Source organism: Neoarius graeffei, chromosome 5, assembly GCF_027579695.1.
Source record: "Neoarius graeffei isolate fNeoGra1 chromosome 5, fNeoGra1.pri, whole genome shotgun sequence".
In the NCBI taxonomy this organism is placed as follows: domain Eukaryota; kingdom Metazoa; phylum Chordata; class Actinopteri; order Siluriformes; family Ariidae; genus Neoarius; species Neoarius graeffei.
Window position 1 is genome coordinate 11827080 of NC_083573.1, and position 72089 is coordinate 11899168.

The 72089-nt window shown below is 41.1% G+C and overlaps 1 protein-coding gene and 1 pseudogene across 1 annotated transcript; both read left to right on the plus strand.

The window, feature by feature from the left end:
• The first annotated feature begins 2616 nt into the window (after nucleotides 1-2616).
• On the plus strand, nucleotides 2617-41905 carry LOC132886335 (C-C chemokine receptor type 5-like; annotated as a pseudogene).
• Nucleotides 41906-43622: 1717 nt separating this feature from the next.
• On the plus strand, nucleotides 43623-45545 carry LOC132885799 (C-C chemokine receptor type 5-like). The gene is made up of 2 exons (XM_060920321.1): nucleotides 43623-43629; nucleotides 44524-45545. The coding sequence occupies exons 1-2, from the start codon at nucleotides 43623-43625 to the stop codon at nucleotides 45543-45545; spliced, it is 1029 nt and encodes a 342-aa protein (XP_060776304.1).
• Nucleotides 45546-72089: the final 26544 nt, after the last annotated feature.

The following is a 72089-nucleotide window of genomic DNA, read 5'->3' on the forward strand; positions in this document are numbered from 1 at the left end:
CCTCAGCGGTAGCTTTGGCTCTACGCTTATGCCGCCGAGCCGTCACCCATTCGCCCCGCTGTAAGGGCTCTAATGCCGGAGTTGGGGGATTGCTAACTCCACCTAGGGCGTCCAGACTTTCCCTAACAGAAACTACACTGTTCTCACGCTCACTAACCTGCTCTAAAGCCTGGACATGCGCTTCTAGCACTGTAATCTTCTCCGTCAGAGAGCTAACTAATCTGCACTTATCACAAGTAAAGCTAATAGAGCTATCGCTAGTGACGGAGGAAGAATGACTAAACATCCTGCACTCAGCACACTGAACAGGCTGAAGGTGTGCCATGATGAAAAGATTCACGTACCTTAAATGAAGATCTGTTGATATTAAAACCCTTTGGTGACTGACCCCTTGAAAATGGTTCCTCCAGGAACGATGACGTTTCAGTTGTCAAGACAACGGAAAAACTAAAATACAAAAACAGAAAGATATGTCACAATGCTCTTGTGCACAAAACAAAATGCTCTTGTATTTGTATTTGTATTTTAGTTTTTCCGTTGTCTTGACAACTGAAACGTCATGGTTCCTGGAGGAACCATTTTCAAGGGGTCAGTCACCAAAGGGTTAAAGCAGATCAGATGGCCTCTGCTTGTGGACTTTACACAGGAGGAGAGAAAAAGAAAGCTTCCGGTCTCGGCGTTCTTCCGAAAAAAGAGAGAAAAAAACGGGAAAAAAAAATGGAAAAAGGAAAGCGAAAGTGAAAAGTACAAAAATGAAAGCGACAGTATAATAAAAATGAAGAGGATACTGGAAATTTATTTATCCCTCGTCTTGTGTTCGTTTTCTATCACCATGCCCAGTGTTCATGGGTCGGTTTCGACCCGTCTTTTAAATCAGCTAAAAAAGTCACAAGTAACAATGATTTGTCACCATTTTTTTTCCTGATGTCTTGACTACTCTTTTAGGCTTCCATTTAGATGGAAATATTAGTTTTATTATTTTTTTGTCAAGGGTTTAAGGTTATTGTTTTCTGTGTACACCCCTTTATTTCAGTAGGAAAAAATTAAAAAGTAACCTCTTAAGTGTAATACAAATAATTAAAAAGATTTATTGTTACCTGGCTGTTACTGTGGGGTATTAGAACATATCTTGAAAAACAATTTTTTTTCATGTGTTTTTATTTTTGATTTTATTTACAATAGTTACATCTATGGTGTTCGCGTCATTTTCGACCCATATATAATTACCACTGAGAAACAGGAACAACAGAATCTTTTTCAGTGAATGAACTTTAATGTGACCATAACATGAAACAAAGAACAATGAAAATGAACAAGTCATGGCACAACATATAGATTTGTAAGGTCAAACAAACCCCTAATAATCCACCAAATCAAACCGATAAGGCCTACACTCATTTGTGTGCCTAAAAATCTCTCTCTCTCTCTCTCTCTGTGTGTGTGTGTGTGTGTGTTGTGTGTGTGTGTCTAGCACTAGAAGTCCCAGAGAGGGGCCATTTGGCCTTTTTACCTAGAAAACCCACAAGAGGGCCAATTGGCCCCAAGTCCTCCCTGTAGACACTCATTTTGTTATGGAAATGTGGCTGTTAGTTACCTTACAGCTTAGAAATGAAATCTTACAATGCCTGTTGAATGTTGAATCTCTGCATCTTCGTTCCTTGGAGAGGAGCTTCTTTCACCACAAAATTCTTGAGGGAACTGAAGCGATAGTCCATGTGCACTGAGGTATTTATCCATCAAACAATTGTCTGGTTGCAGTCACATGAGTCGTTATGGTCACATGGGAATAGAATAGAATAGAATAGAATAGAATAGAATAGAATAGAATAGAATAGAGAATGTGAGAATAGAATGTTTTTATTCCTCATTCTCACATTCACACAGAAGTAGCCAACATGACTTCACCACTGAAGTGTGAAGTGTGTGAAGTGTGACCCCCTCACCCCACACACTGCCACTAACAGCCTCATTACCATAACAAAATGAGTGATTAGTGTATTGGGGAAAAGCGGTCGGGCCAAATGGACCCCTAAGCTGAACTAATGGCACAAAACATATGTCAACATAACCCAAAAACTTCAAACTAGTGAGCTATTTATATACACAATATCATGATGTCATGCTAGTTCATAAGCTTGAATGGTTGGCAGAGGAGCTAGCTATATCAATTTTAGCTAGCAGTTCATTTATTTGTTCAGTTTTGGTTGTAATAATTGCTCCATAAACTACTTATTAAGAACCAGGTCGAAAACGACCCGAACACCACAAGTGCTATATTTTTAATTAGAGCATAACAGAATTTTGGAAAAAAAAAATTTTGTTTTATTTTGTAAAAATACAGGTGGCTGACAAAGTCAGAAAGCCTTGAGGCAAGAATCTAAACCCAAGGGCTTCGTTTACAAAGTCAAAGTTGAAAACGGGTCGGTGACGACCCGAACACAAGAGGAGGGTTAAAGAAAAAAAGTTAAAAAAGGATTAGTAATTAACGCCGGCACTCGCGGGAAAAAGGACTCGGCGCGAACAACTCAGGAAACAGGAAGTTTCCCACGGACTCCCAGCCTCAGTGGACTTCAATGGCATTTGGGAGCTATGCACTTTTCAATCTCAAAATGCAAGATGGTTATTGGACAGATACTGCGAAAACGCACGCTCACAGACTCCCAGTCTCACAGTGGGAGGGACATGGCAAAGCTTTCTGCGAGGAGACTGGTGATTGGTGAAAGCGGCCGGATATTTTCTTTGATTGACAGCTCGTTTCAAAAATAGACAGGCAGCGGTGAATTTCAGTTCAGTCCCATGCGGATTCGCAAGTGCTGTGGTGTATTGTAAGAGATCAGCTTACATTTTGATTTCATTCATTACATACGGTTTCTACCAGCTTTTTTAGTTTGTATGTATTTTCATTGGGCGGCACGGTGGTGTAGTGGTTAGCGCTGTCACCTCACAGCAAGAAGGTCCGGGTTCGAGCCCCGTGGCCGGCGAGGGCCTTTCTGTGCGGAGTTTGCATGTTCTCCCCGTGTCCATGTGGGTTTCCTCCGGGTGCTCCGGTCTCCCCCACAGTCCAAAGACATGCAGGTTAGGTTAACTGGTGACTCTAAATTGACCGTAGGTGTGAATGTGAGTGTGAATGGTTGTCTATGTGTCAGCCCTGTGATGACCTGGTGACTTGTCCAGGGTGTACCCCGCCTTTTGCCCGTAGTCAGCTGGGATAGGCTCCAGCTTGCCTGCGACCTTGTAGGACAGGATAAAGCGGCTAGAGAGAATGAGATGAGATGAGATATTTTCATTGTAAATAAAGTGTAAATATAGTGTTGTCAAGTTTGCTATCTTAGTTCCAGAAATTTCGTTTATTTGAGTGACTGAACTTGAACTTGAGGGGGCTAGTCAGCTAGCAAGAAAGCTGCACACGGATGCCAAGCATTGCTGATTTAATTTTGGCAAAGCCATTTGCCAGTCTTCCTTTCGAGGAAAAAATTAAAATTAAAGAGCAGGGTAGACCAACGCCTCAAATTGACTTGGTGAAAAAGGTAGGGAATAATACTCGTTCCTTTCAGCTCTCCTGGTACGAGAAAGTGAATTGGCTAACAGCAAGTGACCCACATCAACAACAGTAAATAGGCTACTTTAGTAATATGTCATGGTTGGACCAAAAATATAGAATCTATTTAAAATGTTTATGCTGAGTATATTATATTGGAATATATATTTCTCTGGATATGAATTAAACACAGCTACAATTTGGAAAACATTTTTAAACAAAAACACAGCCGAGAACATTTCATACTACAGACCTGGATTAAAAGTGAAGGGTTATCAAAATTGTCAATAAAACATTTCTCAGTCAAAATAAGTAAAATATCGGGAAAGTGTCATTGAATGAAATGTGTGGCACCCAGCTCTATATTTGGCTCCCCAAGGTCAGTGCTTGTGCCTATTGCAGAACACTCTGCTGTTACTGCTGAGGTTCCTGACAAAGAGCTGCTTTCAATAATGATCAATTTTTAAACAACATGCCACAATTTTAAAATATAAAATGTTAAAATATCCCCCCCCCCCAAACACCACCATCATGTATATTGGACAGTAGGCTAATGGGCCAAAAGAACCTGTTATTTCACAGTTTGTGACCCTGCCAACAATCAGCCAGATCAGAGGCAAGAGTATGGGCAAAATTGATGTGTTTTTTCTTTTTTCTTTTAAAATCTGGAAATATCATAACCGACCAGCCTCCCCTGTTTGAAAGACTACCAGCCGCCACTGGTGCTTACATCAGTGATGCCTGGTGCCGTGATGCTGTTGTGGTCTGCAAACACTGCTCACCACTGGTGGAGTTTATAATTATTAAGTGCCGGCCATTCTACCTGCCAAGGGAATTTACAGCCATATTGCTGGTAGCATTATACATCCCTCCCGGCTCCAATAACAACAGGAGTGAAGCACTGAATGAACTCTATCAGCACATCAGTGAGCAGCAGACAGCCCACCCAGATGCTTTTCTCATCCTGGCTGGGGATTTCAATCATGCAAACCCCAAGAGCTTGTTTCCAAAACTCTATGGACATATCAACTTTCCCACACGTGGAAACAATACTCTGGACAATGTTTACACCATGCATAAAGACACCTACAAAGCCCTACTCCTCCCCCACCTTGGGGCCTCAGATCACTCCACTGTTATGCTAATGCCAGTATACAGGCCGCTGGTTAAAGTCACCAAACCAGCTACAAAGCAGATACGTGTGTGGCCAGAGGGGTCCTCAGAGGCACTCCAGGACTGTTTTTCCACCACTGACTGGAGCATGCTCAGACAGGCAGCCACCAACAACAACATCACAGATCTACAGGAGTACACGGAGACCGTCACTGCCTACATGAGGAAATGTATGGACGATGTTATGGTCACCAGAACCATCTCCATTCGGGCCAATCAGAAGCCATGGTTGACAGGGGAAGTCCACAGGCTCCTGTGGGCTCGGAACGCCGCCTTCAGAGCTGGGGATGAGGTGGGCCTGAGGACAGCTAGGGCCAACCTGTCATGAGGCATCAGGGTGCCCAAGAGTCAGAATCATTGGTGTCTCTCTCCCTTCTCTAATGGATATTTATAACTCCCGCCTCACCCGCAAAGCCATCAGGATTGCAGGTGACCCCACCCACCCATCTCACAGCCTCTTCAGTCTGCTGCCATCGGGGAGGAGACTGCGGAGTCTCCGGGCCAAAACCAGCAGGCTCAAGAACAATTTCTTTCACCAGTTGGTCAGGAGGCTCAACTCCCTTCCTGTTCTGCCACTCCTCCCCCCTCTGCCCCTGCCACAGATTCTGCTCGCACCCCCCCGCCCCCCCTTCAGCAACTGACATGTCACCCTCACAGTTCCCCCCCAACACACACACACACACACACACACACACCGTACATACATACTCTCAACGTTCATTAACACTCTGAACTCAGGGACTGCATATTTCACTTTACCTCGCTCATTTGCACTATTCCACACTACCTCACCTTAACAGCCATTAGTTTTATTGTTTATACTGCTTATTTCATGTTTACCTGCTATACCTCAAGTGCCCTTGACTGTTTATTTGCACCAATTTACGTGTGTGTGTGTGAGTTTTTAGTCTATGTCTAGTTCTTATCTAGTGTTTATACTGTTTATACTGTTTGAGTGTTTAGTCTGTCTAGTTCTTATCTAGTGGTTATACTGTTTATATTGTCTGTTTGAGTGTTTAGTCTATGTCTAGTTCTTATCTAGAGTGTTTATACTGTTTATATTGTCTGTTTGAGTGTTTAGTCTATGTCTAGTTCTTATCTAGAGTGTTTATACTGTTTATATTGTTTGGTTTTTTTTCAATTATTCTATTTTTATTTATTGCATTGCCTGTTTGCACCGTGGGTCAGAGAGGACTGAAATTTCATCTGTGCTGTATGTCGAGCATGTATAGCATATTTGACAATAAAGTTGACTTGACTTGACTGTTTCTGATTTCTGACACAGATGGAGAATAACTTCTCTAGCAACAAGACAAAGCCCCACCTTATGAAATCATAGCGCAGCCTATTGTTATATAACAGCCTACACAGCTGTTTTCACAATCATTCATGAAATGCTGAGACATGGCTGTCGTGTACTGCAACATGACAATTAATTGAAACTTTTTAATTTTTCAATTGCTTAGTTGCCATTCATTATTGTTAGTAAACTGCCTCTAAAATCTCTTGCACCTGTTCAAATTAGTAAAAAATGAAGTATTTGACTAAATCTGACACTGGGTTCTTTGTCTCTTCTTATTCTTTAATCTGAATTTAATGAATCTTTAAAAACTTGTTGACATTGACATTTGTGCTTTTATGGTGTTTAAAATAGTTTACAGACAATGAAAAAATACCTAGGGTGGCATAGTAGTGTAGTGGTTTGCACTGTCACCTCACAGCACGAAGGTTCTAGGCTGACGGGGGACTTTCTGTGTGGAGTTTGCATGCTCTCCCGTGTCTGTGTGGGTTTCCTCTGGGTACTCTGGTTTCCCCCACAGTCCAAAGACATGCAGTTTAGGTTAATTGGTGGCTCTAAATTGACCATGAGTGTGAATTGTTGTTTGTCCCTATGTGTCATCCCTGTGATGATCTGGCAACTTGTCCTCGGTGTACCCTGCCTCTCACCTATAGTCAGCTGGGATAGGCTCCAGCTTGCCTGTGACTCTGCACAGGATAAGCTGCTATGGATAATGGATGGACAATACCTATGCCTCACAATCATGGGCATCGCCACCATTGAATGTGAAGGGGACATGTCCCCTTCACATTTCATAATTCTTCGTCTGGACCCCCCCCCCCCCCCCCCACACACACACACACACATTTAACATAAAATATTAGTTCACCCAGTGCTGTTTCTATTGCTTTGTGAAAGAATCCATTCCACTTGATCGATAAGAGAATACACATACCACTGAAAATCCACTCTGGGTTTTCCGGGCGTTACCTACAACAACTCACCACATGCAGTTTTCTGGAAAGTAACATGGGAAATCAGTGTATGGGGAAGGAATAGTAGAAAGGAAAGCAATGGAGAGAGATGGATGTTATTCCAGGTGGATTGTGAAGGAAAGGGGGATAAAAGTTATGAAGTGGTAGAAATTGTGGTGGCACCAAAGTAAGAAGGAGTTATATCTATAAATCTATTTGTTATACTAATCTGTAAATGTTACTGTAGTACCACCATTGCATCTAAGTTGACAAAACTGCACTTGTTCATTGTGTTAAGTTATCTTTTATGTGTCATTGCTTGACACAGTGTAATTTTGTGTTATGAAGACTGCATGATGCCATGTCATTTTTGTTATGAGTTTCACTAAATCGGACAAAAGTAAAATGCATCCACTAAAGTCACTGTTGGTGGTTAACAAAATTGCACCCGTTCATTGTGTGAAGTTGTTTTTTATGTGTCACCATTGCTTGACACAGTGTGATTTTGTGTTATGAAGTTTGCATGATGCCATGTCATGCCTGTTCATTGTGTGAAATTATGAATATTCTTAATTTTAAACATACAGTTGAGTGTCACTACTGCTTGGCACAGTGGCATGTTGCGTTACATCTAAAACTAAATAAAAAAGGAAACACAAAATAAAAAGTAAAATGCACCCATAAAGTCATTGTTGGTGATAAATTGTGTCACATTCATTTCATTATCTTAGGCAGAGCAGTGGGTTTAAAAACAGGCTGATGAATATATGGACTAGTTGAATGAGGACTTATTGTTGAGTCTCTAAAACAGTCATTGAATTAAGTGACTTTTGTAGGTAAAATTAGGTGTTTAACAACCTGTTAAAAATACACCAGAATGCAGGAAATGGCATCGAATTAATTCAAAATTTTCTGGGGGAGGACCCCCAGACCCCCCACTTGTGTCCCCCCCACATTAAAAATGCTCTGACACCCCTGCTCACAATAAATGGTGCTCCAGCACAATAATAAAATTCTTAACCTTCACCAGTGTGTTCATCAGCTGAGTAATACAGCACACTACTAACAGAGCAGCCACACAAGCAGGGAAAAAAAAAAAATCATTTGCTGCTTTTTTTTTCATCTGACATTTTTTCACTATTTTTCATGCAATTGATCTTAGGGTGTTTTCACACCTGGTCCCCTTTAAAGGAACCAGACTCAGTCCTCTTTAAGTGGACCAAAAAGTGGACCAACAGAAAAATAACTCAGTTCTTTTTGTGTTCAGACTGTGAATTTATTACAAAGAGGACTGGGTTCTCTTTCTGGTCCAGTTAAGCTTTGATGGGGCCTCAGTCCTCTTTCTGTTCACACCAGGTCCTCTAGAGCCCTCAGACCCCCAGTGCACGGAATTCTGGGTAATTTTCTCTTGAATAAAAATGTCTGCTGCCATGCTTGCCCTGCTGTATTCTTTGATCAAAATAGTGCGGATTAAGGAAAATAAATGTATTTTATATATATATATATATATATATATATATATATATATATATATATATATATATATATACACAAATATATATACAAATATAAACACACATATATATATGTTTATATTTATATAAATAAATAATATAGTTATATTATTGTGGCCCACTCATCAGTCAGTAAGTTCAGAGAACTGTAAAGCGGCTGTGGTAAGTTGCAAAAGGAAGTTGAGTTTCCCTGCTACAGTCACATGACCAACTACGGCAAACGAAGAAGGTTAAACTACAGTGAAAAAGGCGAAGTGAACCCGGTGCGCTTTTTGTTCACAATGCGCAGATTAGGCGAACTGTACTGAGACCACCTCCTGAGGTGGCCTCAGTTCGGTTTGCTTTAAAGGGGTCTGGGTACGGTTGGAGTGTTCACGTATGTGCAAAAAATGCTGAGTCATCAATCTGAGTTCGGTTAGATGGCTGAAAGGGACCAAGTGTGAAAACACCCTTAGTGAGACCATGTTTTTATGTTTTTTTTTCATTAACAACAGAGAAATACTAGGACAACTGCAATCTAATTTAGGAATGCCAGTTTTCAACCTGCAACATCACCAATGTAAAGGCCTTCAGTCGAGTATTTCTCCCCTCCCTTTACAGTATAATCATCATGGGATTTATTGTCCTGGTCAAGTATCACAAAAGTACCAACATGTCAGATCTGTGCCTGTGGCTATTTCAGACCTCTTCTTCCTTATCTCACTGACTTTCTGGGCCCACTACGCAACCATCACTGATTGGACTTTCAGGAACTTCATGTGACATGCTGTGATGGTGTTCTACATACTGGGCTTCCATGGAAGTGTCTTCATGGTCCTGATGACAGTTGACTGCTATGCTGTCACCTTACACACCTCTACCTCCCACTTCTACAAGCACCGGTCTATCAGAGCTAGTATAGTTTTGGCTTTCTTTATATTGGCACATTGTTAAAACTCTTACTTAAACTTAGATCAAACTAAAATAATAATAATAATAATAATAATAATATTGCAACATTTTCCAAGAAATTTTTTTGTCAGTTTAGTGAACTAATTGGTATTTTGAGTTAGGAAAACTTAATAATATGTATTTCACTGTATGCTAAAATATTAAGTCTATGAGAAACAGCCAAGAAATTGAGTCAAACCAATGTGAAAAAATATCAGCATATTAAACACGAGACTTAATTTTCTTTTAAATTTTACTTATTTTAACTAAGAATTTGAGTTGAATGAATTCATGTACTCAGTTTTATTAATTTTGTCCAATTCTTCTTTTCTATCTTTTAAAAGTGTAAACTTCATCAAATAATTAATTAGCATGACTATAAATTTAACAAATAAAGGGGAGAGGTACCCATTTCCAGCATTTATTCAATCGTTACCATATAAAAACACTGGCAATGAGCTGAACACTGATGACCAGAAAACAGACGTGCCCCAGACACAGAGGATCAGCAACAACTGCAGGCATTTTTACACTGTATCTCTATCTCTGAGGCCAAGTTTACATTAGACCGTATCTGTCTCGTTTTCTTCTCGGATGCACTATCCGTTTACATTAAAATGCCTGGAAACGCCGGGAAACGGGAATCCGCCAGGGTCCACGTATTCAACCCAGATCGTGTCTGGTCCGGTGCTGTGTAAACATTGAGAATACGCGGATACGCTGTGCTGAGCTCTAGCTGGCGTCGTCATTGGACAACGTCACTGTGACATCCACCTTCCTGATTCACTGGCGTTGGTCATGTGACGCGACTGCTGAAAAACGGCGCGGACTTCCGCCTTGTATCACCTTTCATTAAAGAGTATAAAAGTATGAAAATACTGCAAATACTGATGCAAATACTGCCCATTGTGTAGTTATGATTGTCTTTAGGCTTGCCATCCTTCCACTTGCAAGTGGTAAGTGACGCGCATACCCGATATGCACTGAGATCACACACACAGCGGCTCAGTCCCGAATCACTGCTCGTGTGCTTCACTCGCGCGCTCTGTGAGCTGCGCAGGGCCGGAGTGCGCACCCTCCAGAGGGCACTCGCTGTTCAGGGCGGAGTGATTTGGAGCGCAGGATGCCTGCGGAGCTGAGCGTATCCGTGTATTGGCGTTGCTGTGTGCACACGAATCGTGTATTGGCGTTGCTGTGTGTACACTAATTGTTTTAAAAACGTTAATCTGATGATCCGCTGATACGGTCTAATGTAAACCCCACCTGAGAGAGGTAAGGCTGGAAACTGTCAAATTTTTCCCTTGAAAACATTTTAACATTGTAAAAAAATCACAGACAGAACATTTGAACTCAGCTTATGAAGTGCAGCTCAGCAGAACACCTTCACAGTGTGTACATGGGCAGCATGGTGGTGTAGTGGTTAGCATGGTCACCTCAGTACAAGAAGGATCTGGGTTTGAGCCCAGCGGCCAACAGGGGCCTTTCTGTGTGGAGTTTGCATGTTCCCCCCGTGTCTGTGTGGGTTTCTTCTGGGTGCTCTGGTTTCCCCCACAGTTCAAAGACATGCAGTTAAGTTAACATGGGGCAGCCTTGGGCTGAAGTACCCTTGAGCAAGGCACCTAACCCCCAACTGCTCCTCGGGTGTTGTAGCATAGCTGCCCACTGCTCTGGGTATGTGTGTGTATTCATTGCTCACTTGTGTGTGCGCATGTCAGACATCCCAAGTCTCCCGGAAGTTCCGGGAGTCTCCCGCATATTGATAGTGGCTCCCTGATGCCTGCAAATTGGATAATATCTCCCGGAATCTAGAGCAAGAGCGTGCACGCAAAACATTAATGTCTGTATCGCGCATATGACGGAGTGCACGAAAGAGACTGCATGTGTGCCTGTTCATGTAGCGCATGCTAGACAAAGAGCATCCTGATTGGCTTATTTTGCTGAGTAAACCAATCAGCTTTCAGTGTGGGCAGGCTTTTCTCTCTTTTCTCAAGGACCGAAGTTTTCAGTTCAGTCAGTGCAGCCTACAGCATCGTCATGCCAGAGAGAGAGCGCGCACCCCAAAAAACAAAAGTACAAAACCCACTTCACCTCAGATTACACAAAAGAATATCCCTGTCTAATAAGGGTCAAAAATAATGACAGTTTCGCGTGATGTACTGTTTGCAACAGTGATTTCAGCATTGCCCGTGGTGGCTTAAATGATTGTAAAAGACATGTTGAGGTGAGTAGTGTCATTTCATGTGCATTATATTTAGGTCTACAACAGGGCCGTCATGAAAAGACCAAACTTATTGAAGATTTCCGTAAAGTAACAATGTATGAATAAGCAGTTTACATTAATATAATATAATATAATATAATATAATATAATATAATATAATATAATATAATATAATATAATATAATATAGTATAATATAATATAATATAATATAATATGCTTTCATATCTTTTAGGAAGCACAACATATTAGGGAGGCTAAGCGCAGGGAAGGCTGCTCCAATATATCTCAGTTCTTTTCATCAGAAAAGCAGAGTCTCATTGAGAAGGTTACTACAGCTGAGGTGTATTTCACATCAAAATAATTAGTTTTCTTTTGTTTCAGACATGTAAAAGCTTTTTACCTTTACCTGACATGTTTCGACGGTGTAACTTCCGTCTTCATCAGAGGGTCACCCGGATGTTGGTGTGTGACGTGCCTTTATAATCAGCTGATGTTATAAAGGCACGTCACACACCAACATCCGGGCGACCCTCTGATGAAGACGGAAGTTACACCGTCGAAACATGTCAGGTAAAGGTAAAAAGCTTTTACATGTCTGAAACAAAAGAAAACTAATTACTTTGATTTAAAGAAGAAGACATAATGAATGTAATATATTTATGTATTTCACATCTTTTGTTGTTGAACATAATGTGCCATTCCATGTGTGTAGGCACACTGGCAAGTTATTTAGGAAAATGTTTCCAGACTCAGAAATAGAAAGAAATTATGCCTGCTCCTCCACTAAGACAGCAGCTATGATGAACCTGGCACTGGAACCTGAATGTTCAGAGGATGTGTACAAATTAATCCGGACAGAAAAAAGGCCATACAGTACTTTGGTTGATGAAAGCAATGACATCATGTGTGAGAAAGAATGTGGTAATTTAGTCAGGTACTACAGTGAAGCACAGGATAAGGTGACAGTTGGATTTGTGGATATGCCAGTGTGCAATGATGCCAAAGCTGAAAATATATTCAACTGCATTACATCATCCATGCATGAAAAAGGCCTTGAATGGTCTAATTGCATAGGATTCAGCAGTGACAACTGCAATGTTATGATTGGCAAAAACAACTCTGTCTTATCAAGAGTGAAAGCACAGGCCCCACATATATATAGTGTTGGCTGTCCTAGTCACTTGGTTAACATATGTGCCAAAACTGCTGCTAAAGAGCTCTCAATGTCGCCTGAAGAATTGCTAATTGACATCTACTACTACTTTGAGAACAGTTCAAAAAGAAGAGAGGAACTTAGACAGTTTTAGGGCTTCTATAATGTAGCCCAGCAGAGAGTACAAAAGCGCTGCCCTACACAATGTCTTTCTTTGGGAAAATGTTTGGCCCATCTACTTAACCAATGGCCTGCCTTTACTTCTTATTTGGAATCACATAGTGAGAATCAGAAGTCCTGTGATATTCAGAAGAGGCTGACAGACCCAATTATGAAAATTTACACTTGCTTTCTCCACAATGTCACACAGTGTTTTGACACATTTAATTAGATTTTTCAAAACAAGGCACCCATTCTTTTCAAATTAAACGACAGTGTTGAAGAGCTCCTGCATGACATAGCAAGCAGATTTATTGTGCCAAAGATGTTGAGAGAACAGAAAGTGCAGGAGATAGATGTGAGTAACCCTGAAATCCACTGTGAAGATGAAGAGCTTTTTGTTGGGTTCTTGACAAGGAGGCACTTGCCAAGTGAGGAAGCCCTCCCCCCTTACAAGACAAAGCAATTCTTCAAAGATGCCAGAGGATTCTATGTCAGGAGCTTCCAAAAAGTAAAGGAAAAGTTCCCAATGAGAGACCAAATCTTGACAAATCTGTCAGTGGTTAATCCAGAGAGCCAAGATGATATGAAACCAGAGCAGATTTTGACTTTGGCTGAGAGATTCCCTAATGTGATGAAGGCAGATGCCAGAGAACAACTCCACTCGGAAGTCCTGGATTATACCTTTACCAGTTTGGAAGCACTGGTCCCAAATTACAAGAATTTGTCAATTGATGAGTTCTGGGGGAAGCTGTCCAAGGTAAAATCAGTAAGCTCAGGGCAGGTCAGATTCATAATATGGTGGCACATGATGAGGATGCTGCGGCTACAAGCTCTCCCTACCTGTGCATGTTTTTTGTGTGTATTTTTGCGTGTTGTTCATCTGTACCGGACTTCAATATCCACTACAACCATATGGACTTGCTGGACATTGGTTTCCAGCAGAAAATGACAGTTTGTAGCGACTTCCATCGCATGCACAACATTCCGGACGAGATAGCGAGACCAGCGGGGTCTCCGTGGATTGTTATCGGATCTGGCAGGCGAAGGAGGCGGCGTCGGGAGAGGAAGCAAAAGCGAGGCTGCAGAGCCGGCCTGTTGACTAAGCTCAGAAAACAGCCACTCAAACCTCCACTGCCAAGCCTCTACCTCTCCAACGCCAGATCCATGGTAAACAAGATGGACGATTTGGAATTACAGCTGGCTGGAAATTGTTGCATTAGAGAATGCTGCAGGTTAATCATCACAGAGACGTGGCTACATCCACAAATACCCGATGCTTAGGTGCAACTAGCAGGCCGCACGCTACACAGATCGGACAGGACCAGCGACTCTGGGAAAAAAAAGAGGTGGTGGGCTTTGCATCTACGTGAATGAAGGTTGGTGTAAGTCTAGCACTGTACTGGACAGACATTGTTCCCCGGACTTAGAATTCATGTCGGTGAGATCAGGGCCGTCGACAGGGGGGGACAACCGGGTATTTTGTCCCGGGCCCAGGCATGAGGGGGGGCCCAGAACTGGTTCCTCATGAAGATGCCATTAATCATTCTGTTTCATTTCAAAATGTGTTGATTTGGGGGAGAAAAATGTGCTATATTTGCATTCAATTAATGATTTCTGGTTCTTTTGCCTTTATTGTCTTCGAAAATAGATTCAAGAACCCACCTACCACCCCTAATGCAGAAATGGTTTGGTCTTTGATTAAGGCGCCAAATAACACGGCACTATTCCATCATAACGCTTCGACAATAAGCGTGCGCGAGCCCGTTTGCCAACATGCACAAGTCAGGAGCAAAGAAAAGAGAAAAAGAGATGAAGAAGCCAAGAGCCTCAGGGGCTCACTGCATAGATATTTTAGAAAAGATTCAGATGATGGGGATAGATTAGGGATAAAATTAGCTCATGTTTTAAGTCGTTCAAATTCTGTAAAGTTGCTTTGCTACAATGTTTATTGTTAAAAGCTCTATACAAATAAACTTGATTTGATTTGATTTGATGATGCAGCAGGTGGTGAAGGCAGTGGGGCAGCTGAGCCAGGTAAGACACAGATAACTTTTTCCAGCCCCGTAATGTAACCCCAGCACGCGCAACGCGCCATTCATAATTATAAAGTAGGGGATAGCAGGGTACACTGAGTGAACACTGAAATGCACAGGGCATTGAATTATTTCATAAACATATCGGTTTAATAACACTGTGTTGCATATATCTCAATGAAGCAAAGAATAGCACATTGGCCCGCAATCATATCCAAATGTTTTAGGCACGCTTGCTGAGCTGGACTCCGGTTAGCTGAAAGCCCGTGGAACGCTGCCTCTTGTTAATTAAACCTTATTTTGTTGGAAATCATCCCGTGTAGATACGACGGCATGTGAAATTGCCAGCTAGATAGAGTTTAATGTAACGAATGGGCTATAAATGGGGTGTTTTGAGGTTAGTCTGTTGCAAAACATTAAACTTTCGCTTAGACTGGATACTCTTCAAACAATTCCCTTGCTCAAGTGAAAAATGATAGGCCTGTATGAAAAGCGCAATTAATGAAAGTAGCCTAATAAGCCCTAAATGAATAAAACAACCTCTGTTTTATTGTTGTTGCTTACACGTTAAGATTTTGAAATCTTCTCGGTCCAGTTCTATATCCAGGGAACGTTGTAATCCTTTTGGTTTATCCGTAATAAACGTGTCAGCCCCCAGGTCAGATAGGCTAATGTTACGTGGTTGGGAGGGTGTCAATTTTTTTTGTAACATTCTAAATCGAGTACGGAAAGGACGTTTATGAAAAACAAGACAAAAAAAATACACTGAAAAACTCACTGTACACATCACTAGTGGCACAAACGGACTGGCCATCAGGAGTAGCGGGAGTTTTCCCGGTGGGCCGGCGGAGAAAAAAAAAACAAAAAAAAACAGTTGCGCGCTGGCCTTTAATATGATAAGCAATGTTAACAGTTTCTTTAAGAAACTGTTAACATTGCTTATTACAGTTGTGCGCTGGCCTTTAATATGATAAGCAATGTTAACAGTTTCTTAAAGAAACTGTTAACATTGCTTATCATATTAAAGGCCAGCGCGCAACTGTTTTTTTTTTTTTTCTCCGCCCGCCCACGCTGAACCACCGGCCCACCACTCCCGCTACTCCCAATGGCCAGTCCGTGTGTGACTAGTGGTGATGCTTCTATGTTCAGATTTTGGGAAAGCCATAACTCCGTTCTCATTGAGGCCCAGTTCCATCCCGTAAACAATCATTTTGGTTTATCAACTACCTGCGCTCAAACATGTCACAGGAGAGGCTCAATGGGCTGGCTATGCTCTCTATAGAGCGCAAACTTGCAAAGAAGCTGGACTTCAATGACCTTATTGATGACTTTGCCACAGCAAAAGTCCGGCGCATTGCATTTCGCACCTGAATAGTTGCAGACTAAGGAAATGTTCAAACTGTAAATATGTTGAAATGTTGAAATAAAATGGTTGACTGTTTTAATGGGCTTGGAATACCTGTTATTTAAGGGTTGGAGTGAATGGAGACTGTGAAAAGAGGGGTTGGGTGTGGGTGGTTGCTGTGTGGCAATGTGCGTGCACGCGTATGTGTGTGTGTGTGTGTGTGGGGGGGGCCCACTCAGATTATTTTGTCCCGGGCCCAGCCAAAGCTGTCAACGGCCCTGGGTGAGATGCAGACCCTTCTTTCTGCCCAGAGAGCTAGCCGCCGTTATCATCACTGCCGTCTACATACCACCGGATGCTAATGTAAGAACCACTCTCTCTTTACTGCTTGACGCCATAAACAATCACCAGCATGCCTACCCAAACAGTGTGCACATCATCGCAGGAGATTTTAATCAGGCAAATCTCAAAACTATTTTACCAAAATTTCACCAGCACGTGAAATGTTCAACAAGGGAGGATAAAACTTTAGGTCATGTGTACTCTAACCTCAAGAGTGCATATAGAGCCATACCCCTCCCTCACCTGGGTCAGTCAGATCACCTCTCACTGTTCCTGGCTCCAGCATACACCCCCTCAGTCGACAAACAAAGCCCAAAAGACAGACCATTATCACCTGGCCTGACAACGCCCTCCCCCGACTCCAGGACTGCTTTGAACAAACACAATGGGAGACTTTCCACCATGAGGACCTGGCCACATTCACAGACACAGTACTGTCTTACATCAAGTACTGCATGGGTATGGTCACTGTGGAAAAGACCATCCAGGTGTACCCAAACCAGAAACCGTGTATGACCAGCCAGGTCCACTCACTTCTCTGGGCCCGCGATGCAGCCTTCAGATCTGGTGACAGAGCACTCTACAGCACAGCTCGCGCCAACCTGAGGAGAGGCATCAAGGCCGCCAAAGCAGACTACAAGGGGAAGATAGAAGGGCAACTCAACAACCCCCGACAGGTGTGGCAGAGCATACAGTCCCTCACAAACTACAAGGGCTGTGCTGTGACACCTGGGGACTCAGACGCGGCACTGGCAGAGGAGCTAAACAGCTTTTTTGCCCGCTTTGAGTCCCAAGCTCAGAACTCAGTCACACCACCCCAACCCCCACTACAACCCACACCAACCTCTGACACCACCCCACTCACCGTGGAGGTGGAGGACATGAGACGTGTGCTCTGTGCTGTCAACCCCAAAAAGGCCACAGGACCGGATGGAGTACCAGGGAAAGTACTCAAGGCATGTGCTGACCAGCTAGCACCAGTCTTCACTGACATTTTCAATCTGTCACTGGAACAAGCCAACATCCCAGCCTGCTTAAAATCGGCCACCATCATCCCAGTCCCCAAAAAGTCACCCACAACCAACCTCAACGACTTCCGCCCAGTAGCACTCACTCCAGTCATCACAAAGTGCTTTGAAAAACTGGTGATGAGACACATCAAAGCCTGTCTCCCCCCCACCCTCGACCCACAACAGTTTGCATACTGGCCAAACAGATCCACTGAAGATGCAATAACCACCGCCCTCCACACTGCACTGAGCCACTTCGAGAAAAGGGGGAGCTATGTCAGGATGCTCTTCATTGACTACAGCTCAGCCTTTAACACAATAATACCAGACATTCTTATCCCCAAGTTGGCCAACCTGGGGCTCCCACCCTCCACCTGCTCCTGGATTAAGGACTTTCTGGTCAACCGACCCCAGCACGTGAAGCTGGGTCCCCACCTCTCATCCGCCTGCACGCTCAGCACCGGCTCACCCCAAGGCTGTGTGCTGAGTCCACTACTCTACTCACTCTACACGCATGACTGCAGACCCACCCACCCTGAGAACATCATTGTGAAATTCGCAGATGACACAACAGTGGTGGGGATGATCACAGAGGGGAACGAGGCGGCCTACAGAGATGAGGTCCTTAGACTCAGCGCGTGGTGTGCCTTCAACAACCTGGCGCTGAATATCTCCAAAACTAAGGAGCTCATCCTGGACTTCCGACGGAACAAAGCCGCCCCTGCCCCCCTGTACATTAATGGCGAAAGCGTGGAGCGAGTGGAGTCCTTCAAATTCCTTGGGGTCCACATTTCTGCTGACCTCTCCTGGGCAGCCAACACCACCGCACTGGTTAAAAAGGCGCAGCAGAGACTACACTTCCTGAGAGTGCTCAGGAAGGAGCAACTTGACACGAACCTGCTGGTGACCTTCTACCGGTCAGCCATTGAGAGCCTGCTGACCTATGCTGTGTCAGTGTGGCACTCAAGCTGCACAGAAGCGGACAGAAAAAGACTGCAGAGGGTGACTAACACAGCACAAAAGATCATCGGCTGCCCTCTACCTCCCTCATCCACCATCTACAACTCCCGGTGCCTAGGCAGGGCAAAGAGCATCATAAAAGACTATACACACCCTGGCTTCCACCTCTTCGACCTGTTGCCCTCTGGCAGGCGCTACAGGACCATACCAGCCAAAACAAACAGACTCAGGGACAGTTTCTTTCCAAGAGCTGTCACAATACTCAACTCAAGTTTGCACTGAGGAACTGTCATGCTGGAACACCACTGACAAGGTCACCATCACCACAATGCTGTTAACCACTTGATCTCAAACCTAATCTCTCCTTGTCAGACTGTAAACTGTCATATTTGCACTGTAAATGTCACAAGACTGGTCATATTGCACTATCATATCAAGTCAGTTCATCTGTTCTTAGACATCCTCTTCCTTTGTCATTTTAAGTACTGTAAACTGTCATATTTGCACTGTTAATATCATAGCTATCTGTAAACTGTCTTATTGCACTATCATCCTGTAACGATTCTGTGTTGGTGGGTGGAGCACAGAGGACGTCAGGACAGAGATAAGGTTTGACAGACTGTTTTATTTTTACACTTTTCAGCATTAAACATGCACTCTCCCAGTCTAACACACACATACCAGTCTTCTGGTTGGGGGAGCTCCTTCCGCTCTCGCTCTCCCTCCTGATATAGGGCGTGGTCACTGGGAAGACACACAAACACAGGTTAATTGCTCTCAGGTGTAGTGATTCTGCCACTTACCTTCCCTGACTCCGCCCTCCTGTCACAGACCGGCGCTTGACCACACCCCCGCTGCCACATACCCCCACTGCCCAACTCAGGCCGGGCGGCCGTCTGGCCTGCAGCCGACTCCCCCCCCTTGACGGGAGAGGAAGTCCGCCACGACCATCTGCGCCCCCGGCCTGTGGACCACCTTGAAATTAAAGGGTTGGAGCACCAGATACCAACGGGTGATCCGCGCGTTGGCATCTTTCATGCAGTGGAGCCACTGGAGGGGCACGTGGTCCGAACAGAGGGTGAAAAGGTGCCCCAGCAGGTAGTACCGGAGGGCGAGAACCGCCCACTAGATGGCCAAACACTCTTTCTCTATGGTGCTGTAGTGCCCCTCACGCACCGACAGCTTCCTGCTGATATACAGGACCGGGCGGTCCTCCCCCTCCACCTCCTGGGACAAAACCGCCCCCAGCCCTCTGTCCGACGCATTGGTCTGCAACATAAAGGGGAGAGAAAAGTCAGGGGAGTGTAGAAGTGGACCCCCACACAGTGCAGCCTTTACCCCAGAAAAAGCCTGCTGGCATTGCTCCATCCACTGGACCGGATCTGGTGCCCCCTTTTTAGTGAGATCAGTCAGCGGGCTGGTGACGTCCGAATAATTAGGAATAAACCTACGATAATAGCCAGCCAGCCCCAGGAACTGTCTCACCCCCTTTTTGGTCTTGGGCCTTGGGCAGGCCGCAATTGCTGCCGTCTTATTAATTTGGGGACGCACCTGCCCGTTGCTCAAGTGGAAGCCCAGATACCGTACCCGCCCAATCGCACACTTCTTTGGGTTGGCTGTGAGCCCCGCTCGCCTCAGCGACCAAAGGACGGCCCTCAGATGTTCGAGGTGCCGCTGCCAGTCATTACTATAGATGATGATGTCATCTAAATATGCGGCCGCATAAGTGGCGTGAGGGCGGAGGACTCTGTCCATCAGCTGCTGAAACGTAGCGGGCGCCCCAAACAGCCCAAACGGAAGGGTGATGAATTGGGGTAAACCAAACGGTGTGGAAAAGGCCATTTTTTCTCGGGATAGTGGAGTCAAGGGGATCTGCCAATATCCCTTCATCAAATCCAGCGTCGAATAAAAGCGAGTAGTGCTGAGTCGATCGAGCAACTCATCAATACAAGGCATTGGGTACACGTCGAATTTAGACACCGCGTTGACTTTTCTATAGTCCACACAGAACTGGACCGACCCGTCTGCCTTGGGTACCAAGACCACCGGGCTGCTCCAGTCACTGTGGGACTCCTCGACGATGCCCATTTCGAGCATGGTCTGAAGTTCTTCCCGAACCACCTTTTTTTTGTGTTCGGGTAGCCTGTAAGGGCGGCTACGCACTACCACCCCCGGGGGCGTCTCTATGTGGTGCTCTATGAGGTTAGTGCGACCGGGCAGGGGAGAGAACACATCCGAACACTCGGTCTGCAACTGGGCAACCTCCGTGAGTTGGGTCAGGGAGAGGTGGTCTCCACAGGGGACCGGAGAGGTACGTGATGCCAATGTCCCTTTTTGAACCTCCGGCCCCAGCTCCGCCTTCTCCGGAACCACCGACACCAACGCCACAGGGACCTCCTCATTCCAGAGTTTAAGCAGATTGAGGTGCTAAATCTGTAGCGCCCCACCCATGTCCGTTCGCCTCACCTCATAGTCGATGTCCCCGACTCGCCGTGTGACCTCAAAGGGTCCTTGCCACTTGGCGATCAATTTGGAGCTCGACATGGGCAACAATACGAGTACCTTATCCCCCGGTGTGAACTCTCTAAGGCGCATACCCTTGTTGTACAGGTGGGCTTGCCGTTCCTGGGCCTGCCGCAAACTCTCCTGAGTTAGGTGGGTGAGTGTGTGGAGTTTTGCGCGCAGGTCCATAACGTACTGAATTTCGTTCTTGCTTTGTGAAGGTCCCTCCTCCCAATTTTCCCGCAGCACGTCCAGGATGCCGCGCGGCTTACGCCCATATAATAATTAGAATGGGGAGAACCCCGTGGAGGCTTGGGGGACCTCTCGCACTGAGAACAACAAGGGTTCAAGCCACTTATCCCAATTACGTGCGTCCTCACTTACGAATTTTTTGATAATATTTTTGAGGGTGCGGTTGAACCGTTCCACTAAACCGTCCGTTTGTGGGTGATACACGCTGGTGCGGATCGGCTTAATCCCCAATAACCCATACAGTTCGCGCAGTGTTCGTGACAAACGTATTGCCTTGATCAGTCAGAATCTCTTTCAGGATTCCAACTCGGGAGATGACGCGGAAGAGCGCCTCTGCAATACTGCGTGCTGAGATATTGCGCAGAGGCACTGCTTCCGGGTATCGCGTTGCATAGTCCACCAGAACTAATATAAAGCGGTACCCTCGTGCTGACCAATCTAATGGCCCGACGAGATCCATCCCAATTCTCTCAAATGGGGTCTCAATTAATGGAAGAGGGCGCAAAGGTGCTTTTGGAATGGCCGCTGGATTTACTAACTGGCATTCGCGGCATGCCGTACACCACCTATGGACATCGCCGCGAATCCCCGGCCAATAGAATCGGGCCATTATTCGGGCTAGTGTCTTATCCTGCCCCAAGTGTCCAGCCATGGGATTAAAGTGAGCCACCTGGAATACCAATTCCCGGCGGCTCTTCGGAATTAAAAGCTGTGTGACTCACTCTTTAGTTTGAGTGTCCTGCGTCACTCGGTATAATCTATCCTTCATAATCGCGAAGTAGGTGAAGGATGGGGTGGCGTACGGCTGGAGCATTTGACCATCGATTACTCTCACTTGGTCAAACACATGCCTCAGAGTCTCGTCTCGTGACTGCTCTAATGGGAAATCCGCGAGGGATTCCCCAATAGAGAGAGGAGGAGCCGGCGGCTCCTCACTCTGACGCGGAGATGACGTAGACGGCTCTGTGACAGCTGCTCCCACCAAAGCGACACCGGGACCTCCTCCGTCAAATGGCAGGACCCACTCTTTACTAGGCGTGTCATTAAACCCTGAAATCCCGGTCAATCAGTCCCCAAAATTAAAGAGTGGGTAAGGTGAGAACTAACTGCCGCCTTCACTATAAATTTTTCCCCTCTGAAAATAATGTGGACCGACACCAAAGGGTAGCTGTGAACATCCCCGTGCACACACAACACCTTCACCCCTTGTGCTCCCTCCAATGCCTCGTTTTGAACCAGGCTTTGGCGAATTGAGCTCTGATTACAACCAGAATCCACCAACGCCTGATATGTAGCCCCTTGGATACTCACTGGTATGCGATACGCTCCGGCCCGATTGAGGGCGGCCTCTGGCACGTCAGGGATCCGAACCACCGCACCCACTTCCATTGCCGTGCACTGCTGTTGAAGGTGGCCCGGCTCCCCGCAGCGCCAGCAAACCGGCCCGGGCTTTCCCTCTGCACCGGTGATCTGGGGCTCACTCACCTGAGGTGGGGGAGAGACAGACACAGAAGGGAGAAACGGGAGGGCACCGTGGGTGCGGCGGGCAGGCTGGGGTGGTGCTGGCCCCCGCCTCCACGGTGGGGGAATGGGGCGAGGACGGGACACAGGAGGAGGGGGAGAGAGAGAGAGAGAGAGAGAGAGAAGAGGAGAGAAGATGCCATCTGCTGTCCTGCCGCTGGGACAGCCGCCAAATGGTCCTCCGCCAGCTCGACTGCCTGATCCAGCGATGCCGGGCGGTGGCACTGGACCCACTCCGAGGTTCCGGCTGGCAAGCGCGCGACGAACTGCTCCAGCACCACCTGATCGACGATCTCCTCGGCGTCGCGGTTGTCGGCCCTCAACCACCGCCAGCAGGTGTCCCGGAGTTGCTGGCCAAACGCGAAAGGCTGGCCGACTTCCTCCAAGCGCAACGCGCGGAAGCGCTGGTGCTGCTGTTCTGGTGTGCGCCCCACGTGCTGGAGGACAGCCCGGTGGAGGTCCGCGTAGGCTCGCCGGCGGTCGGCGGGGAGCTGTAGCGCAGCCAGCTGTGCCTCTCCCATTATCAGGGGGAGGAGGTGCACCGTGCGCTGCTCCATCGGCCACCCCGAGGCTTCGGCGACTTGCTCGAAGAGCGTGATGAACGCCTCGGGGTCGTCCTGCGGGCCCATCTTGGTGACGGTGAGGGGAGACGGGCCCGCGGTAGGAGCGCTGGTGGACCCCGCCGACGCGAGGAGGTGCCGGAACGCCTCTCGATCTTCTTGTTGAGCCAGCACCATGGCCTTGAACCGCTGTTCTTGCTCCTTTCAGAGGGTGAGTAGCGCCTGGTGCTCGCTTTGCTGGGCCGTGGCAAGGGCGTGGACCAGTTCAGCGAACGGGGAGGACTCCATGGGGCTGTTCGGCTGCTGTGCTCCAGATTCCAGGTTTCAGCACCACTGTAACGATTCTGTGTTGGTGGGTGGAGCACAGAGGATGGCAGGACAGAGATAAGGTTTGACAGACTGTTTTATTTTTACACTTTTCAGCGTTAAACATGCACTCTCCCAGTCTAACACACACACACCAGTCTTCTGGTTGGGGGAGCTCCCTCCGCTCTCGCTCTCCCTCTCCCTCCTATTATAGGGCACGGTCACTGGGAAGACACAAAAACACAGGTTAATTGCTCTCAGGTGTAGTGATCCTGCCACTTACCTTCCCTGACTCCGCCCTCCTGTCACAGACCGGCGCTTGACCACGCCCCTGCTGCCACACATACCAAGTCAGATCATCTGTTTTTTAGTTGCCTATATACTGAAAATAGGCGTCTGTACATGCCAATGCTACCTCTATCACTTGATGCAGCTAGTCACTTTATTCTCAACCGTTACTGCTATGCACCTGTGTTCCTTCAGGGACTTGCACAAGTTTATGTATAGTTTATGTATAGCTGTCAGTAGGTTTTTTTTAGTAGTAGTTTTATATTAGTTTTATTGTACATATTTTCCTATGTTTATTTTAGTATTTATGTGTGCACTTTATGGTGAAGCTTTAAATCTCATTGTACTTGTATAATGACAAAGGCTTTCTATTCTATTCTATTCAAGGAGCTCTGCCAGTTAATGAAGATGTTGTTGGTTCTGCCTAATTCCAATTGTGATGTGGAGAGAGCATTCAGTTTGGTGTGTCACATCAAAACTGAATTCAGGTGTCAGATGTCTCACCAAACTCTTGTGAACCTGATGTCCTGTAAAATCAACAAATTCATTAACACAGAGTACTATGAGCTTGAAGTTTCAGGGAAATTGTTCAAGTCTGCAAAGCAAGCAGCATCAAAATACAATGAAACCCTGCAAAAGTCACATGAAAAGGAATAGGCCTACATTTAGGCTAAAAAACAATGTTCTATTCATGTGAAGATATGAGAGGAAATTGGATCCTAACATGGAAAAGACATGGAAGTAGGCCTACGTTCCAGCTATGTCCAACCTATGTAAATAGTTACTGAAAAAGTTGTGTTCTATTCATGTAAAATCAAAAATGAAAGGAAATATCATGTGTTGTTTTATATGGCTTGCTCTGTAACATGCTAGCAGTTAATTAAAATTTGTTGAAGTTACATCACCCCCCTGTTATGTGCATATTTATTTATTTATTTTAATTTTTTTTTGGGGGGGATGACTTTTTTTTTCCATCAGCCGGGGGTGGGGGGGGGTTGCAGGTTGGGATGTCTGGCATGTGTGTGTGAGTTAAATGCAGAGGAGAAATTTCACTGTGCTTGAGTATACGTGTGACAAGTAAAGGCTTCTTCTTCTTCTTCTTCTTCATACAAAGAAACATCTTGACTTTTACAATTCACAGATCATAACTTCTGGCCTTAGCTTTTAAAGTGCAACTTTACAGTAGTGCATTTTATTGTGCATCAAACATACAACCCCGATTCCAAAAAAGTTGGGACAAAGTACAAATTGTAAATAAAAACTGAATGCAATAATTTACAAATCTCAAAAACTGATATTGTATTCATAATAGAACATAGACAACATATCAAATGTCGAAAGTGAGACATTTTGAAATTTCATGCCAAATATTGGCTCATTTGAAATTTCATGACAGCAACACATCTCAAAAAAGTTGGGATAGGGGCAATAAGAGGCTGGAAAAGTTAAAGGTACAAAAAAGGAACAGCTGGGGGACCAAATTGCAACTCATTAGGTCAATTGACAATAGGTCATTAACATGACTGGGTATAAAATGAGCATCTTGGAGTGGCAGCGGCTCTCAGAAGTAAAGATGGGAAGAGGATCACCAATCCCCCTAATTCTGCACCGACAAATAGTGGAGCAATATCAGAAAGGAGTTTGACAGTGTAAAATTGCAAAGAGTTTGAACATATCATCATCATCTACAGTGCATAATATCATCAAAAGATTCAGAGAATCTGGAAGAATCTCTGTGCGTAAGGGTCAAGGCCGGAAAACCATACTGGGTGGCCGTGATCTTCGGGCCCTTAGACGGCACTGCATCACATACAGGCATGCTTCTGTATTGGAAATCACAAAATGGATTCAGGAATATTTCCAGAGAACATTATCCGTGAACACAATTCACCGTGCCATCCGCCGTTGCCAGCTAAAACTCTATAGTTCAAAGAAGAAGCCTTATCTAAACATGATCCAGAAGCGCAGACGTCTTCTCTGGGCCAAGGCTCATTTAAAATGGACTGTGGAAAAGTGGAAAACTGTTCTGTTGTCAGACGAATCAAAATTTGAAGTTCTTTATGGAAATCAGGGACGCCGTGTCATTCGGACTAAAGAGGAGAAGGACAACCCAAGTTTTTATCATTGCTCAGTTCAGAAGCCTGCATCTCTGATGGTATGGGGTTGCATTAGTGCGTGTGGCATGGCCAGCTTACACATCTGGAAAGACACCATCAATGCTGAAAGGTATATCCAGGTTCTAGAGCAACATATGCTCCCATCCAGACGGCGTCTCTTTCAGGGAAGACCTTGCATTTTCCAACATGACAATGCCAAACCACATACTGCATCAATTACAGCATCATAGCTGCATAGAAGAAGGGTCCGGGTACTGAACTGGCCAGCCTGCAGTCCAGATCTTTCACCCGTAGAAAATATTTGGCGCATCATAAAATGGAAGATACGACAAAAAAGACCTAAGACAGTTGAGCAACTAGAATCCTAAATTAGACAAGGATGGGTTAACATTCCTATCCCTAAACTTGAGCAACTTGTCTCCTCAGTCCCCAGACGCTTACAGACTGTTGTAAAGAGAAAAGGGGATGTCTCACAGTGGTAAACATGGCCTTGTCCCAACTTTTTTGAGATGTGTTGTTGTCATGAAATTTAAAATCACCTAATTTTTCTCTTTAAATGATACATTTTCTCAGTTTAAAGATTTGATATGTATCTATGTTCTATTCTGAATAAAATATGGAATTTTGAAACTTCCACATCATTACATTCCGTTTTTATTTACAATTTGTACTTTGTCCCAACTTTTTTGGAATCGGGGTTGTAAAATAACTTTAAAATTTACACACCATTGTGATCATTATCCCCTTCAGAGGCTTCAAAATCAAGTGTTTCCTCTGGTTCTGTAAATGATCTTTGAGAGATGATGCCTGGTTTGAAATCCTGTAATGTATGTGGAGTATGTTTCCTGTGTTTGTGTTGCAAAAGTCCATAAGTTCAAAGTTCAAGTTCAAAGTGTTTATTGTCATATGCACAGTAAGGACATGTCCACTTGCACAATGAAATTCATAGTTTGCTGTCCACCATGAATGCCAATTACAAAGAAATAAATAGGCAGAAGAAGTAATACAAAGTAAAGGCAATATAGTGCAAAAATAAAAGCAAAGGCAACAAAAACACCCAGTATAGTACGAAATAAAGGTAAATGTAGTGCAAAATAGGTAATGTAATACAAAAATAAGGCAATGATCAGATGTAGCAGCAGAAGGGCAATAATGTGTGAATGTACAAACAATGTAACCAGTCAAGGAAACTGCAGCAAAATGGCAGTAATGTACAAATATGTACAAACAATATAACCAGATGTAAACAATCAAGGAACAGCAGCAAAAAGGGCAGTAAAGGCCCAGTCCCACTGGCCGATGGACACAAAACGTATGCAAAAAGGACACAGCGGACGAGCAAAATTTCCGGGGTGGCTCTATCCGTTTTCATCCGCTCCAGAAATGGACAAAATTGGCGAAAACAGAACGGAAAAGAACGGACGTGGGTAGTATATAGCGGGGATGTTAAACGCATGTTCATAGGAAGCCTAGCGGATGGAAGTGGATGACAGCTCCGAAGGGGTTACTGGTGATAACTGAGAAGTGGACGCATAGCAGAAAGAGCGGCTGCATAGCGGGTGAAGGGGATGCATCACGTACGCCTAACGGAAACAAAGGGGATGTTGCGCGGATGTATATCGGATGCAGACCGTTCACTGCACTAGGTGTCCTTCTACATACTCTAGACATACTCCAGACATCCTAAATATACGAGATGCATCCCAGATATAAACGCTTTGTCCGTTTTGAATACTTTATATACGAGATGCATACGCTTACATCCTTTCTATTTCTGTGCTACTAACGATGAATAGACGTTTCATGTACCTTATCTTTCCTCCCTCTTTCCGTTTTCAGCTGCAGCGGATGTGAGTTGCGAGGATGCCCAGAGGATGCAGAGAGGATACAGCAGACGTTTAATGGATGATAACGGACATAGAACGTTTGTTGCTCGTATATGTCGCGGATTTACATCGTACACGGCGGAAAGTTCATCCGTTCTAAAAGTTTTGTGCAGCTCAAAACTTTTTGCGCGGATGAAATCACAGTGGACGGATGCTCGATGGATAGAGCGTATGAAGCACGTATGCAATGAGTACACAATGGATGCATAGCGTTTTCCAACGGATGGCAAAGATTTTTTTACGTTTTACATCCTCTTTGCATCCATAAGTGCAGTGGGACCGGGCCTTAATGTTCAAACAAATGTAAACAGATGTAAACAGTCAAGGACAGTTTACAGGGAGGTGTTATAGACTCCTGTCAGCTGTTCAGGAGTCTGATGGCGGTGAGAAAAAAAAAAAAAAAAAAAGAGTTCTTTAGTCTGACAGTCTTACATTTCAGACTTCTGTACCTCCGGCCTGTACCTTTGTTTGGTGATCGCACCCTGCAAAGACACACTTTACGGTCTCATTATTCTTCAGATGGTGACCTAGATGTTCAAAAAAATCTTTCTCATAAGGAAATCCAGGTTTTTGACATAATAGGCAGGTGAATGAAAGAGTTGCTTGTGATGAATTAAGGGAGTTAACTTCTGGATGGTATCTTGACAAGTGAAAGCAGAGGGAACTCCAGTTTTTAAAAGAGCATGGGCAGTGCTATGGTTTATCTCTAGCTTCTTGAATACAAACCTAATGAAAGCCTTTAAGATTAGTTGTTTACCCCTAAATCCTATTTTGGATACCTTAAAAGGACTTCTTTGAAGTGGGGTTGGATAAAATACTTGTCCATTGTCAGTTACCTACATGACAGTGGTGCTTGAAAGTTTGTGAACCCTTTAGAATTTTCTATATTTCTGCATAAATATGACCTAAAACATTATCAGATTTTCACACAAGTCCTAAAAGTAGATCAAGAGAACCCAGTTAAACAAATGAGACAAAAATATTAGACTTGGTCATTTATTTATTGAGGAAAATGATCCAATATTACATATCTGTGAGTGGCAAAAGTATATGAACCTTTGCTTTCAGTATCTGATGTGACCCCCTTGTGCAGCAATAACTGCAACTAAATGTTTCCAGTAACTGTTGATCAGTCCTGCACACTGGCTTGGAGGAATTTTAGCCCATTCCTCTGTACAGAACAGCTTCAACTCTGGGATGTTTTTTTTTTCCAAATTATTTTTTATTGGTTTTCTTTTCAAGTCAAAATTATACAATGATGATATCAATGAATAGAATGTTTTACAAATGACAGCATGAAATCAGAATTAAAATTATAAGAACCAAAAATAATAACCCATTAAGACTCAGTATTTAGATTCTGGATTCTGAACATAAATACACTTACACACACAAACACACTTACAGATGCAGTACAGATTACAAGACTCACAAATGAAGAGAAAAAAAGGGGGGAGAGGAAAAAGAAATTAAGAGAAAAGAAAAAAATGGGGATCTTTCTGAATGACACGATCCAGCAGAAGGTATATATTAAATGTTATTCCCACTTACTTATAGCACAAAGACTACATACATCTAAAAGAGTACAATACAGATTACAGATTGGCAGAGGGGAACTGAATTGATTTCAAATGTTCAAGAAAAGGATTCCATATTTTGTAGAATTTAGTGGTGGAGCCATGCAATGTAGCCCTCATCTTCTCTAGCTTAGAGTAGGACAAAAGGTCCCTCGGCCAGTGATAAACTGTGGGAGGGGTGGAGGATTTCCATCTGAGTAGGATCAATCTCCTAGCCAGTAGAGTGGCAAATGCTATAAAGTCAGCCTTAAATTTAGGCACCGCTAGGGTAGAAGGTAACACCCCAAACAGGATAGTGACTGGGATAGGGTCAGAGGGCACATTCAATATAGTAGATAGGGTATTGAAAATTTCAGTCCAAAAGTTATGGAGGGTTGGACAAGTTAAAAACATATGAATTAAGGAGGCTGGAGCCTGCTGGCATCGATCACAGAGGGGGTTTATGTGAGGGTAAATCCTAGAGATCCTCTCCTTACTCCAGTGAGTGCAATGGAGAATTTTAAATTGTATTTGTGGCCGCGGGGGCGTGGTCAAGCATTGGTCTGTGACCGAAGGGCAGAGTCAGGGAAGGTAAGTGTCAGAATCACTGCACCTGATGTTGGTTAATCTGTGTTTGTGTGTGTCTTCCCCAGTGACCATGCCCTATATAAGGAGAGAGAGAGAGCAGAGGAAGGGGTCTCTCTCCAGCCAGGAGGCTTGTGTGTGTGTGTGTGTGTGTGTGTGTGTGTGTGTGTGTGTGTGTGTGTGTGTGTGTGTGTATATAGTTTAAGCTGAAAAGCTATAATAAAAAGAGTTTTCTTGGGGAACTTAGTTCTGGCCTGCTGTCTTTTCTGTGCTCCACCCCTACGAACTGCTACAGTATTCGTCCATGTCTGGCACAAAAAGAGGAGGAATGGACATGATACAAGATTCTTTCCCAAACATCCTCATCAAACACCTCCCCAAGATCCTGTTCCCAGAGTGTCTTAATGGAAGACAAGGAATGATTGTATTCAGAAATGATTCTACCATACATATACGAAATGAAACCCTTCTCCCTAAAAACTGGTTCTAAAAATATGTCTTATTGTGTATTTTGTGGTTTTAAGGGGAAATTAGGCATTTCAGCTTGAACAAAGCTACGGATCTGTAAATATTGGAAAAAAATTACTTTTTTTCAAGGAAAATTTTTCAGTCAGCTGCTGAAATGAGGCAAAGGTTCCTTCTATGTACAAATCACTGAAAGAAGTGATACCTGCTTGCACCCATGTAGAGAAAGCCTTGCCCATCAATGATGGGGGAAATAAATGGTTTTGTTCTATAGGGGCATGAAGCAAGGAAGGAAGAATGCCAAAATTAAGTTTAACTTGCCTCCAAATTTTGAGAGTAGTCCTAACCACTATGTTCTTTATGTATCGCATAATAGGAGAGTTTCCTGGAGAATACAAGAGTGCTGGAAGAGAGGATGATTTACAGGAGGCAGCTTCAATACTAAGCCAGGCAGCAGTGTATACTGGATTGGTGGTTTGCAGCCAGTAGCGCATCACATGTAGATTAGTAGCCCAGTAATAGTATTGGAAGTTGGGTGGAGCCAGACCACCAAGACACTTTGGCCTTTCTAAGTAAGCTTTGCAAAGTCTTGGAGGCCGTCCCTGCCATAGGAACTCTGATATCAAACTATCTAGTTTACAAAAGAAAGCTTTTGTTAAGTAAACTGGTAGACATTGAAAGAGGTAAGAGAATTTTGGTAAAATATTCATTTTAATAGAGTTAACACGTCCAGCTACAGATGGGGGAAGTAGGGACCAGTGCTTTAGATCTTGTTTAGTTCTAATAAGCAAAGGTTCAAAGTTTGCTCTAAAGAGGTTTTCAAAGGTATCTGTAATTTGAATACCTAGGTATGTGAATTTATTAGCAACAACTTTAAATGGCACTTGTTGTGATGAAAAGTTGTGCCCAGCAGCATTCAAAGGAAATAGCTCACTTTTGTCATAGTTGACCTTGTAACCTGAAATTACCCCAAAGGCCTTCAGTGTGGAAAGTACATGTGGCAGTGATAGACTGAGATTGGAGAGAAAAAGGAGCCGATCATCTGCGTACAGTGCTACCTTTTGTTCAGCCTCACCCCTGAAGATTCCAGAGATTTGCGGATGGGAACGTAAAGCTATAGCAAGAGGCTCAATGGTGATTGCAAAAAGTAAAGGAGATAGGGGGCAGCCCTGTCTGGCACCATGCCAAAGACTAAAGTATTCTGAATTTATATTATTAGTCCTGATGGAGGCAGAAGGAAGGGAGTATAGAAGCCTCACCCAGGAAGTGAATTTTTTACAGAACCCAAACTTTCTTAGAGTATAGAAAAGGTACTCCCACTCCACTTGGTTGAAGGCCTTCTCTGCATCCAGGGAGACAACAGCCTCCGAACAAGCAGGTGAAGGGGGCACATATATAATATTAAATAAACGTCTAACATTGAAAAAGGAGTATCTATTTCTGATAAATCCAGTTTGGTCATTAGATATTAATGATGGTAGGACTGAGGCCCTGTCCACATGGCAACGGATTCAGGTGACTCCGATACAATTGCTTATCGTTTAGGCCTGGCGTCCACACAGCACCGGCATTTTGGGTGCCCAAAACGCAATCTTTTTGAGAACGGGTTCCAGAGTGGAAAGATCTGGCAACGTTGCAGTTGTGAAGTCGTCTGGATGAGTAGAAAGGATTTGTTTACGATGATGTCACAACCACATGACTGTGAGTGCTTCACGCCAGGTAGAAGTGTAACGAACTCGATGCGAGTTGTCAACAAATCCTATAACTTGGTTCATGAAATGCGCTTACAAAATATTTTCACTGTGAATATTTATTGTGTAATGGTGTAAAGTGAGAGAGAGAGAGAGAGAGAGAGAGAGAGAGAGAGAGAGAGAGACTCTGCCCTTAGGGCAGAGTCAATCCCACCAGCAAAAATAGGGAAAAAAAGGAGCAATCTCACCTCTTCAGATGTTGGTTTTAGTCCTACAATACATTCCTCAAAAAGGGTGTAGAAGAGCAAATTAATCCATCAACGTGTAGCATTCAATTTATTCCGGACCATTAAAGATGCCGCCTTCCGCGTAGAATCATACGTCATCCTCGCCGCCATATTGGATAGGTCAAAGCGGAGAATAAAAGATTCATGTGCTGCGTTTAACTGTATCAACAGGTTTACCATCCAAACGAGATCACATGGGATTACCTTTCACAGGTGAGAAACAACAAATTAATCCATCAACGTGTAGCATTCAAATTATTCCAGACCATTAAAGACGCCGCCTTCCGCGTAGAATCATACGTCATCCTCGCCGTCATATTGGATAGGTCAAAGCGGAGAATAAAGATTAGCTGCGTTTAACTGTACCAACAGGTTTGCCGTCCAAACGAGATCACATGGGATTACCTTTCACAGGTGAGACTGGAAAAATACTTTTCATTGTATTTGGTCATTATAATGTAATTTTACGAACAGATTTTCCTGACTTTGTGGCTAATATGAAGTCTCGCGCATAATAGTTTATGCGCATGCGTCCTTACTTCTTCTATTGTTCTGGTGTCTCCGAAGGGACCGTCTTACAGCGCCCCTAGAGGTGTGGCATGTGTATTGCATCATTTTCAGCAAGCGTTGCGTTGCCATATGGACCTGATATTTTACTGATCGTTGCCCATTTGGACGCGATATATTTTTAAATAACATCTCGTTGCTGTTGTCGTGTGGATGTAGCCTGAGTCTAAATGCATAGCCAACACCTTAGTTAATAGTTTAGCATCCACACTGATCAATGAGATGGGCCTATATGAGCTGCAAGGAAGTGGGACATTGTTCTTTTTTAATATTAAGGAGATAGACACTTGCCAAAGGCTACGTTTACATTAGACTGTATCTGTCTCGTTTTCTTCGCGGATGCACTGTCCGTTTACATTAAACCGCCTGGAAACGCCGGGAAACGGGAATCCGCCAGCGTCCACGTATTCAATCCAGATCGTGTCAGCTCCGGTGCTGTGTAAACATTCAGAATACGCGGATATGCTGTGCTGAGCTCTAGCTGGCATCTCATTGGACAACGTCACTGTGACATCCACCTTCCTGATTCGCTGGTGTTGGTCATGTGACGCGACTGCTGAAAAACGGCACAGGCTTCCGCCTTGTATCACCTTTCATTAAAGAGTATAAAAGTATAAAAATACTGCAAATACTGATGCAAATACTGCCCATTGTGTAGTTATGATTGTCTTTAGGCTTGCCATCCTTCCACTTGCAAGTAGTAAGTGATATGTGCTGGGATCACACACACAGCGGCTCAGTCCCGAATCGTGGCTTGTGCACTTCACTCACGCGCTGTGTGAGCTGCGCAGGGCCGGAGTGCACACCCTCCAGAGGGCACTCGCTGTTCAGGGCGGAGTGATTTGGAGCGCAGGATGCCTGCGGAGCCGAGCGTATCCGTGTATTGGCGTTGCTGTGTGCACGCAAATCGTGTATTGGTGTTGCTGTGTGCACACTAATCGTTTTAAAAACGTTAATCTGATGATCCACTGATACGGTCTAATGTAAACATGGGTATAGAGTAGGGTGTAAGCAATTGGAAGTAAAAGACTCATTAAGCATTTCAAGTAAGAGAGGGGTCAACTGATCTGAAAACTTCTTATAAAATTCTATGGGATAGCCATCTGGGCCAGGACATTTACCACTTTGCATAGCACAGATTGCTCTACGAATCTCCTCTAATGTGATTGGTTGCTCCAAGCCTGATGCTGAGGCTGCATCTAAGCTTGGTATGGAAAGGTTCCTGAAGAAAGAGTCAAACTCTGACAGCCCACTTTGATTCTCGGAGGTGTACAAGTGACTGTAGAAGTTTTTGAATTGATCATTTTTAATTGTGGATCCGTTGTAATGCCTGTGTGTGTGTTTATTTTTAGAATTTGGTGAGCTGAGGATTTTTGGCGCAGTTGATGAGCTAGCAGCTTGCTGGACTTATCACCTTGCTCGTACTGAGCATATCTACATTTAAAAAGCAGATCTTCAGCAAGGGTGCTTGACAAGTTATTAAATTCAGCTTGTAATACAAGTCTCTGTTTATATGCATCTGGGGTAGGAGAAGAGGCGTAATTTTGGTCAAGTTGTGAGATCTGAGACATTAGATCTGTCATTCTTTTTTCTCTCATTCTTTTCTCATGGCTTGCATATGAGATCGTAAGACCTCTGGTGTACACTTTAAATGTTTCCCATAGAGTAGAGGGAGAGGTGTCCTCATTTTTATTTATCTTAATAAAACACATCAATTTGAGTGGACATGAATTTTATAAAGTCATCATCTGACAATAGCCGAATATTAAAACACCATGGTGAACGTGGCTTTATATGACCTTTCCAGTTAAGTTCTAATGTCACAGGGCCATGATCAGAAATAACTATGGGATTATAGGTGCAGGAGTGCACGGCGGGGAGGAGTTGATTATCTAATAAAAAATAATCTGTATGTGTGAAAGTGTGGTGCATATTCGAGAAGAAAGCATAAGCTCTACTAGTTGGCTTCAGAAAACGCCAGACATCAGATATAGCAAATTCTTTGAGAAAGGACTTAATTAGTTTAGCTGATTTCGTTTGAGGCTTCATATTCATAGAGGAGCGGTCTAAAGAAGGATTTAGCCAGCAGTTAAAGTCACCTTCCAAAATGAGGTACTGAGACTGCATATCTTGGAAAGAAGAAAAAAAGGACTTGAAAAAATGTTCATCGTCCCAATTGGGGGCATAGACATTGGCTAATATCACTGGGGTATTATATCACTGGGGTATTATAGAGTTTACCTGTTAGTATGACATATCTTCCATTTTTATCTAGTTTAGTGTGTAATAAAGTAAATGGCACAGATTTGTGTATGAGAATAGCAGTTCCCCTTGCTTTGCAGCTATAGTGTGAGTGATGCACCTGACCAACCCACCGTTTATGCAACAAAGAGTGATTGTCTGTTTTCAGGTGCGTTTCTTGTAAGAAAGCAATACGAGTCCCTATACTTTGAAGGTAGTGAAGAACTTTGCTTCTCTTGACAGGTTGGTTCAGTCCCTTTACGTTCCAGCTAGTAAATTTGAGTGTGTCCACTAAATTGGGGAGTGGGGTTAGGACTGCTTTGTGAGATCATATTATATCAAGATAAAGCAGCAAATGTATGATACAGTAGACTAACAAATGAACCCTCACAGGACTATCAGAAGCTACCTTTGTATACGGTATATCAGAAGGCCCCTACACAAACAAAAAAAAACTAAAAAACAAAACGACAGATAAAACATGTAGACAAAGAGACAAACCACAAACAGCTGAAGCCTCAGCTGCTCATCAGAGAATCTGGTTACAGACATGGTAGTAATGGACTCTGATGACAAATGCTCGCGGTGGCTTCCCCCTCTTCGGCTTTGGACGGAGAGAACGATGCGCCCCATCCAGCAAGGGATTCTCCTCCAACATATCCTGAAATAGTTGAGCAATGAATTCAGTAGGACGGGACCCTTCATCTCCCTCAGGTATGCCTAGTATGCAAAGATTGTGTCTTCTCTGCCTGCCCTCCAGATCATTGCATTTTGTTTTTAGTGCACATACTTCTGCGGATAACTTGCTAAGTTTGGACTCCATGATAGCGACAGTGTCGCTATGTGTTGTGGCAAAGCACTTCAGATCGTGAATAGTGACGCTATGCTTATCCACTGTAGCCTGCAAGCCCAACAAGGAGTTTTTACGCTCCTCTTTAACAGCTGTGATTTCGGTACAGAGATTGCTAGATAGCAAGTCCAATTTAGAATCAATTTTGCCACATATATCTGCTTTTAAAGCTTGTAGGGCATCCGTGAATTTAGTGGCACTCAGTGTGTCTGCCACGATGCTAGTCACTTCAGTGTTACATTCAGCCATGCTTTTTGGAGAGTCTGGCTTTGAGCGGGTAGTGCTAGTAGTCTTCAAAGCCTCACGTCTTGTTCGAGCATCAGTCATTTTCAGGCAGGATACGATGCAAAGGTCAGCTTAAACTTTTAAAAGTGTGGTATGAATGGTATTTAGCAAAATATTCGTCACACTGTGCTTTATATAAAAATAAACGTTGCACTTGGCAGGAGCACACGAAAAACACGTCTACTCCATGCATGCGCACTAGCGCCCCCCCAACTCTGGGATGTTGGTGGGTTTCCTCACATGAACTACTTGCTTCAGGTCCTTCCACAACATTTTGATTGAATTAAGGTCAGGACTTTGACTTGGCCATTCCAAAACATTAACTTTATTCTTCTTTAACCATTTTTGATAGAACGACTTGTGTGCTTAGGGTCGTTGTCTTGCTGCATGACCCACCTTCTCTTGAGATTCAGTTCATGGACAAATTTCCTGACATTTTCCTTTAGAATTCGCTGATATAATTCAGAATTCATTGTTCCATCAACAATGGCAAGCCGTCCTGGCCCAGATGCAGCAAAACAGGCCCAAACCATGAGACTAGCACCACCATGTTTCACAAATGGGATAAGGTTCTTATGCTGGAATGCAGTGTTTTCCTTTCTCCAAACATACAGTAAAGCTTCTCATTTAAACCAAAAAGTTTTATTTTGGTCTCATCCAGCCACAAAACATTTTTCCAATAGCCTTCTGGCTCGTTCACGTGATCTTTAGCAAACTGCAGATGAGCAGCAATGTTCTTTTTGGAGATCATTGGCTTTCTCCTTGCAATCTTGCTATGCACACCATTGTTGTTCAGTGTTCTCCTGATGGTGGACTCATGAACATTAACATTAGCCAATGTGAGAGAGGCCTTCAGTTGCTTAGAAGTTACCCTGAGGTCCTTTGTGACCTCACTGACTATTACATGCCTTGCTCTTGGAGTGATCTTTGTTGGTCAACCACTCCTGGGGAGGGTAACAATGGTCTTGAATTTGTACACAACCTGTCTGACTGTGGATTGGTGGAGTTCAAACTCTTTAGAGATGGTTTTGTAACCTTTTCCAGCCTGATGAGCATCAACAATGCGTTTTCTGAGGTCCTCAGAAATCTCCTTTGTTTGTGCCATGATACACTTCCACAAACATGTGTTATGAAGATAAGACTTTGAAAATCTGATGTTTTAGGTCATATTTATGCAGAAATATAGAAAATTTTAAAAGGTTCACAAACTTTCAAGCACCACTGTAAATGACAGTCTGCACTCTCCCAGTTTGGAGAAGCACAGGTGGACCCAGTACAGTTAAGGAATGTATTGCAGATGGGAACATGAGAAAAACATTTGAGCCACTTAATAAAAGCTCACCTGAAAAAAAAAAAAAAAGACTTACATGCATGCTATATTTAAACTATTTGTACCACTTTATCTTGCCATCAGACACCCTTTTCATTTGGAACTATATTTTCTCAACCACGTATGCATAGGAATATGGGTGTACTACAGTTGAGAACATAGTTTAAAATGAAAAGGCATACTGATGACAAGATGAAGCAATGAAAATATTCTAAATGTAGTGGAAACAGGTATTGATTTTTCAGGTGAGCCTTTTTTTAAGTGGCTAAAATGTGTCCCCACCAGAGGCATGCCACCCCTTATCTACTGTAGGCCATACACTGACAGTGGACAAGCAACTCATCCATCCCCACTTCAAATAAACCAAACTATCACTTTCATTATTCAAGAAAATGACACAATAGTTTAATAAAACATGTTCTGCAAAAACCTAAGACATTTATAATATAGTCTACCCACTTGGGAACTTGCCTAATGTGTACACAAAGCTTCATAGGGTTAGTCAAACTGCTGCTTTGAGTAGGGTAGATCTGATGGTCTTCTTAAGAAGAAATATAAATGAAAAAAAATAGAGGTAGTTGATTTATAATAATATCAGGAGGAAGGATGTTAATGCAAATAAGTTCGTCAAGATAATCCTTAATTTCTTCTCACCAGGACAAACAGTTTTAAAATGTATCAACAAAGTTCAGTCAAATATATCAACAGATTAAGGTTAGACATTTGCAACCAACAAATACCCATAACAATTTAATTATGAAATTGGATGATGCATTATGCATATAGTACATTCATGGTCCACAGTATATTCAAATCTGTAATCCCTGAAAAATATTTAATTAGCCAATGTGCTTTGTTGACACTGAATGCAATTGGTCATTGTTTGGACTGTAACAGACCTCACTGCTGTATTTTTTTTTTAATTAATAATTTAATCCTTCAAATATCTTATGACCTTTTTAATGCCAATATTTGTTTGAAATTTGGAAAAGTTGTGAAATGTCAAGCTGATAAAACCCATGTTATGATTTTCTCTAAACCATTTGACAGACAGCTGAATGTCTATTTGGAAGCAAAAAGGGAGGGGGTCAGATCACCAATTATCCCACAGAAAGTCATAATACCACAGACAGAGGAACCAATCAAGGCAGTGGCACACCAGCAACTCCCTTGTTCTGCGAGGTAAAATAATTGGTGGAAAGAGAGCCATGCTTTTGTAAAAATGCACAACAAAATCATAATTCAGGTAAAATCTAACTTTAAGCAATAAAAATATTGACTTACATGCATTGTGCAAAGTAATATCTAACCCTCCTAGACAGACTCCGCAATCAAATGCGTTGCTCCTTCATGCTGCTGTAACAGACGAGACAGAAACTTGTCCGTGCTTGTTCTTCTGTCACTGCAAGTGAGGGTGTCCTGGCATTTTACTTCTGATATAAACCATTATAAATTGATTTTACAAAACTCAGTTTAACAGTCAAATAAAATTAATTGTATTGTCAAAAATAGTAAATTACTGAAATAATATTCACACTTGTTACGTACTTATGGGTAACTTAAACCAAAAAAAGAAAAATAAATCTATTTATTTCTTGGAATAAATATACTTGAAATGTGAGTGTGAATGGTTGTCTGTGTCTATGTGTCAGCCCTGTGATGACCTGGCGACTTGTCCAGGGTGTACCCCGCCTTTCGCCCGTAGTCAGCTGGGATAGGCTCCAGCTTGCCTGCGACCCTGTAGAAGGATAAAGCGGCTAGAGATAATGAGAGAGAGAATGAGAGAGAAATATACTTGAAAAAATAAAGTCATATTGACAAGACCACTGAAGGACTTTTTACAGTGCACTTAGATTGAGCTTCCCTGCCAACCATCATTTTCTCCCAGGTAAAGAATGAATCAGATGTATGGAAATACAAAGTGGAATATCCACAATGGTCAGTGTGGAAACTAGTCCCTTACATTGAGCTGAACATCCTCGGCTTGATTATTCCTTTCTCAGTAATGGTTTTCTGCTTCTCGCATATCATCCACAGCTTAATGACCATAAAGTCTCAGATGAAATGCAAAGCTGTCAAGCTCATACTGGTCTTGGCCACTTTTTTCTTCCTCTTCTGGATGCCCGACAACATCATCTTCCTTACATTTCTGTATTAACTGGGTTACATGAACACCTTTCAGTGCCAACAGGACCCCCACATGGCTATGCAGTGGGTGGAAACCATAGCACTCAGTCTCTGCTGCCTCAACCTCATAATCTCTGCCTTTGTGGAGTAGAAGTTTAGGAATTTACAACCCCAATTCCAAAAAAGTTGGGGCACTGTGTAAAACATCAATAAAAAGAGAATGTGAAGATTTGCAAATCATGGAAACCCTATATTTCATTGAAAATAGTACAAAGACAGCATATCAAATGTTGAAACTGAGAAATTTCATTGTTTTTTGAAAAAAAAAAAAAAAGCTCATTTTGAGTTTGTGAGCAACACATATCAGAAAAGTTGGGACAGGGGCAACAAAAGACTAAAAAGGTTGTGTAATGCTAAAAAAAAAAAAAATTACTTTGGTTAATTGGTAACAGGCCAATAGCATGATTGGGTATAAAAAGAGCATCCCAGAGAGGCAGTCTCTCAGAAGTAAAGATGGGGAGGGGTCCACCGCTCTGTGAAAGACTGCATGGGCAACCAGTGCAACAATTTAAGAATAAAGTTCCTCACTGTAAAATTGCAAAGAATTTGGAGAGCACATCATCTGTAGTAAATATCATTAAAAGATTCAGAGAATCTGGATAAATCTCTGCATGCAAAAGAAGGCTGAAAACTGACATTGAATGCCTGTGATCTTCAGGCTCTCAGGTGACACTGCATTAAAATCAGACACGCGTCTGTAGTGGAAATCATTGTATGGGCTCAGCAAAACTTCAGAAAACCATCATCTGAAAACAGTTAATTACTGCATCCACAAATGCAAATTAAAGCCTGATAAACAATATCCAGAAATACCGGCCCCTTCTCTGGGCCCGAGCTCTTTTACGATGGACTGAGGCAAAGTGGAAAATTGTCCTGAGGTCTGATGAATCAAAAGTAGAAATTCTTATTAGAAATCTTGGACACCACGTCCTCCAGGCTAAAGAGGAGAGGGACCATCCGGCTTGTTATCAGTGCACAGTTCAACAGCCAGCATCTGTAAAGGTATGAGGGTGCATTAGTCCGCATGACATGGGTAGCTTGTACATCCAGGAAGACATTATTAATGCTGAATGATATATACATGTTTCAGAGCAATATGCTGCCATCCAGACAAACTCTTTTTCAGGGAAGGCCTTCCTTCTTTCAGCAAGACAATGCCAAACTGCTTTTTGCACATATTAAAACGACATGACTCCATCGTAAATGAGTCCAGGTGCTAAACTTTCCTGCCTGCAGTCCAGACCCGTCTCCCATTTTAGACATTTGGTGCATTATGAAGCGCAAAATATGACAAAGGAGACCCTGAACGTTTGAGCAACTGAAATTGTATATCGGGCAAGAATGGGACAACATTTTTCTTTCAAAACTACAACAACTGGTCTCCTCAGTTCCTAAACGTTTACAGAGTGTTAAAAGTAGAGGTGATGCAACACAGTAGTAAATGCGCCCCGTCCCAATTATTTTGAAACATGTTGCTGACATCAAATTCAAAATGAGCATATATTTTTCAAAAAACAACATTTGAGTTTCAACATTTTATATGTTGTCTTTGTACTATTTTCAATCAGATATAGAATTTTCATAATTTGTAAATTATCGCATTCTGTTTTTATTTACAGTTTATACAGTGTCCCAACCTTTTTGGAACTGGGGTTATATTTCTAAAGCTGCAGAAACAGTGGTTTCATCGTTGCTTTGGTCACTGCACAACTAAAAGCAAGTTCTCAGAGAAAAGGCCCATTAGGTCTTCACACTTCTCAGTGACTTCCAGCACAAAGATAAAATCAAAATGATAACTGTTATCACATGCTATTACCAAAACCTATTTCAATTTGCAAAGTGCCATTTGTATAGTTATGCATATTTTAAATGCTTTGTTCTACATTTTCAAAAAGCAATAAGTCCATTTTAAAATATAATCTATGGAGAATATTTACTCACGTTATATTAACTACTAATAAATCTAACTGTGGCTCTTTTGTGGTTGATTTGCATTAGTATTGGCACAGTGTAAATCATGCGTAGTGTCATTACTGTTCCTACTCCAAGTTGATGATATACTGTTGTTACTGGACTACATTTTTTTTTGTCACTTCTTAAGAGAAAACAACTCTGAACACTGCATTACATAATGAATAAAATACTTGCTAGACATAAGCCTGTGGATCCACTGTGACCTTGGCCATGATAAAGCATTTATTAAAATTTAATAAATGAATCCTCCATATATTCTTCCAGAAAATCAGCCTATACATATATTTAGGTGTTGTCAAGTTTTTACGTGTACACGTTTTTACATGCAAGTTTTGACAGGCTGTTATTCAGCAAGCAAAGTTAAATATTTTACCTGATGTCAGAGAGAGAAATCATTCTTTGTATGATATTTAATTATTTGAGGGTTTGACAGGTCAGGACAAGAAGATTAGGTCTTGTATTTATAAAAATTTATGACAGATAGCAATTGTGCGTCTTTTGTGTTAAAATTTTTCCTTAGATGGGCATCTATTAACAAATAAGTTTCTTGGTTGCTTTTCTTTCGAACCCAGAAATGTATGCCACACATGTTGTTATCACATTACTGCTTCACAAAGTTATGTAATGCTATTATTATATTGCAGCATATGCACAGTGAAGCTTTCACAATAACAGCCTATGAAATCAACCTGCACATTTACACTTGTGGATTTATTTTCTTTTCACTCTTGTAAAGCATGAACCTTTAAGTAACTAAAAGTGGTTACAGATATCTGTAACTGAAATATTGGTTTAAAAAAAAAGTAGTGTCGAGCTGTTTCCTACAGTATGTATATCTATTAATAACAAGTTTATTTTGTTCACTGGGTTGTAAAATATTGTTTTCTACTAAAAAAAAAAAAGTCTGCCACTAAACCCAAGCACCTTCTAATGTTCTTGAATCATGAATATTTTGGGAATATTTATCTAGTCTGTAGTGAACTGTTTTCTTCCAATATCCCATTAAGAGTCAGTCATTCTGAAAGTTAATTTTAATTTCAGGAACAGTGAGAGAGGTGGAAAACTATTTTTCTTCACTGAAATTAAACATGAATATATTTTTTTCATAAATGTCTGACTGCTACTGCTGGTATGTCAACCTTGCAAAGGTGGACATCAACCCATATCTGGCTTTAAACAAGATGAACATTAAATCTTTGTCATGTGTTTTCTTTTCATAATGCATTCACCTTCCAAACAAGTTTTGATGGCCACACCTTATAAAAAAAAAAAAAATCACCACCATTTCATGAATTTGTATTACTATGGTGAAACATTACCAAAAATTAAATTGAAAACACTGGCCTGAAACATGCCAAGCTAAGAATACTTTTATTTCGCTGTGCACCTGTGTATCTATGAAAAGTGATTCTTATTAAGTGAATTGCATGACTGTACTGTCAGCAGGGTAACTCCCCACGTCACAGCTTAGCCTTGTCATATTGCAGCTTCCACAGACTGCTTTCACATTCACTGTTGAGCTCCACAGTCATGGACATGACCAGTAAGTGGCATTTTTCCATTTTGCATCTAGGAATTGTTTGTTGGCTAGTCATTACTCCAATAAGTAAAATGCATCTAAAATTTATTATGTATGTACAAGCTGCTTTACATTGTTTATAGTAGATTGTTGAAAATAGATAGTACCAGTCAAAAGATTAGACACCAGTACTCATTCATAGATTTTTCTGTATTTTGAGTATTTTCTACATTATAGAACAATACTGAAGACATCAAAACTATGAAATAACATGTGGAACATATATGGAATTATGTGGTAAAAAAAAAGTGTTAAATATGTTTCATATTTTAGATTCATCAAGGTAGCCACCATTTATTCTGATGACACCTTTGCACACTACTGGTTTTATCTTAACCAGCTTCATGAAGAAGACAACTGGAATGCTTTTAAATTAACAGGAGTGCCTTGTCAAAAGTTAATTAGTGGAATTTCTTGCCATCTTCATGCATTTGCAACCATCAAACAGTAAATGGTAAATAATAAAATTACGTTAAATAGCCCTATTGACAACTTTAGTAATCCAGATTATGTCAGGAACCGCTCAGTGAAGTAAAGAGAAATAACATCCATCATTACTTTAAGACATGAAGTGTCTTAATAAATAAAAAATGAAGAAAAACCTTTGAATTAGATGGTATGTCCAAACTTTTGACTGGTACTGAAGCTGGCTATAGCTGCCAAGACATGGTGATCAGTGCTTCAGCAAATAAAATATCAAACTAGCAATAGGTTTCATTGTATTTTTTTTTTTTTAGTGCAGCCACAGAAAAACCTGCATTAGTGTTTCTGATAATATACTATTATTGAATTGTATTTTTTAAAAAAGTGATGTGCTAATGAGGCCATTGTTTATTTGTTTGTTTTTTTCATAAACAGCCAAAAACAATTCTGGTGACAACCCATACTTAGCCTGCAGCAGTCCCAAAGAAAAGGCCTTCAGCCAAGTCTTCCTCCCTACCCTCTATAGCATTGTCTTCATTGTGGGGTTCATTGGCAATGGCCTGGTGGTGTGTGGTCTGGTCAAGTATCACAAAAGGTTAAATATGACAGATCTGTGCCTCTTCAATCTGGCACTTTCTGACATTCTGTTCCTGATTTCATTGCCTTTCTGGGCTCACTATGCTGCAATCGCTAGTTGGACCTTCAGGGGCTTCATGTGCCATGTAGTGACAGCACTCTACATGCTGGGATTTAATGGAAGTATCTTCTTCATGATCCTCATGACTGTACACCGCTACGCCATTACTGTCCATGTCCATAATTCCCACTTCTTCAAGCCCCAATCTGTGAAAGCAAGTATAGTGCTGGTTATGTTTATGTGGGCACTTAGCATAGGAGCCTCTCTGCCAACCATCATTTTCTCCCAAGCAAAGAATGAATCAGGGAGATGGACATGCAGGGTGGAATATCCACAAGGGACAGCATGGACATCATTCTCTTACATTGAGCTGAACATCCTTGGCTTTATTATTCCACTCTCAGTGATGGTGTTCTGCTACTCACGTATCATCCCTGTCTTGATGGCCATGAAGTCTCAGAAGAAACACAAAGCTGTCAAGCTCATCTTTGTCTTATTCACTGTTTTTTTCCTCTTCTGGACGCCCTACAACATTGTGATCTTCCTGAATTTCCTGCATCATTTGGGTTATATGCACAGCTGTGAGTGGCATCAGGACCTGTATATGGCTATGCAGTGGGTGGAAACCATAGCATTCAGTCACTGCTGCCTCAACCCCATAATCTATGCCTTTGTTGGGCAGAAATTCAGAAATTTAATTCTCAAGATGCTGAAAGACTGTTTTTTTCTTTGCTTTGGTCAGTGCCCAACGATTCCCAATCAGTTCTCAAAGAAGAGGAGCTCACACTCGCAAGAAATGTACAGCACAAAGATTGTGTAGCCAAAGTTGGGGAAAAATGCAGCAGTTGAAATGTGGGTTAATCAGACAGAATCAAAACTGCAACCGCCATTGCATGTTATTGCCAAAGCTATGTAATACTTTGGTTACTTTCATCTTTTTCAAAAGAAAGTTGATCATTTGATATTATTTTACTTTCTGGTTAGTAGATTTTTTTTTGTTTAGTTTTGCATATTTATATGTTAAGCTCCCTATCCAAACTGCTTCTCCACATACTATTTGTCGAGATCAATGAGCCCCATTTTAAGTATAATCGACTGAATCTAAATACTGGTATTTGACTATGTGATCACATCATATTTGTATTATTAGTATACTTTACGACTGCATCTCAAACAATTAGAATATCATGAAAAAGTTCAATATTTTCTGTCAGTTATTTAAGAAAGTGAAAATTTAAATGTATTCTAGATTCATTGTATGCAAATTTAAATGTTTCAAACATTTTTCTATTTTAATTTTGACAATTTTGTCCTCCAGTGCAAAAAATCTCAAAATATTAGATTTCATTTCGAGTAAATGGAAGCCACTCCTGAATAAAATCTATGTGGCAGGCATTTAAAGCAAATCGATGAGCATTAGCAAAATGATTTTGTAATCTGATGAAGCCAAAATTATATTTGAATGTCTTTGAGTGGCCCAGCCCATACTTGAACCCCATGGGATATCTGTGGTTGAGTTTTAGAGCATCTGTGAGGAACATAGGAGAAACTACACAAATCAAAGTGTTCAGAGCTTGTGGAGAATTCTCTCTACAGTCTCACAGCTACAATTGATGCTTCAGGAATTAAGAGATTTCTTACAACATCCAATCTACGTAAATCTAATTTCTCATCTCATCTCATTATCTCTAGCCGCTTTATCCTTCTACAGGGTCGCAGGCAATCTGGAGCCTATCCCAGCTGACTACGGGCGAAAGGCGGGGTACACCCTGGACAAGTCGCCAGGTCATCACAGGGCTGACACATAGACACAGACAACCATTCACACTCACATTCACACCTACGGTCAATTTAGAGTCACCAGTTAACCTAACCTGCATGTCTTTGGACTGTGGGGGAAACCGGAGCACCCGGAGGAAACCCACGCGGACACGGGGAGAACATGCAAACTCCACACAGAAAGGCCCTCGCTGGCCCCGGGGCTCGAACCCAGGACCTTCTTGCTGTGAGGCGACAGCGCTAACCACTACACCACTGTGCCGCCCTAAATCTAATTTATTTTGAAATAAATACACAATAAATGCACAAAACCTGAAGGGGTCTAAATACTTTTTGAACCCACCAGTATATGCATTCCAAATCAAAAGTTTGGACACACCTAATTCAGTGTTTTTTCAAAAAAGACACTTCATGTCTTAAAGTAATGATGGACTGTCGTTTCTCTTTATTTAATGGATTACTACAGTTGTCAAATAAGGCTATTTACTATATTTTTATTATTTACCATTTATTGTTTGACCTCAAATGCATTAAGAAGGCAAGAAATTCCACTAATTACCTTTTGACAAGGCATGCCTATAAATTGAAAAGCATTCCAGGTGACTACCTCATGAAGCTGGTTAAGATACTGCCAATCGTGTGCAAATCGTCATCAAGGTAGTGTGACCAGACGTCCCCATTTTCCACCAAAAATGGGGACTGTCCCTGGCTGGAGCTGTCCTCAGAACTTCCCCATTTTTAATCATGACCAACAGATCCAAAAAAAAAAAAGACCAAAACATTTACCAGATTTCAGCAGATGCCTCATGTATTGTTTTGTGGATCATTTTCAGACAGGCTCAGGTCGATATTGCAGAGATGCTCTAGAACACCTCTGGTGATAGCCTTTCCGGTATTTTGATTGGTAGAGCTGAAGAACAACTTTTTAGTGGCATGCTAGAATCTTTGACTCGTATTACTCGTATAATACTCGTACTCGGCAAAAGTGCTTTATCCGTACCGGATACTCATTTCAGCTGAGTATCCGGCTCAACTCTAATTGTGATGATACACAATTAGATCACATGTGCAATTCAGATGCCTAGCACAGTGCCACCATCTGGCCAAGCAGGAAATGGGGAAAATTGTTCAATTCATTGATGGATTGATCTGAAACTTTATAAAATATTGGATATCATGAGTCTGATGATATAACATACAATTCTGTGCACACTCATACACAGGCATATGCATATTTATGCATACACACATACTCTCACAAGTATGCACTCGCATGAACACGCAACATCTATGAGCACACTCTCTTTCACACACACTTTCTCTCTCTCTCTGACAGACAGACACACACACATGCACACACAATAATAGCGGAGCTCCAGCGGAGCACCATACCTAAGAAAAAATGGTAAACCCATTGAGTCGATTTTTTGTGGTTTGTCCGTGTACGTGTACCACCAGTCATACACACCGCCTAGTGGTCAGTGTTAGTAATTACCAGTCATACTCACTGCCTAGTGGTCAGTGTTAGTAATTACCAGTCATACACACTGCCTAGTGGCCAGTGCTAGCCAGTAAAGAAATAAAACAAAAGAGACTGGCTAGGATATAAGAAAATTCTGCAACCCAGAAACAGATGGGAGCTCCGCTTTTAGGCAGTGCCTAAATCTATATTAGTGACCTGCCATCATTGTGCATTTTGTTGCAGACATTTGAAAACCCTGCATGTACACACACACACTGCAGACACAGGAAAGCTAGGATGACTTAAGATTACAGCGTGAGATAGAGATAAGGAGGAGACACATGTATAGTTTTGTACATATATAAATGTACATTTTCACACCACAGAAACACACACACACACTTACAGTCTTTGTCTGTCTATCTCTCATCCGTCAAGCAGTCATGACATTTGCAACATGCACATCACCTTTGAACATTTGATGTATATATGACATGTGACTTTTGTTGGGTGGCGGGATGTCCTGCGTTGCGGAACCACACGTGCAAGGGCCCGTCAAGGCCGCTAGCAGCTTTAATTATTATTATTATTATACCATAGCTTGAAATTGCTTGGATTGAAGTAAACTGTTTATTGAAATCGGATTGTGTGTTTTGTATATTTTTAAATACATTGTCCATTACTAGTGGCATACATGGTAATTAATTTAATATATTTACTTTCATGGGTCTAAAACATCTATTTCAGCTAGCCTACAATTTAAGAGTCTTATAAATCTAAACTATGGACCTATACCAGAGATTTTCACACTGTCTTTAATTAAACACTTATATTATCAGTAGCATGTTATTGTAATTCCTCCTCCCTATACCTCATAAAGATCTGTTCCTTATACCTTTTTTTAAACTGGTTTATTAGTTGTACATTTCATGAGCTCCACATTCAAACTGTTCCATAGCTTTACTCCACAAATAGAGATACTGAACATTTTTAACGTTGTCCTAGCACTGCGAATTTTAAATTTCAACTTCCCCCTAAAATTATAGCCCCCCTCTCTATCCGAGAACATTATTTGGATATTCCTTGGTACTTTATAATTCTTTACTTTGTACATTACTAAGGCAGTTTTATATTCTATAATATCCCTGAATTTTAAACATTTTGAATTTAAGAATAGTGAATTAGTATGATCTCAGTAACCAGCACTATGAATTATTCTTATAGCTCTTTTTTGAAGTATAGTTATTGCATGAAGTGAACATTTATACGTATTTCCCCACACCACTGAGCAGTAATTTAAGTACGGTAAAACCAGGGAACAGTAAAGAATGCGGAGTGAATTATAGTCCAGGACATGCTTAGCTTTACTCACAGATGTGCTTCTTGATAGTTTCATTAGTATGTATTTTACATGTGATTTCCAATTAATTCTATCATCTATTATTACCACAAGAAATGTATTATTAGAAACTTTCAATATCAACACCATCTACCTGTAAATTTATTGCCCTCTTTATTTTATAATTATTAAATAACATGATTTTTGTTTTAGACAGATTTAATGATAATTTATTTCGATCAAACCAACTTTTTAACCTGCACAATTCTGAAGAGATTATGTTTTCTAACTCAGGTAAATTTGTTCCAGAACAAAACATATTCGTGTCATCTGCAAATAATCCCATCTTAAATATCTTTGATACATTGCACATATCATTTATATAAAGAATAAACAGTTTAGGACCCAATACTGATCCCTGAGGGACACCACAATCAATATTCAAACGAGTTGAGACAGAGCCACCCAACTTCATAAATTGTCTCCTGTTGTTCAAATAACTTTTTATCCAATTTAATACAACTCCCCTTATCCCATATTGTTCCATCTTACTATTAATCATGATATATTAATATCAAAAGCTTTTTGAAGATCAATAAATATCCCAGCGACATGTTTCTTATCATATATAGAGTTACTGATTTCTTCAATTGATTCCATTAGTGCCATCTCTGTTGATCTATTTGCTCTAAATCCATATTGACCATCACTGAGTAGTTTGTATTTTTCAATGAATTTATCTAATCTGTTATTGAATAGTTTTTCAAGAATTTTGGAGAATTGAGGAAGTAAAGAAACAGGTCTGTAATTTGTGAAGTTGTGTTTGTCCCCAGATTTATACAATGGAATTACTTTTGCTATTTTCATATTGCTTGGAAATGTACCGGTTTGAAATGACAAGTTACAGATGTTTGTTAATGGTTTAGAAATCCCCCCAATAATAGTTTTCACTAGTTTCATATCAATATCATTACAATCTGTGGACATTTTATTACTACATTTATTAACTATATCAATAATTTCCCTCTCATCTACTGGTGTAAGAAACATAGAACAATAATTCCTCTTTATAATATTATCTATACAATCAACATTTGTTACTGGATCAGAGATATTTTGAGCTAATCTTGGTCCAACATTAACAAAAAAATTATTAAAACTATTAGCAACTACATCCATGTTATAATTTTCGATACCTTTGTCATTAAAGTATTTAGGGTAATGTATTTGTCCAGAACCATCTTTAATAACACTAATATATTCCATATTCCTTTAATATTATTTTTGTTATTATATATTAATTTACCATAATAATCCTTCCTACATCTCCTTATGATACTTGTTAACTTGTTTTTTATATTTTTTATATTTATTTTCTGCCTCTTTGGTTCTTAATTTAATAAATTCTCTATATAGAGTGTTTTTCTTCTTACAGGCATCACCCTTAGTAATCCAAGGTTGGTCATTATAGTTTTGTACTATATTGCTTCAGTGGGCAATTTTTATCATATAATAATTTGAATATACTTAAATTATCATATGCTCTATCAATGCTATTCTCTATATAAACTGATTCCCAGTCTTGTATTAATAAATCATTATTTAATGCAAACATGGCTTCCTCAGTCCTAACTCTTCTATACTTAAGTTTATGGTCTGTCACATTTATCTTATGATTACAGTCATAAATTGTAAAAGCTGGTAGATGATCACTAATATCATTGATTAATATTCCACTTATAATGTTATTATTATCTATATCATTGGTAAATATATTATCTATTAAGGTAGCACTATGGTCAGTAATTCTGGTGGGTCTGGTAATTTTTGGGTGGAGACTCATACTGTACATGGTATTAATAAATTCCTCAGTCATACTGTGCTTATTAGATCCAGAAACAGGGGCCCACACCCAGCACACTGAAAGGGCCTGGAGAACATACAAGGTGAGGGTGTGGAGAGTGAAGGGAAACTGCACAGAGCAGCTACTTAAAGACCACCTGGCAGTTACTGAGTGGCATGAGTGGCTTGCTAGGAAACATCATCATGGTCCCCTCGGTAGACTACTTCATGACATTAGAAAAGTAAAGTGCAGCTAGTCAGAAGAAAACAGACTACACAACAGAGAAACCATGTCAGTGTGCAGGCTGTTGAAAATCATTGTTATTGTTATATGTTTTGTTGTTATATTGGTTATTGTGTTCATTTTGATAAAATGTATGATACTCTTATACCCCTAATTTTGTCACTGTTTGATGTCACAAAGAAGGATGGATCCCAAATTTATCTACAACATTTATAACTTGATGAAAAAGTCGACAGATCTTTAGCAAACATTATTAGATATTTGTTAATGATGAATAGGGTTCACTTTAGATTAAGGGACACAATAACATTTGCAAATGATTTATAGATATTTTTATGAATGTCTAACAAATCATTTGTTAAACATGAATAGACAAGTTAGTAATTGCTTCGTGTCTGTATTCCTAAAAGCCAGATCATTCATAAAAGGTGAGTAAAAAGTCTACAAATAATTTATAAACATTTAGCTTAAGGGACATAATAACATCTGCAAATAATTTATAGATTTTTTTAAAGATGTCTAACAAATAATTTGTTAAACATGAATAAACAAATGGCAGTACAGTGGGGGGGGGGGGGGGGTTAACGCAGCTACACCATTTCATTTGATGATCATATGGAAAAAATTATCTACAGATCTTTTATAAATATTAAAGTAGTACATTTACAAATGATGTACTAATCAGTTATAAATGTATAGAAATCGTTTGATAATAAGGAGTTTGTTATCGATGATTTTTCCAGAAATGCTTTGGGCTGCAACAAAAACTGAACATGATTTATACTGTCTTACTAAATGTTTAACAAATCATTTATTAACCATGAAAAACTCAATACATGTAGCTTTAATCAAAGAATGTTTTCTGAAAATGATTCAAAATGTTTTCCTACACATTAAGTAACATTAGTTAATGATGAATAAATCATGTACAAACAATGTTGTTAATGCATTTTTAATAATGCATAAATCACATAAATGTTGTAAAACTTAAGTTAGAAATGATTTAATAGTAATTTACAAATGTATATAAATGGTTTATTCATGATTAATTTGCTATCTACTAATTGCTTATAAATGTCTTATAAATGATCGTATCGCTCCAAAATTTGTGACCTTCAACTCTTACTTGATACCAAGAGCACTTAGGTCATCCAACCAACTACTCCTTGTACTGCCAAGATCTTGGCTGACATCTCAGTGTGACAGGGCTCTCTCACCTGTTGCCCCTAGGCTCTGGAATGATCTTCTGCTTCACATTAGGTTGTGTAATAATGTTGACATTTTAAAAACATGTCTGAAGACCCATTTCTTCTCCTCCACTTTTTTTGGTGTGTAATTACTGTATATGAGGGCTGGTGGTACCAAGTTTTTTTTTTTTTTGCAAATGAGTTGGTTTTTTCTACTGCTATTTGTAATCATTTGTTTTCATAATGCATTTTATTGTCCAGTTGGATGGCTCAACTTCTATTACTTTAAAATTTGCCATAGACATTCGAATTTGTGCTTCTTTGGAAAGAAGAATGTCAGTGTCAAAAAGTCACACCCCTGTCCGAGCATTCTGGCTTGTTCCTTTTACAGAGACATCAACTCTGGCTCTATTATTACCAATCTTTCCAGCTCAGAGGTGGAACAGAATGTTCTCCTGTTCTGTATTTGGACCTTTTACACAGAATGGCAAGGCAGAAATTGATAAGATTAGAGCTAAATTTCTTAAGCTGTCTTGTAACATGTAGCCAAAGTCCTTTCCCTGGTGCTTTTATTTTCAGTTGTGCCAGATTGTAAGATTTGTTTATCACAGTATGGAATTGTGATGCTTCAACTCTGCACAACCCTCCTGATACACTGGATATGTATTTTTTGTACATAAAGTGTGATTAAGAAAGGAAATTAGCAAAATGTTAGGATCCATTCATCCATCCATCATCTGTAGCTGCTTATCCTGTTCTACAGGGTCGGAGGCAAGCTGGAGCCTATCCCAGCTGACTATGGGCGAAAGGCAGGGTACACCCTGGACAAGTTGTCAAATCATTGCAGGGCTGACACAGAGACAAACAACCATTCACAATCACATTCACACCTACAGCCAATTTAGAGCCAACAATTAACCTAACCTGCATGTCTTTGGACTGTGGGGGAAACCGGAGCACCCGGAGGAAACCCACACAGACACGGGGAGAACATACAAACTCCACACAGAAAGGCCCTGGCCGGCTGCTGGGCTCGAACCCAGGACCTTCTTGCTGTGAGGCGACAGTGCTAACCACTACATCACCACAAAATGTTAGTATTTCAATATATATGGAATTAAAAACAGTGAAGCCTGACAAAAATGTACTTTATTGTTTAACTTTAGTGCTTGTTGTAATCATCCATCCATTATCTATACCACTTATTTGTCAGGGTTGCAGGGGAAGCTGAAGCCAATCTCAGCTGACTTTGAGTAAGAGTTCAGGTACACCCTGAGCAGGTCATCAGTCTATCGCAGGGCTAACACAGAGATGAACAACTATTCACACTCACACTTTTGATCAATTTAGAGTAGCCGGTTGACATAATCTGCATGTCTTCAGACATCATGCTCCGATCACACCCACACCACTTAAAGGCAAACAAAACCCCCTAAAAAGTATTCCTTTATACTGACAGATATTATCCATACAAGATATATTTGAGTGTTGACTTGTTCATACCTGTACACACACACACACACACACACACACACACTAGTAAACAGTCAAAGTCAGGCAAAGTCCCTTCCACACCAGGATCTAGTCTTCCCAGACAGTCTCCTGTCCCAGTACAAACTAACTCTTTGAGGCATATGGGTGCGGCGCCAATCTCCATTTCGTTAGCCCTCGGCCTCTCACCTATACAGCTAGGGTTACAGTGGGGGGCTCGTCCTCTGGTAACCATGAGAGTTTGACTTCCCCACTCGCATCTGTATTGCAGCATGCCTTGCCAGATGGCAGTTGTTACCATTTTTATGATTGTCTTTGGTATGACCCGACTGTGAGTAGACCGCGACCTTATGAAAGAGGCATGATTTATTAAAAATAGAATCACAAGCTCATGTATTTTGGCTGCAGGGAAATGTGGAACACTTCCACATCTTCCACATTTCCCATAAGAATGTCTTAGAAATCCATTCAAAACATAAATAAACCAGACTCTGAATGTGAAAACAAATGCAAAGGGAGAGCTTAGCTATACTACAAATTGCCTCAAAGGGAGGCATTAATTTCTATGTATGACATAAACCCAAAAATAAAGTAAATATACCAAACAACGCATGTGCTTGGACCATTTGAATTTGGGTAATTACTGTGGCTGGAAAGCTGTGCATCCAGGAGTCTATATAAGTAGATGATGGTTTCACGGGTGAGATAAAATCACCGGACGCACTGTGTGTGTCAGTGAGTCTCAGTATATTCAGACAAAGTCAGAATAGGTTACTTGTGGTCATCTTCTTTGAACTTGGCAAGCTCTTCTGACTCTTTCCCACTTTCTCAAGAGCATGAGCAAATGCAGAGCTGGCATTTTGGTTTAGGATTGTTAAGGCATACCAGAAGGTTGGTTCTACTTAGGCTACACTCATCTTAATTGCTATTTTTGTTTTATTCTAATTAAGCTAATTATTTACTCGGCTTGTTCACAACACCCTGTGGTGTTTTTTTTTTTTTTTTAACAATGTAATATAGGGTTACAAGAAATGTTATTGTAGTTTACAACAAATGACACTAATTTAGGTATTTTTTATACTTTATTGGTCCATGAATAATAATGTTAAAAGTATGCCTACCACTGACTTCAAAGGCAAAATTGTGTTTCACCATGTAGTGGCACTTGATTTACTACAGCACTCAGAAGCGTGTAGCTGAAAAGCATGCCTTTTCATAGCAAAAGATAACACAATGTTTGCCATAGACTACTAATGTATATGGACTTCTATTTTACGGCAGTGTCAGTGGGTCAAAAGAAATGCTAGCCTAAAAGGAGAATTCCAGTCAATCTCAACATGCAGTTGTATTGCAGCATTTTTTTTTTGTTAAGCCCTATCCTGGCCATTCTCATGGGGCATGGATTGTTTACATTTAAAAATTTGCCAGAATTATCCTTTAATTATACAATGAGCTACACAGGCTGACTATGGATTAAGGCCCTGTCCACATGGCAACGGATTCAGGTGAATCCGATACAATTGTTTATCGTTTCGGCCTGGCGTCCACACGGCACCACCGTTTTGGGTGCCCCAAAACGCAATCTTTTGAGAACGGGTTCCAGAGTGGAAAAATCTGGCAACATTGCCGTTGCGAAGTTGTTTGGATGAGTAGAACAGATTTGTTTACGATGCCATCACAACCACATGACTGTGAGTGCTTCACGCTGGGTAGAAGTGTAACGAACTCGATGCGAGTTGTCAACAAATCCTATAACTTGGTTCATGAAACGCGCTTACAAAATATTTTCACTGTGAATATTTATTGTGTAATGGTGCAAAGTTAGAGAGAGAGAGAGAGAGAGAGAGAGAGAGAGAGAGAGAGTGAATAGCCCTTAGGGCAGAGTCAACCCCGCCAGCAAAAATAGGGAAAAAAAGGAGCGATCTCACCTCTTCAGACGTTGGTTTAAGTCCTACAATACATTCCTCAAAAAGGGCGTAGAGCAACAAATTAATCCATCAACGTGTAGCATTCAATTTATTCCGGACCATTAAAGACGCCGCCTTCCGCGTAGAATCATACGTCATCCTCGCCGCCATATTGGATGGGTCAAAGCGGAGAATAAAGATGCCTCATTCATGTGCTGCGTTTAACTGTACCAGCAGGTTTACCGTCCAAACGAGATCACATGGGATTACCTTTCACAGGTGAGACTGGAAAAATACTTTTCATTGTATTTGGTCATTATAATGTAATTTTACGAACAGATTTTTCTGACTTTGTGGCTAATATGAAGTCTTGCGCATAATAATAGTTTATGCGCATGCGTCCTTACTTCTTCTATTGTTCTGGTGTCTCCGATGGGACTGTCTTACAGCGCCCCTAGAGGTGTGGCATGTATATTGCATCGTTTTCAGCAAGCGTTGCGTTGCCATATGGACCTGATATTTTACTGATCGTTGCCCATTTGGACGCGATATTTTTTAAAATAACATCTCGTTGCCGTTGTCGTGTGGATGTAGCCTAAGACTGTGGTGACCTTCCTGATGCCTGTGTGTGTGTGTGTGTGTGTGTGTGTGTGTGTGTGTGTGTGTGTGTGTGTGTGTGTGTGTGTTCACTGTTGAGTACACTTACTGTGTTTTCTTGAACAGCTTGCTGACATTGTTTAACTTATTCCTGACGGCTCCCCTCAGGACGGATAGTTCCACATTGGGAAATTTCTGCAGAGTGTATTCTGCAAAGTAATGTGAAAAACATAATCCCATATGTGATTAAACAGTAAAAGACATGGCAACATTCTAAAGGTCAGATTTTTTCTGATAATGGTGCGGTACAACATAAACATAATGGCAGTAGTAGTGGTGTTAATTTGCAAAAATGGCATATACTGTATATCTTAATACGTGCAGCAGATTAGACACACAAAATGGCTAAACTTACCAAAAATAGCTTTGACCGCGGTGGCCTCCAGTGGTGGTTTTATTTCGTCTTTGGCACTGCCCTTTTGTCCAGTCAGGGACGAGGTGGCCATCTCTCTTTTTGAAAATACAACTCCTAGCAGGTCACACACCAGCTTGGTCGGGAGTTGGTGGTTGCATCTTTGCAATTTAATTTTGTTGACCCTGAGGGTTCCTCCAATGACAACCTTGAAATTCAGAAGAAAAATCACAAACTTGTTATATAGGCTATATGAAGCCTCCTCACCCCCATCAGTTAACATTGGCTGACAATTCTGAACTTAACTTCATGATCTACTATAAATTTACTGATAACAACATTTGGACATTTTAACAACAGGCTTGTTTGACTTGACAGCAGGCTATTTGATTTGAGGGATGGCTGGCTCAAGGCTATTGCTTGGGAGGTAAATGTTGTAAATGTTTGTAAACTCTTACAAAATTCACTTACATCATCATTTGCCTGTTCTTGGTTGACTGGTTGGCTGGTGATGGCTGGTTGGGAGCTGGTGATGGCTGGTTGGGGGCTGGTGATGGCTGGTTGGGGGCTGGTGATGGCTGGTTGGGGGCTGGTGATGGCTGGCAAAGGCTGGCGATGGCTGGCCAAGACCTCAGCCAGCATATTTCTCAGATCTAAGAAATCACAGAATTGCATCACAGAAAAGAAATCACTATGACCATCTACATTTTCAAATATTTTAGTCCGCTTTAGAGTTTGGATGTGTCTAAACTAAGTTACTACACTATTTGAAGAAAGAGAGAGTAAAAGCTTCAAAATCTGGCCAATAAATTTATCAAGTCCAAACTTACCATTAAATGTATCCAGCTGCCAGCTTAACCGCTGCCAATCTTCATCCAGTTCTCTGACATGCTGTTCGAGGCGTTTACATTTTGAACAGTTCTTTCCCTTAAAAATAATAAAGAACAGGCGCAATCACAGATGGCAACATGGCCCAAAGTGTCACATAACAATAGGGGTCATTGCAATACCTGGCCAAACCCCCCCTCTGGGGAACCATGTGACATTGTGACATCCTATTCAGGTAATACCATTTGTTACTATTCAAGGACCCACTGATTTCTTTCTTTCTTTTCATGTCATGCTTGATGAATTAGGCTACTTACAGCAACTTGTTCTCTCCTGGGTTCTTCACCCTGAAATAGATTGAAAAGGAAAGACATTATGTAATTGCATGATTTTTTTTGTCATAACAGTCTTTTAGAGAATAGGCCTACATAGTTATGCAACTTGTAGCCTTGTTGTGGTTTAAATAAACCAATGGTCCAGATCATTTCAATCAATTTGATGACAAATGAAAGAACTTGCACTAAATCTCTGCTGCCTTTTGTGGAGTAATTTTTCCAAGTGGCATGATGAAGCGTGGCCTTTCTTTTCAGTCTTAGACATGGATAATTAATAGATTAGAGAATTTATTTAAAACATTAGGCCAGTGAATTAGTCTGGGCAAAAAAAATTGTCTATAGTTAGGAAAAATGTAAGGTACCTTTTTTCTCTTCGGCTGTTCTTCTTCATCTTCCGAGGAATATTGAGTTGGCTTTTTCCTCCGCCTCCCTCTGCCACACTCCTCGGCACCTGAGGCATTTATGAGTTCTTCTCGTTTGGCTACAAGTGTTTGCTCATTTTCTTGAGAATAAAAACAAAACTGGTTTGTCAATATACAAGATAGGCTACAAGATACAATATGGCACAACACCAAATATTTTATGTGGTTGAGCAACACAGACACTATTAAATCAGCTATAAATCAGTAATAAACAAATATTTAAATGAGCAACACCAACCTGTGGCCTGCCTAGGGGCATAAGGTCATCATAATACAGTCCTAAGGCCTTGTACATCTCAGTAGCTGTACTGGATGTTGGCTAACATTTTGAATTACACATTTTGGATACCATTTTGGTGTGTTTTTGGATTATTTATCATAGGTGAAATTGCCAGTTGTATATATGTTTTTCTTACCTGACATGTCCAAGATTTTTGCTGGATACAGGTCCTTCCCCCATCTGACCATGTCTTCTTGGTTATTTGGCCAGTCCTTTGGATTAAGAGCATTTGGTCTTAAACCCGTGCCAGCCAAATTGACCAAATGTAATGGCCCAATGCCTAAAGTATTTTCCTCGAAAAAACTAAATAAACCATAATGTTTGCCACTGCATGCCTACTAGTACGGATTGGCCGTATTTTGTATGGAAAAGTTACGTAAATACGATGTTACGGCAAACAGTGTTATTCTGTACGGAATTATTATAAAGTCTTAAAAAATTCCAGTGAGTTATTTTTAAATGTCCAAGAGACTTTTTCAATCCATGCGCGATTCACGGCTATTTATTTTTATGACAACCACACATGCTGTGTGTGACATGCGCAGACATAGACATATAAACATAGACGCTGCATTCTGCGTAGAATCATACGTCATCCTCGCCACCATATTGGATGTGGCAAAGTGGAGAGTCTTCAACTGTCTCTGGTATAGCGTCTAGACCAGGGGTGTCCAAACTGATCCATAAAGGGCAGTGTGGCTGCAGGTTTTCATTCCAGCCATGCAGCAGCACACCTGACTTGGCTCATTCAATCAACTGAACTGTCTTCACATAGTCAAATACTTGCAGCCACACCCACCCTTGATTAAAGGGTGGGTGTGTCAGTTGATTGAATAAGCCAAATCAGGTGTGCTGCTGCATGGCTGGAATGAAAACCTGCAGCCACATGGCCCTTTATGGATCAGTTTGGACACCCCTGGTCTAGACAGTAGCCGAAAATAAAGATGCCTCATTCATGTGCTGCGTTTAACTGTACCAACAGGTTTACCGTCCAAACGAGATCACATGGGATTACCTTTCACAGGTGAGACTGGAAAAAAAACTTTTCAATACTGTTCCTTCAGTCTTCAGTTTCCCAGCTCATCTCCACCAGGTAGGTGTATAGTTATAAGCAGTGAGAATTAGATAATACAGTGCCACACTATGATGAACGTTTTTGAACATATGATGAATGTTTTTAACCTTTCTGAATGTGAAGGAATCAGTGATGTATTTTGTTTTGGTATGACATTAGAACCTGGCCAAACTCAGTTTGGCGCTCATTCAGCTCACTTTATTCAACGAGAGTAGGTCTGTGTGGTGACTCAATAAATAAAACAGTAAATTTTTATTTTCATTCACTATTTCCAGTTTTTCCACCATTTCCATCATTTATCATATTCAGTATTGTAGGTTGGTTATTGTGGCCTCAGGTTTTGGTAGCTTGCTACGGTATGCTGACTGATTAGCTTACCTGAGCTATCTATCGCGGATCTGTTGCTGGTTTGCAGTGTACAGGGTATTTCGCACACTATTGATAACCATCACATTAAAAGTTATATATGTTGTTTTGATGCCTGTTTGTTTCCCAAATATATACGTGTGTGTCTTAATGGGTGAATAAAAGGCATCGAGTTAAATATTATTGTAGAAAGGGGCTTTATGAAGTTCAGTCCATTTACTTGCATTGGTTTACGGGGAAGTTTTGCCACATCCAATATGGCGGACACTCTGACGTATCTTAGCAACGGGCCACCCGGCTCAATGCGGCGTCTATGTCTATGTGCGCAGATACCGCACATGCTGTGTGTGACATGCGCAGATACCGCACATTTGTTCGCGCTATTTTCACAGGTCTCAGGTGTTCCTCCCACGATATACGGTAGAATGGCCATGCATTACACCCAGTCAAAAGGGCAATGGATACGCGCACTGCAAACTGTGTAGAACTGACATTAACATCACTCATAGTGGTCGCGATGACTGCAGGCGGCATGTCAACTACAAAAAACATATGGAGTATGCTGAAATGGCGAGTCAGGCGGAAAGTAAATCTGGGGGTATCCAGCAGTTTTTTACGAAATCTGTGGATGAAAAGACACGGAACGTGACACGTGCTGAAGCGGTGATGGTTGACCTGTGCTTGGAGTTGAACTTGCCGATTAGTGCCATGAAATGTGAGTTAAACTTATTCAGTTTCTTTTTACATGTATGATTTTTAATTCACTGAAATATCAAACACTGGCTGTACTTCTTTAATTCAAAGTCTTTTCAGTGTTGCAAGTACAAATGTACATGTAGTATGATCAAAAACAGAATTTTATGATTAGTGTTGTTGGGATTGTGGCAAAAAATTGATCGTTCCACTGTTTTAAATACAATTATAAATGTCATTTTATTCAATGTCTCTTCTGAAGCATTATGCTGAAGTATTTATATTTTGGGACATTGTTATCTTAATGTCGGACTCTCTTTGGCATGAAATAAGAAATTTTTAAAAAATTTTATTAGAATCCGTTAACAGGTAGAACATTTTGCCAGGCAATATAATATAATACTTTTGAGGAGTTACATTCAATAATGATTGGTAGTCAACCGTAATGTCTGCAAACAGGGAACACTATTGTATTTAGAAAAATGTGATATATTGTATGCTCTAGAAATTTGTTGAGTGGAAATTCAATTGAGATGGCTGCTTGTGTTTTGTTTATTCAATTCACACAAAACAGTACTTTTTAAGAATTTAAATGTTAAACATATTGGTATATACACCTCTTATAATGGAAATGCGCATAAATTAATGTTACTGAAAGTCATTCCAAAATACTTAAAAATGTTTTCTAGAATACTGAAATTCAAAATTTGGGGTAGGCATCTCTGCGATTGGGTCCATACAAAAGATATTTGAGTGATGTTGACATCCCAAGAGAAACGTTTCGAAGAAGATTGAATGTAATTGTAAGTATTAGTGTTTCTGTCTGTTTCACTTCTATATTTAGAATTATTGTATTTTCTTTTTTATAGATAGGACAGTGTAGAGAGACAGGAAATGAGTGGGAGAGAGAGATGGGGAGGGATTGGGAAATGACCTCGGGTCGGAATCGAACACGGGTCCCCAGATTTATGGTATGGTGCCTTAGCCATCTGAGCCATGACACATGTCTGTTTCACTTCTGAGACTTTGGGTAACTTGGCTACAGCCGTCTCCACCATGATAATTTTAGTTAGCTAATGGGCTAGTGCCTTAACGTTAAATGTTACGATTGGGTCCACATAAATGCTGTTTGTTTGACGTTGTGTGTTGTGGGTGCAATCAGTTAATTATTGAAATTAAGTGATCAATCTCATTAAATCAGTCTCATTAAATTTGAAGGTTAATAATTAAAATGAATCAATCCCATTGAATCGTTTACTTTGACTCCTTTGAATTGAATCATACCATAGAATCAGTCATTTGAGGTGAATCGTTCAATGAATCATTTAGTGAATCGTATAGTGAATCGTTCAATGAATCATTTAGTGAATCGTTCAATGAATCATTTAGTGAATCGTTCAATGAATCATTCAGTGAATCATACCATTAATCCTGGATAAATTACCAAACAGCTAGATTATGGTATATTTCCAAATTATTACGATCACTTACCATATTACGTAACTTATATGCACCTTTTGAATTCTTTGAGAAGATTGGGGACTTCATATATCGTTCACACAAATAAACACAGTTTGTTTAATAAATGAATTTATTATAACAAAGATAAAAATAATAAATCAATATATACAAGCAGTGAGGTGTGTATATACATGTGTGGTGTGTGTGTATGGCCTAGCTTGTTGCTAGCTAAAACAAAGGAATGTTATCCAAGTAGAACAAAGGATTAGCTCTGTTGCTAATGTGTGCTTGTGTGTGTGTGTGAGAGAGAGAGAGAAGGACTTGACCATGTGTTTAGCCTGGTGTAGCTAACTACACGTGGTGGAGGCCTAGATTAGCCTTGTGTTGCTAGTGTGTGTTTGTGAAAGGCCCTATGGCCTAGCTAAAGTGTGTTTGTTAGGCCTGGTGAGGCCTACTGAGCACGTGTTGCTAAAGACAAAGGGAAGCTATCTAAAGTGTATCAGGCCTGGTCAGGCCTGTTGAGCACGTGTTTTCTCAGTAACAAAGATTCCACACTCATAACATTACCAAACTCACTGAAACCTTGATAAGGTCAAAATGTATGATAAGGAACTTAGTGTTAGTCAGAGAGAAAAGCATGCACAACCTATTAAACAATTGAGAGAACATAGAACCAAAATAAATCAACACGCTGCGTGTCTAACAGTGTAACAGATAAACCTGGGTTTAAATTCACATTATTTCAAATACAGTGGTGCTTGAAAGTTTGTGAACCCTTTAGAATTTCCTATATTTCTGCATAAATATGACCTAAAACATCATCATATTTTCACACAAGTCCTAAAAGTAGATAAAAAGAACCCAGTTAAACAAATGAGACAAAAATATTATACTTGGTCACTTATTTATTGAGGAAAATGATCCAATATTACATATCTGTGAGTGGCAAAAGTATGTGAACCTCTAGGATTAGCAGTTAATTTGAAGGTGAAATTAAAGTCAGGTGTTTTCATTCAATGGGATGACAATCAGGTGTGAGTGGGCACCCTGTTTTATTTAAAGAACAGGGATCTATCAAAGTCTGATCTTCACAACACATGTTTGTGGAAGTGTATCATGACACGAACAAAGGAGATTTCTGAGGACCTCAGAAAAAGCATTGTTGATGCTCATCAGGCTGGAAAAGGTTACAAAACAATCTCTAAAGAGTTTGGACTACACCAATCCACAGTCATACAGATTGTGTACAAATGGAGGAAATTCAAGACCATTGTTACCCTCCCCAGGAGTGGTCGACCAACAAAGATCACTCCATGAGCAAGGTGTGTAATAGTCGGCGAGGTCACAAAGGACCCCAAGGTAACTTCTAAGCAACTGAAGACCTCTCTCACATTAACATTAGCCAATGTTCATGAGTCCACCATCAGGAGAACACTGAACAACAATGGTGTGCATGGCAGGGTTGCAAGGAGAAAGCCACTGCTCTCCAAAAAGAACATTGCTGCTCATCTGCAGTTTGCTAAAGATCATGTGGACAAGCCAGAAGGCTATTGGAAAATGTTTTGTGGACAAATGAGATCAAAATAGAACTTTTTGGTTTCAATGAGAAGCGTTATGTTTGGAGAAAGGAAAGCACTGCATTCCAACATAAGAACCTTATCCCTTCTGTGAAACATGGTGGTGGTAATATCACGGTTTGGGCCTGTTTTGCTGCATCTGGGCAAGGATGGTTTGCCATCATTGTTGGAACAAGGAATTCTGAATTATACCAGCAAATTCTAAAGGAAAATATCAGGACATCTGTCCATGAACTAAATCTCAAGAGAAGGTGAGTCATGCAGCAAGACAGCAACCCTAAGCATACAAGTCGTTCTACCAAAGAATGGTTAAAGAAGAATAAAGTTAATGTTTTGGAATGGCCAAGTCAAAGTCCTGACCTTAATCCAATCGAAATGTTATGGAAGGACCTGAAGTGAGCAGTTCATGTGAGGAAACCCACCAACATCCCAGAGTTGAAGCTGTTCTGTACGGAGGAATGGGCTAAAATTCCTCCAAGCCGGTGTGCAGGACTGATCAACAGTTACCACAAATGTTTAGTTGCAGTTATTGCTGCACAAGGGGGTCACACCAGATACTGAACGCAAAGGTTCACATACTTTTGCCACTCACAGATATGTAATATTGGATCATTTTCCTCAATAAATAAATGACCAAGTATAATATTTTTTATCTCATTTGTTTAACTGGGTTCTCTTTATCTACTTTTAGGACTTGTGTGAAAATCTGATGATGTTTTAGGTCATATTTATGCAGAAATATAGAAAATTCTAAAGGGTTCACAAACTTTCAAGCACCACTGTAAAAGCAAATTCCTAAGACTATCCTAATTATGCCCAAATGCCAAAATCTTACTTAATCCTGCCTTTAGCAAGATATGAAGAACTATTCGCCGGTGTAGTTTCGGGCCTTGCCGTGGGAGCACGTGAGCCGCTCGTGATGGAGGCGTAGAAAACTTTCGGGTCCAGCGGAGCACTTGGGTGGTTCCCGTGGAAAGCAGAGGATTCTTGGTCCGAACCTCAGCGTTCGTGAGGAAAAGTCTCTGATCAGAATAAGATGCACAGCGTTTTTGAGTTAAAAAGGATTCAATCGCTTCTTAACTTTTAACTGTCTGGGCTGCAGTCGTGACATCACTTCTAATACAAGTAAACCGGTTGTAACTCAGGTTGAGTTTAAAGATCGCGCGACTCTAGAGTTTACCTTTGCCAAGGGTAAGAAAGAAAATCGCGCTGAGTGATGGATCTTGCAAGAAAGAAGACGTCTTTTTGGGTGGAGAGCATCTCTTTTGTGCGTCTAGACTCGTTGAAATCCGGACGCGAGAGACAAAGATGGAAGCGTTGTCCCATTGTTTTATGCTTCCTTGTATGATGACGTAGATGATCCCGCCCCGGCGTGACGTAGGTCAACACAGAAGTAGGCTGATGGGAAATGTAGTTTCTTAAAGAGACAAAATGGCAGCATGATACTTACAGTGTTGTCGAGAGTCCAAGAGAAACCACGCAAAGAAGATTGCATATACCTCTAAGTATTGATGTTTTGTTTGTTTTACATAAGGCTTTAGGTAATTGGCAAGCAAGCTTGGCTAATGTTGTAACTTTAACTGTTAGCTTGTTGGCTAGTGCCTTCCCATCATATTTTTTCTCTACTCTTCATCATTTCAAATTGATCACAGTTGCCAACAGGGAGGTATGGCTAATGTTTACTAAATATGTAGGCATTAATTATAAAGGGGAAAACAAGTTTATGACATTAATTTTCTTGTAATCATCTGTCACCATTTGTATGTGTTGTATCAGGGAGACATCCCCTACCCCTCTGAACTTGAAGACAACGAGGCTCGTGACCCCGAGAGAGACCCTAGTGAGGTATGTAGACAAAGCACTTCTCTCTCTTTTCTGTATTGTTTCAAATTGAGTTTATGACATGACTTTTCCTGTAATCATCTGTCACCATTCTTATGTAGCCCTTACTATTCTTTGTAGCGTTGCACTTTTAAATTGCACTTTTAATATTCATGTTTTGATTCATGTTTCCTAGGATTACATCAATGACTTCTCAGATGATGATGCGGACGAGAATGACATTCACATACAGTACCAAAGAAGCACAGAGGTATGTAGGTATTTCACTCCCTTGTTCTTGGTGTTAGGCCTAATGGGCATTAGGGATGCACTCCCATTGAGTTAAATGGCTTTTTGTATTTTAGGAACCTTTCCATCTTCATGGAAGTGATGAGCCAATTTATCCAGGGAGTGCTGTCACCAAAGGTCAAACCATCCTGATAATCTTGGTCTTCATTCTACGTCACAGATTAAGTGGAGAAGGTCTAAGGCTACATCCACACGACAACGGCAACAAGATGTTATTTAAAAATATATCGCATCCAAATGGGCAACGATCAGTAAAATATCAGGTCCATATGGCAACGCAATGCTTGCTGAAAACGATGCAATACACATGCCACACCTCTAGGGGCGCTGTAAGATGGTCCCTTCGGAGACACCAGAACAATAGAAGAAGTAAGGACGCATGCGCATAAACTATTATGCGCGAGACTTCATATTAGCCACAAAGTCAGAAAAATCTGTTCGTAAAATTACATTATAATGACCAAATACAATGAAAAGTATTTTTCCAGTCTCACCTGTGAAAGGTAATCCCATGTGATCTTGTTTGGACGGTAAACCTGTTGGTACAGTTAAACGCAGCTAATCTTTATTCTCCACTTTGACCTTTCCAATATGGCGGCGAGGATGACGTATGATTCTACGCGGAAGGCGGCGTCTTTAATGGTCCGGAATAAATTGAATGCTACACGTTGATGGATTAATTTGTTGTTTCTCACCTGTGAAAGGTAATCCCATGTGATCTCGTTTGGATGGTAAACCTGTTGGTACAGTTAAAGGCAGCGCATGAATCTTTATTCTCCGCTTTGACCTATCCAATATGGCGGCGAGGATGACGTATGATTCTACGTGGAAGGCGGCGTCTTTAATGGGCCGGAATAAATTGAATACTACACGTTGATGGATTAATTTGCTCCTCTACGCCCTTTTTGAGTAATGTACTGTAGGACTAAAACCAACATCTGAAGAGGTGAGATCGCTCCTTTTTTCCCCTATTTTTGCTGGCGGGATTGACTCTGCCCTAAGGGCGGAGTCTCTCTCTCTCTCTCTCTCTCTCTCTCACTTTGCACCATTACACAATAAATATTCACAGTGAAAATATTTTGTAAGCGCGTTTCATGAACCAATGCCGCTTTTCCACTACAAACGCGGCTGAGCCGTGCCGTGCTGAGTCGGGCTGAGTTGAGCTGAGCGGGGCTGTTGGAGTTGCATTTCGACTACAACCGCGCTGAACCGTGCTGGCTGGAAGTGGGTGGACACACTGGGTGGAGTTAGCGAAAGTGGGTGGACGTCACGTGATGTCGTTATGCAGCGCAAACAGTGACATCAGTGAGCTTTTAAGCAGTAGTCTCACAACCCGAATAGTAAACAATAAACATGGAGGTCATGGAGTCGTTAGTGTTGCTGGTCTTGGTGCTGTGGCTTGTTGTCACCGACAACGCCAACAGATACTGGCAAGAGCGTATAGATGAGGCGAGGCGCATAAGGCTTCAGAAATTCTCGTAATTCGTAATTATTCTTCTTCCGGGTTTGCGGTGTTTACAGATCCCAGCGTGCTCGCGGGGCGTGTGTGGGCATGTGAGGACACTCCTCCTCACCAATCAGTGCACAGGGGAGTGTCTGCTCACGCCCCCAGCCTCACTCGGCTTGGTTTGGCTCGCTTCAGCCCCACTCCAAAACGGTGCGAGTTTTAGGGGCTAAGCAGGGCTGAAGTGAGCCGAGTCATGCTGTTTTTTGGTAGTCAAAACGCGAGCCGTTTCGGGCTGAAGTGAGCTGAAGCGAGCTGAAGTGAGCTGAAAAAGGGTAGTGGAAAAGGGCCACAAGTTATAGGATTTGTTGACAACTCACATCGCATCGCAATGAGAAGATCATTGGCACTACTGGTGTTAAGAATCAGACCATTTCATAAATGAATATTTTGCTGTAGAGCTGCAGTGTTTGTACAATTGCATGTTTTTGCTTCACTATTACTGTCACTATTCTGCTTCTTGCATTACTACTGTGAACTAACACTGAACATAATAATAATAATAATATCCAAGCTCGTGTTTCACTCTCACTAGTGCTCTGTAAGGCTTTTTCCTGGTGATATCCTGGTGATATTCGTTACACTTCTACCCGGCGTGAAGCACTGACAGTCATGTGGTTGTGACCTCATCGTAAACAAATCCGTTCTACTCATCCAGACGACTTCACAACGGCAACGTTGCCAGATCTTTCCACTCTGGAACCCGTTCTCAAAAAGATTGCATTTTGGGCACCCAAAACGCCGGTGCCGTGTGGACGCCAGGCCTAAACGATAAGCAATTGTATCGGAGTCACCTGAATCCGTTGCCGTGTGGACAGGGCCTAAGTGATTTCCTAATGTTACTCGATATTATGTTACCTGGTACTCTTCCTGCCACAAAATTCCTTTTTGACAAATGTTTTGTGTCCATCAACAATCGTTCTGAGATCCATTTCTACTGTGAATCTTGTCAAGAGTAAATTTGTAAGGACAACAACATAGTTGATGTGTGTCAAGAATGCCAAAATCCTTTCAACAAAACCCAGAACCTTAGGAATGGGTCATTCTTCATTTATCTACCATTAGCAGGGCAACTGAGAGATGTACCGTACTAGAGAACCAATTAAAAAATGTGCAGACGTTTATAGACAAGACTTCGTGGACTTGGGATGACAAAATATGTGATATATTTGATGGGGACATCATGAAAAGTTATATTCAAAATGGCATGATGGGGAAATTTGATCTATCACTTCTATGGAATTGTGATGGTGTGCCCGTCTTTGAATCTTCCCAATGCTCCTTGTGGCCAATCCAATTCACAATAAATGAATTGCCACCTACTATTAGGAAAGAACATGTCCTATTGTCTACACTTTGGTTTGGCAAATCAAAGCCAGTCATGAACACATTCCTTAAGCCGTTCATAGATGAAATGGAAAGTTTGAAGGATTGTGGCTTTGAGTGGACTGATGGTGAGGTAACTCGTAAAAGCAGAGTGTTTGCTGTTGTTAGTGCTTGTGATTCTGTAGCCAGGCCATTACTGAAACACAGTACACAATTTAATGGAAAGCATGGCTGTGACTGGTGTCTTCATCCTGGTGAAAGAGTAGCTAAAGGTCACGGCTATGTAAATGCGTACCCCTATCTAGATCCGCCTGCAGATATGAGACAACTAAATATGTGGGAAGATGACACAATTCAGGCCTCACGGGAGGGCTGCCCTGTTCATGGCGTGAAAGGTGTGTCCCCTCTTCTTTTCTTACCACTGTTTAACATAATCACTAGTTTCATACCAGATTATATGCATGCTGTTCTTTTGGGTATCGTCCGGCAATTTCTTACTTTATGGATTGACAGTTCATACCATACTCAACCCTGATACATTGGCACTAAAGTAAATGTCTTGAACAGATGATTGCTAACTGTGAAACCCCCTAAAGAGCTTACACGTACACCTTCGTCACTTGACAAAATGAAATTTTGGAAAGCTTCCGAGTTCAAAAGTTGGCTTCTTTATTATTCTATGATTACCCTGAATGGTATATTGCCGACACAGTATCTTAATCACTGGGCACTTCTGGTTTATGCACTGTATACACTCTTAATGAACGACATCCATCGGCAGGTCTTGGAAAAGGCTGATATTGCGTTAAACAAATTTGTCCTACAGGTGGAATTATTGTATGGAAAGGAACATGTCAGCTTTAATGTTCATCAGCTTACTCACTTATGTGAGAGTGTGAAGTTATGGGGCCCACTATGGTGCATATCTGCGTTTACATTTGAGGGCAATAATCATAATTTGATGCAATATTTCCATGGAACCCAGTGCGTACCTAGACAGATATGCCGAACTTTTCTTTTGTGGCGTGACATTAGAAACATTCCCAGTTACATCAAGGATAAAAATTCTACTGTGTTTGACTACTGTAGTAAACTGCTTGGGAAAAGAGTAGTCCAGAGGCATTTGACTGTAGGCGATTTTAATATATTTGGTGCGCCTACATTTACAACCCTCTTGCCAAGACAATGTGCAGCTGTTGAAAGAAGTTTTAATGTTTTACTTGAGAAAGAGCCTGTACAATTTTTAAAAAGGTTTTTATATAAAGGAACACTTTATACAACAACAGGATACACACGTATGAAGAAATGTACTAACTCAGTAGTGATGCTATGCAATGGAAGCTTCATTCAAATTCAGGATTTTGCCCTTCTGAAAATTCACTGTAGTTGTGCTCTAGCTAAATGTACTTGTAATGAGATACCTGTGATTTTTGGTTATCCTCTTGAAGTGAAACAAAAAGTGTTGTGCAGAGACAGACAGTTGAGAATCTGTATTGATTTCATTGTAGAGGTCTGTGAGAAAAAAATAAACCATTGCTGTTACGGCTTCATCACTACATAAAAAATGTGTTTTCTTAGAAATCAACATAAGACAGTATGTCGCCCCTTTAGTGAACATTATTGAAACTGATTAAAGTTTTCTTTTATCTACAAAGTTTTGTATTGTATTGTATTGTATTTTGTATTTGTATTGTATTTATTGTGTTGTACTTGTATTGTTTGTATTTGTATTTCTTGTGGCAGGGTGGACTATTGTTCCCTGAATTTCCATTCCTGGATTGGTCCATGTCTTTTCTCATGTAATCAGCAATAAAACTCTAAAAAACAGGTCTGTTGTTTCGTCCGTCACTCAATACAACGTCTTTAACTATATTTATTTATTTTTTAAAATCTTAAATCTTGGTGACCTGAAAGGCGCCATGTGAAAAACACATTCTTGTTGTCGTAGGCTAATTTATTATTATTACTATTATAGTCTTACATTTACAATTTTTCCTACATTTTAGTTTAAAATTACATGCAGGAAATTGCTTTAAAACATACTACTTTGCATTAATGTAGTGTCACTATAATTTAGTAATATGGGAATATATTAAAGTACACACTAAAAAATACTATTCATTTAAATGTTGAGTTGAAAAAACACTGACCCAACAATTATGTAACATGAGCCTAACAGTATAGTTAAAATAACCCAGTCTTTATGTTAAATCGTCAACCCAACTCTTAGGTTGATTGCACCCAATCATTTCAACCCAATTGTTTGGGCTAAGATAACCTAGTGTTGAGTTCGTGCAATATTAGCCCAGTGGTTGGGTTAAAGTTGAGTTATTTTTGACCCAGTATTTTTAGAGTGTATTATTATTGTTGTTGTTGTTTAGGATGTACTATATGCATTTTACCTCAATGTTCACTTAAATTTTTAGGTTCTAAGTAAATGTTAATGTATCTGGGCTGTTAATCAAGATCCTTCTCTACAGCATTGACTGTTGGACGAAAGCATGGTAATACTACAGTTAGTGCATTCTTTTAAAAACCATACTATCCCTTTTTAAACTAATTTCATAGTTACTATGACCTATTACACATACAACTATGATGCTACCACAGCTACTGCAGTACTATGGATAAACCACAGTAATGCTATGGTTGGTTCATAGTACTTAGAATCACCATGAAATACCATAGTAGATCCATGGTTACTACCATGGATAAATCATAGTAATACTATGGTTGGTTCATAGTACTTAGAATCACCATGAAATACCATAGTAGAACCATGGTTACTACCATGGATGAACCATAGTAATACTATGGTTGGTTCATAGTACTTAGAATAACCATGAGATACCATGGTAGAATCATGGTTACTACATAAAAACCATAGTATAACCATGGTTACTACATAAAAACCATGGTAAAACCATAGTAAACCATGGTAGATTTTCGTAAGACATATGTCTTCTAGAAGGACAGAGAACAAAGAACGAGCTATTGAATAGAATAGAATGCCTTTATTGTCACTATACACATGTACAATGAGATTAAAGATTATTGATACCAGACCTTTAGCCAAAGTTCAATGTATTTGACCTTCGCAGAGTTGT